This window comes from Scyliorhinus torazame, chromosome 26, assembly GCF_047496885.1.
Source record: "Scyliorhinus torazame isolate Kashiwa2021f chromosome 26, sScyTor2.1, whole genome shotgun sequence".
NCBI lineage: Eukaryota > Metazoa > Chordata > Chondrichthyes > Carcharhiniformes > Scyliorhinidae > Scyliorhinus > Scyliorhinus torazame.
In genome coordinates, this window is record NC_092732.1 from 6,175,081 (window position 1) to 6,247,169 (window position 72,089).

General features: G+C 47.9%; 2 protein-coding genes across 2 annotated transcripts in view; both read right to left on the minus strand.

The window, feature by feature from the left end:
* Positions 1–15,055: 15,055 nt before the first annotated feature.
* LOC140403042 (probable G-protein coupled receptor 139) lies at positions 15,056–33,933 on the minus strand. The gene is made up of 2 exons (XM_072490717.1): positions 33,688–33,933; positions 15,056–16,376 (listed from the first exon to the last, which is right to left on the minus strand). The coding sequence occupies exons 1-2, from the start codon at positions 33,860–33,862 to the stop codon at positions 15,475–15,477; spliced, it is 1,077 nt and encodes a 358-aa protein (XP_072346818.1). The 5' UTR covers positions 33,863–33,933; the 3' UTR covers positions 15,056–15,474.
* Positions 33,934–64,334: 30,401 nt separating this feature from the next.
* The window catches only part of LOC140402832 (probable G-protein coupled receptor 139), an 18,355-nt gene continuing 10,600 nt past the window's right edge, over positions 64,335–72,089 (minus strand). Inside the window, exon 2 of the mRNA XM_072490453.1 lies at positions 64,335–65,236. Coding sequence (XP_072346554.1) covers positions 64,335–65,236 — 902 coding nt within the window. The remainder of the gene's footprint in view (positions 65,237–72,089) is intronic.

The window sequence follows — 72,089 nt, forward strand, 5'->3', positions numbered from 1 at the left end:
TCTAAATTAAACTCCATCTGCCATTCGTCGGCCCACTGGCCTAATTGATCAAATCCCGTTGCAATCCTAGATAACCTTGGTGGGAGAACATGAGTGAAATTCATAAAAGGAGCTTAGCAAAAGCGCGCAAGCCGATGGCAATCGTGTCCTGTATGGCACAATTGCTAGGCACAGAGGAGGTCGTCAGGACGCTCCGAAAAGAAATAGAAGGCATACATCATATGAGTAAAATCGATGTATGCGAGATGGAAAAAGAGAACCTGGAATTGAAAAGGCAGTTAGAAGCCAAGGACGAAGAGGTGGCTGACGCCAAACGGGGTCACCAGTCTTGTCTGGCGCATTTAAGCAGTTTTAAATCCCAGTATGAGAAGGCTTATCAGGACACGCAGCGTGCGGTCCTGGTTAAGAAAGAGACAGACAAGCAGGTGGAGATGCTACAAAAGCAATGTAGTGATCTCAAGGCAGCCTTGAGAGCGCTCCACGCTGCAACCACGGAACAAAGACAGAGTACTTTAGACCACGCGAAGTGCCGGAACCAAATTGCAGACCTGCAATCAATGCTTTCTGTCAAAAAGGGATTCCAAGAAACCTTTGGGGAAAGTTTAGAACAGGAAGACGGCCCTGATTGGGAAGAAATGCAGGAGACAGTGCAGAGATATGTTCAGGGGACATATGCGCAAGGAAGGCCCCAAAGGAGGAAAGCACCCCCCCCCCCCCCCCCCACACAACAGGTAGTACAGGCTCCCATGACCCCTGTAACAACCCACCGCACAGCCACAGCAGACGAGGGGAAAGGCCTTTATTCCACCCCTCTCACAGTGACCCAATTACGGGATGCGTGTACTAAAATCACACCATTCCTCCCCGCTTCAGACCCACACCATTTCTTTGCCACCGTCAAATACCAGGCGACCTTGTACGGCCTGGATGAGAAAGAGCAGGTAAAGCTCACGGTCCTCAGCTTAGACCCATCGGTCGCAGCAGCCCTTCCCGAACCACAGATTGTAGGAGGAGGCACCCTTGCAGAAATGCATACCGCGATCCTGGATGCGATCGGGTACAACCGGGGCGACCCCGTAGATGGTCTAAATAAGTGCAGACAGAAAAAGTCTGAACACCCCACAGCGTTCGCAGGACGCTTGTGGATTCACTTTGAAGCCGTTTTCGGAAATGTAGACAGTGCCCATTTGTCCGCAGACACTATGGCCAGATGGACCCGCACCCTTTTCTCCCATGCCACGGAAGCAGGACAGAATGCCTGTAATAATTATGACCCCTCAGAGGAGGCTCATAATGAGAAGTGGGTGGTCAAAAGATTGTCCCGCGTTTGGGAACAGTCGGCTCACAACAAACCCGCTGCTAGAACCCCCGAGGAAAAACAAGCCGCCGCAGACATGCAGGCAGTAAGAACCACTCTTCACAACCCCGCCTGGGTAAACGAGGGAAAGAGCAGCCCTCCAGCAAAACCGCAAGAATGCTACAATAGCGGACAGTTGGGACATTTTGCCAAATAATGCAATGGCCCTAAAAAGGCACAGAGAGCCCAACAGACTCGCAATAAGAAAAAGGCAGAGCCCATACATAGCGCTGGCGCCCAGTCGGATCAGACAGACTTGACCGGAACGGACTGACGGTGTACAGGCTCCCCCAGTTGGGTCTGCGATACCCTTTGGGATAGGTCAGGACGAGCCGTAGTCGCAGCGAAAGTTAGGGGACAGCTGATCGAGCTTCTCTGGGACACAGGAGGGTCCCGCACCACCTTAAATTCCTCCACCCTTGGTAAGGACACGTGGTCCACTACAGCCACTATCACCCTCAGCGGCTTTACAGGCCACTCATAGCCGGGACACATCACAACCCCTGTACCCATCCAACTCGGAACCATTAACAAAAAACACCCCGTTGTTTTAGTCGACCTGCCCCCAACAGCAGAGCACATTTTAGGGATCGACTTCATGAATTCCCATCACCTATCTTTCGACCCAGTCAACCAGTGTGTCTGTTAGATGGCGAAGTCCGCTAGAGCCCGCAACGCTCACCATCGGGGACTATATGAACAAAATTAGCGCAGTGGGCGAGTTTTGGTTCAACCCCACCACACTCAGCACGGACCGACAGTCCTGCAAAAGAACAGGGCAGCATTCGCGACCCACAAACAGGACTGTGGATGGATGACCGGTTCCGTACAAATAACAGGACTGGACCCTCGACCCAAAAAGCAGTACGGATTCCTCCTGGAAGCAGAGGGGGAAATCCTAAAGGTTATAGAAAGCTTATTAGAACAGGGCGTCCTAAGATCGGTAGCCTCAACTAATAATGCCCCGATTTGGCCAGTAAGGAAACCCGACGGATCATGGCGCTTGACCATAGATTATCGGGAACTCAATAAAGTCACCCCCATAGCAGCCCCCACCGTTGCAACAAGTCCTGAGACCATGCTCAAATAGGGACTCCATGCCCGATATTTCACGGTTTCGGATGTCAGTAATGGGTTCTGGTCCATTCCATTGGCAAAAGCGTGCCAGTATAAATTTGCCTTCACTTTCAGAGCGCAGCAGTACACGTAGACATGCCTGCCACAAAGCTTCCACAACTCCCCCTCCATTTTCCACCGACAGCTGGCAAATGGACTAGCAACGTTTTCTCGCCCCGAATGTCTGGTACAGTATGTAGACGATCTACTACTGCAGACAGACACGAAGGGAGAGCACATTGAGCTTCTGTCCGAACTCCTGGAATTACTACATTCCATTGGGTGTAAAGTAAACCCCCAAAAAACCCAGATATTGGAAGAGAAAGTGGTATATTTGGGTACTATTATCACGCACGGCAAACGCGAGATCGAGCACAAAAGAATTGACTCGATCGCTAAATTGCCCCTTCCCCAACACGTTTCAGCCCTCCGGTCGTTTTTAGGACTGGTTGGCTACTGCCGAAACCACATTGACGATTTCGCCAGCAAGGCAGCACCCCTCTCAGACCTCCTAAAGAAAGGAGCCCCCTGGGAATGGCTTCCGCAGCATACGGATGCTGTGGAATCATTAAAACAGGTGCTCATAGCCGCCCCCGCACTACAAGTTCCTGACCCGCTCTCCCCCAACGCAATAGAGGTAGCGACCACAGACCGCACCCTTTCAGCCGTGCTCCTGCAGGAACGGCACGACCAGCTAAGACCCTCGAATTTTAGATGCTGTGGAGCAGGGATTTTCAGTCTGTGAGAGGCACCTGCTCGCAGTTTTCTGGGCAGTCCAGTACTTCTCATACATTACCGGACTGAACCCCATCACCATTTTGACCGAGCACACCCCCACCCAACTTTTACTAGACGGACAACTGAAAGACGGTACCGTCAGCCAAATCCGCGCTGCTAGGTGGACTCTTCTCTTACAAGGACTGGACATCACAGTCAAACCGACCAAGACACACACATACTTAGCGGACAATCTACAGTACCCCGGAACCCCCCAAGAGTGTGAAATCATCTCGCCCCACCATAATACAGGCCCCTTTACAGCTAAACCCCCCCCCCCCCAGAAAACTAGCCACTCCATCTCAGAACCCCCTTCACCCAGACACGTGTGACTCCATTAGGATCTATGTGGATGGATCTTCCAGAGTCCTGGATGGGCAACGCATAACAGGTTGTGGGATTTATGTGGAAGACGCGCAGGGACGCGCCCTCGGGAAATCGCATTAAAATTACCGGGCACTTAGGCGCGCAGGCGGCAGAGCTTGCGGCCATTGCTTACATTGTGGAGCACCCAGATTCCTTCCCCAGCCCAGCAGACATATATTCAGACAGTCTATACATGTGCAACAGCCTAACTGACTTTCTGCCCCTCTGGGAAACAAGAGGATTTGTTTCCGCGGATGGGAAACCCCTCCCCTCAGCCCCATTACTCCGCCATATTTCGAAAAAAGCCAAGAACCGGACCTTTGGCATTATAAAGGTCCGCAGCCACCATCGTTCCTCCCCCCCTGGAAATGTAAAAGCCGACACGCTGGCTAAGGCAGGATCCAGGCATGGGTACTTTTGGAAGCCCCCCGAGAGTGCCCCAGTGAGTGCGCCAGTGAGTGCAGTTCAGGTCGCGCAGACTAGGATCGAAGATCTAGTAGAGGCCCAGAAGCAGGATAGCGCTCTCACTGAAATCGTGAAAGGGACGTTTCCAGCCTCATACGAGAGGTACAGAAATACAATAACCACACATGACGGTGTGGTGCTAAAGGACACCCTTTATGTACTTCCTGAGCAGGATAGGAACCAAATAGTCTGTTTATTCCATGATGGTCATGTACACCAGGGAATCAAACCCACCGCAGCCCACCTCAAACAGCTTTGTTGGTGGCCTAATCTCAAAGAGTATGTATCCCATTACATTGAGAATTGCCTCATCTGCGCTCAGAACAATCCAGATAGATATGCCAAAAAGGCACATCTCAGCCACACCCGACCCGTTAATGGCCCCTGGACTAACCTCCAGATCGATTTTATAGGTCCATTGTCCCCTTGCAGGAATGGCTATAAATATGTTCTGGTGGTCATAGACACTTTTACAAAGTGGGTGGAAGCATTTCCAGCCCGCACCAACACTGCGAAAACCACCGCCAAAATCCTAACCCACCACATCTTCACAAGATGGGGACTACCCCGCAGTATTGAGTCGGACCAAGGTTCTCACTTTACGGGACGGGTCATGCAGAACGTCCTTACGATATTTGGCATAACCCAAAAATTTCACATTGCATACCACCCACAATCGAGTGGTATAGTGGAGCGCATGAATCGGACCCTAGAAACCACCCTTAGAAAAAGGTCCGGCAGAACAACACCACTTGGGATTCGGTCCTCCCCTTTGCGCTGATGTTTTTGCGTAACACTGTTTCCACCTCCACAGGTTTCACCCCACACACCCTCATGACCGGACGCCCCATGAAAGGGACAGAGTACTTGTTGGGTTTAGACCTGACCAGCCCTGAAGTTACGGCCCTCACCCATGAGAAAGCCGTTGAACAATTACTCTGAAATGTAAAAACGGCTCAGTTAGCAGCCGCTGTTAAACTGGGTACTAAAAGAAAACAGAGCAAGGCCTGTTTTGATAAGGCAGTACATGCTACGGAGTACAACATAGGACAACAAGTGATGTTGTCTGTGTATAACCCCAGCACATTTCTGTCTCCAAAATACTCGGGTCCGTACTCCATTACGGATAAAGTAAGCCCATCGGTATATAAAATTAAATACCCAAATGGTAAGACTGCCTGGTTTCACATAAACCAGCTAAAGGCTTATGGAGCACAGTCAAACCACGCCCACCACGTCATCCTTGACGCAGCAGCCCACACCCCGCCCACAGCCAGCGTAACCAGACCAACCCCCACCACGTCCAGCCCAGACACGGACTCGCCCTCGACTCCACCCCAAAATTCTACACTCCGCCGCCGGAACGCCCACAGACTGCAGCAGCAGCGACAGCGACTGTGACTCTAACGATAGCCACAGCACACCCCCCTACTATCCCCATACAGCCGGACCCACACCCAGCGACTCCGATTTCGACTCCAGTGATCCCTTCATGATCACCTTTCTAAATTAACCACACCACCGACCATTGAACCACACGGACGACCCCGACTTTGTCCCCACCCAACTCGACCCAACTCATTGGCACCGCGACAACTCCTGCAGACTCGTCCGCAATGACGAGAGCGACCCCAACTCACACCACGCAGCCCTTTCCGCCCTAATTCACTCCAGAGTTTGGCACCCGGGAGAAGGTGACGACCTCGGGTCTGACTCCCACGCCGCCAACCCCTTTGCGACCCTGTTCGCAACAGAAAACTGAGGGGTCCACATGATGATTTAAAGGAGACACTTGGTGAAAAGTGTTGTCCTTCCTGATGGAACCTGCCGGATGTTTTGCGTTGTTTGTAGGTTTGTTTAAATGTAATTCGTTTGACAGGAGAATTTTTCCCCGTCCCATTCACCTGAAACTTTTTAGATCTTTCCAAAACCCGCACCGCGGCCAGGCGCTTGTTCAGCGGGACTAGCTTATCAGCTGATACCTGGTCAGCAGACCAGACGCTTGTTCAGCGGGACTAGCTTATCAGCTGATACCTGGTCAGCAGACCAGACGCCTGTTCAGCGGTACCAACTTATCTGCAGATACCTGGTCAACAGACCAGACGCTTGTTCAGAGGAACTAGCTTGTCTGCAGACACATTAGCTGATACCCGTTCGGGTACCAGACGCCCGTTCTGATTCGAGGGTAGAAGCACAGCAGCCAACGCTGGTTCAGAGGAACTAGCTTTTCAGCAGATATCCGTTCGGGTACCATACGCCCGTTCTGATTTGACGGTAGACTCACAGCAGCAACCCCACCATGATGACTACATTTTTGCCCGTTCTTTGGTTGCTCAGGCAGTGGAGAAGCGGCGTGAGACCCGCCCTGCCTGGGGTCCCCACGTTGGTCAAAAACGCTCGGGAAGGGGAGATACGGTATTGGTAGCAGTCCTACCCGGGGACTCCATCCAAATCTTACTCATCGCGGCCAAATGCTATTTACATCCAGGAACATTTGGATGATAAACTTAGCACTGGTCCACCATTGGGAAGTGTGCCGTGTCCTAACATTTGTTGTGAAAAAAAAATGATGGAATCACATAGAGTGACCACATATAAGGGAATAATTGGCCCCGAAGGACAGACACACTAACATACCGGATGTTATACCAAGGTAGTTACAGATACTATGCTTGTTTTACAGAACTCCAGAAGCTCCAGGACTGGAGAAAACAGAGAACACAAAGAAAGAAAAAGAAGGAGGACAGCCATGAGGACTTCTTTCATCATGCTCAACATCTTTTATTTGGACATTTGTTTGCGCAGGAACGCAGACCCCATTACTCCAAACCCCCCTACCGTTAATGTTTCACTGCCCCGTAGTCACCAGCCACGCTGCATTATCCTGGTGTGCCAAGTTCATAACTTGGTACTCCCTGTCATACGTTATTGAAGCACTATTAGCGTTGGCAATACTCTGCTGTGCAGTACAGACTATGTGCCTCCGCAAGTGGAGAAGGAGAGCGTACCGCGCTCGAACCCCGGTATATCAGATCCAATCCCCTATGTTCGGGTATGACCAGACCCCAGACCCCCGCGACATATAATACAAAAATAAAGAACAAGCACTTGCGTTTTCCTGTAAATAAAAGATGTACAAAACTACCTGTAACAAGAAAAAAAACCGGATGACCCTGAGCTTGACTGCCAAGCCAGGAAAGAATATATGGAATGTTATGATTGTTGTTGTATGTTTTAGAGAGATATGATGATGCAATGCTTGATGAATGCATTTAGGTAAAATTAGAGGTTCCAAGTTTTAATTTTTTTAGATACATGCCCCTGCCTGACATAGCGCCCTCAAGAATTGTTTAGGTAAATTTTTGTGCATAGCTAGGGTCAGAATAGTGGCCATGTAGGAGGTGTCCCCCCCGGTCAGGGGACGGAAAGGACAAAATTTATGTGATCCTTCATGCTTCGCGTTAGGACCATAAGGAGGTTTAGCCATCTAAAGTGTCTGATTCCCTATTAATTTGGCCAAAACCCGATTTAAAATGGCTCACCAAAAAGGCTGATGGGAAAAGCAGCCAACAGGACACAAACGGACAGCTGCAGACAGAATAGGGTATTCGGCTCTGGGGAAGTCGGCCCAGATCGATACACAAGACTATTAGCAGCACATCAACCCAGACATCTGCAATTTAATCGGCTATCCCCGGGAACAATTGCAACATATTAGCAATTGAATGCCGGGCCAGGCCTGTCGGCGCCTGCAGTGGCCGAAACAAAGACAGGTAAACGACCACCCCCCGATCGAAGAATCGCCCCATTATTGGAGCATATCGAACCCAGTGATTCGGAACAAGTCCAATCACTTGGGACTCAGGGTCAAGGGCCGCCCCGAGAGGCGGGAAGCCCCTTGGCCCTATAAAGTGAGGGGCCAAGTTCAGATCTCTCTCTCTCTCCCTTCTTCTCCTGCTCGCGACCTTCGCAAGAACATCGACCAGAAACTGTAAGTTTGACTCCAGCGATCGCTACCCGATAGAGACTCATAGCCATTGACCCGTATCAGCCTTTTGAATCCCGCGGGCCAGATCGTATTGGCCAGTAGTCGTAGGTTTCGATATAGACAGTAGGATTATTGTGTAAGCATTTATTGTTGTACATAATAAATGACCGTTGATTTCAATCTTACTAAGCGGTGTGCTGACTTATTGATCATAACTCGAGCTTGAACCACGTGGCGGTATCAGAAAGATACCTGGCGACTCGTGAGCAAAGGTGACGTAATCAGAGCTAATAAAACTAAGGCTAAAAAGGGCAACACTCTTTCACGATTGCACCCTCTATCATGATCCTTCACTCACACATTCACATTCACAGTTACAGCCCCTCTCTCACTGGCCCCATCTCCTCCCAGGAAAACTATCATCACAGCTTTCTCTCTTCCGCCAGCTGACCCAATTTCTCTGTACCTTAACTCATCTCTCTCTCCCGCTCTCCCTCTCTCTCACTCTCTCTCACACACACTCTCACACCCTCTCTCCCTGCTCACTCTCCATCCCTCTCTCTCACTATCACTCCCTCTGCCTCCCTCAATCTCTGTCACTATATATCACTCCCTCACACACACACTCTAACCCCTTTTTCGCCCATCACTCTCCATCTCTCTCTCTCTCCATTTCTCTCTCTCTCTCTTTCACTGTCGCTCAAACTCACGTACACTCGATATATTTATGGCGGAGTTGTCATTTCATAAAGATACCGTGGGCAGCACGGTAGCACAGTGTTAAGCACAGTTGTTTCACAGCTCCCGGGTACCAGGTTCGATTTCAGGCTTGAGTCACCATCTGTGCGGAGTCTGCACGTTCTCCCTGTGTCTGCGTGGGTTTCCTCCGGGTGCTCCGGTTTCCTCCCCTAGTCCAAAGATATTCAGGTTAGGTAGATTGTCCGTGCTAAATTACCATTTGTGTCCAAGAAGTTTAGATGGGGTTACTGGGTTACGGCGTTGGGGTGTGGGCTTGGGTAGTGTGCATTTTCCAAGAGCCAGTGTCGACTCGATGGGCAAAATGGCCTCCTTCTGCACTGTAAATTCTGTGATTCTTATAGAACAAAATAAACAAACAGAAGTGCAGAAGGGAAGTGGCGCTTCAGCCGCCCAAGCTTGCCCCGTCCATGCCGACTGTCTAACCTCAGACGTTATTTTATTGTTCAAAATTCGTCCGTCTCACACCATCTGCCTCACTCAGCCACTCGCCCGCTCTGTCTCCAGTCTCTCGTCTTCCTTTTCTCTCTGACAATCAGCTTCGTTTTATCATTCTTACCCTTTATTTCTCACACCAACTTCCTCACACTCTTTCTCACGCTCTTGCTCTCATCCTCTTTTTCTCACACTCTCTTTCACTCTCATCCTCTGCTCCTCTCACCCTCTGTCTCTCTCACACACATTTTCACTTACCCTCTTTCTCTCTCATCCTTTCTCTCCCACTCTCTTTATCTCTCACCCTCTTTCTCTCTCACTCACTCTCTCTGACCCTCTTTCCCTCTCACCCTCTTTCTCTCACTGTTTCTCTCTCATCCTCAGTGTCTCTCATGCTCTTTCTGTCTCACGCTCTTTTACTCTATCTCTCTGTGTCTCTCATCGTCCTTTTTCTCTCACCCACGTCTCTCCCACCCCTTTCCCTCTCACACTCTTTCTCTCTCATCCTATCTTTGATCAGAAATTCTCACAGACCAGCTCTCTCTCTCTCGCATCCTCCACATCTCAATCCGCCTGTCTCTCAGTTTAAGTGTGTGTATCAGATGGAGGGTCAGTATCAGTTAAAGACGGTGTATTCGTTTTCACAACTAAATATGTTTTTTGCTGCGTTATAAGGAGCTGCAGTCTATGAGTTTTCTGAGGTGTACCGATTATTCAAAATGTTTTGTTTGTTTGAAGCCCTGCTTCAAATTTAGGTTTGGAATCAATTACCTTGGACTTCTAGGTTTTAGGTTCATTGAAATGTGCAATTATTGTCAGCTTGAACCCATTTAAATCACAGAGCTCAATGGTCACATTTAAAGACGCAGCTACATCCCAGATGCAGTGGAACCATCCAGAGAAACACACTGACAATTTGAACGGAATTACTGAATGGTCACAGTTACAGAGGCAGCTACACCCCAGAGTGCAGGGGAACCACCCAGGGAAACACACTGACAATGGGAACTGAATCACTGAATGGTCACAGTCGAGTGACGGATGTCACTGAAACAATCTGAGATCTAGAGATGGGAGTGATGTTGTCTGAGTGGACAGCATTCGTTCTTGTTATTGTTAGATGAACAATGAGATCAAGACAGTCCAGTGTTTCGAAAGTGGTCACTCACCAAAAAGTAATAATTTATTTTATTGAACGCATTGTCGTAATCTGTTGGCTCATATCTTAAAAACGAACTTAAATGATGATGCCATCTCTAGATCGCTGATGTGGTTCCGCAGGGTATAAATTAAATGCTTTGGGAATATATAACCTCAGAGTTTAAGACAGAGAGACTGCCAGAAACACGAAGGTACACATCACTTCACAGTGAACATGCCTAATCCAATTGATTATGCTGAGAAAATATTTCACCCAATCGTTGCTGCTGTTGGTGTTCTTGATGTGGAGATGCCGGCGTTGGACTGGGGTGAGCACAGTACAAAGTCTTACAACACCAGGTTAAAGTCCAACAGGTTTGTTTCGATGTCACTAGCTTTCGGAGTGCTGCTCCTTCCTCAGGCGAATGAAGAGGTATGTTCCAGAAACACATATATAGCCAGATTCAAAAATGCCAAACAATGCTAGGAATGCGATCATTAGCAGTGATTAAATCTTTACAGATCCAGAGATGAGGTAACCCCAGGTTAAAGAGGTGTGAATTGTGTCAAGCCAGGACAGTTGGTAGGATTTCGCAGGCCAGATGGTGGGGGATGAATGTAATGCGACATGAATCCCAGGTCCCGGTTGAGGCCGCACTCACGTGTGCGGAACTTGGCTATAAGTTTCTGCTCGGCGATTCTGCGTTGTTGCGCGTCCTGAAGGCCGCCTTGGAGAACGCTTACCCGGAGATCAGAGGCTGAATGCCCTTGACTGCTGTAGTGTTCCCGGACTGGAAGGGAAAATTCCTGCCTGGTGATTGTTGCGCGATGTCCGTTCATTCGTTGTCGCAGCGTCTGCATGGTCTCGCCAATGTACCACGCTTCGGGACATCCTTTCCTGCAGCGTATGAGGTAGACAACGTTAGCCGAGTCGCATGAGTATGTACCGCGTACCTGGTGGGTGGTGTTCTCACGTGTAATAGTGGTATCCATGTCGATGATCTGGCACGTCTTGCAGAGATTAGATGAACAATGAGATCAATACAGTCCAGTGTTTCGAAAGTGGTCACTCACTCAAAAAGTAATAATTTATTTTACTGAACGCAATGTCGTAATCTGTTGGCTCATATCTTAAAAACGACCTTGGTGTTCTTGGTAAGGGACTATCGCCATTGATGTGGAGGTGCCTGGTAAGTGACTGTCACCATTGAAGTTGTGAAAATCTGTGTGTAAGCGACTCTCCGATATTAAAATGTGACTGAAAATGTTAAATGCTGACCTCGTGCTCACTGTTATACAGATCCCTGATCAAAGATGTAATTCACTTCAGTTAAATGTCTTTAAACATGTCTATGGTTTGAACCCCTTTCATCAACTGCCAATAACCTCACGCAACTGATGAAGAATCTACGCTCCAAAAGCTCGTGATTCCAAAATAAATCATTTGGACTTTAACCTGGTGTTGTCACACTTCTTACTGTGACCACCCAGTCCAACGCTGGCATCTCCACATCACAGTACCTGTCAATCTGGAAGTGTATTGAATGTGGGTCTCTCACCAGAGTGGAATATCTGACAGCAGTGAACAAGTATTACTGGAAGTATGTGTCAGTGTAGAATTGTACTGAATGTGGGTTTCTCACCAGAGTGGAATATCAGATGCAATTATCCATCATTACTGGGACTATCCGAGGGTGTAGAATTGTATTGTGTGTGGGTCAGGAACTGGACTGAAAGAAGTCGGTTTTATTTTGAAAATTTTATTTTATTGGTCAGTGGTCGCTCCATTCAATGGAGCTCACCCTCTATATGTTTCAGAATTGGATAGATTGAAAACAGGAAGAGTTTGGCTGTGTTTTGAAAATGTTTTATATTCATTGTATGATGTAAAATGTCTCGATATCTCTGTTTTCTATTCAACTGCTCGAATATGATCTGCACCCTGGCATTTAGGAAATCCAACAATATACTATTCTACTCGGCTTTGTGGTTTTTTTTCTCTCATTTCTATTCATCCTGAAATGCGTTCCAATGATTATTCAATTTTAATGGGTGTTTTTAAACTGTGTGGCTGCTTCACACGATTAGAGAATCTGTTCACCTGAACCCAGAACCCCCTCCAGTCCATTCAGACCCTTGTTTTCCAAGGAGCGATTGGGAGACATTGTTCTGATCAAAATGCAGCAGCGGACACTGAGCTGTCTGAAAATTAACTTCCCATTGAAAAACCCATTTGCCGAGTTTATAATTGATTTGTAAAATACATTTCGAGTACCCAATTCTTTTTTTGTCAATTATGGCGAAATTTAGCGTGGCCAATACACCTACCGCTTTGTGTTGAGAGGTGAGACCCAAACAGACACGAGGAGGATGTGCAAATTCCACACAGACAGTGACCCGTGTCCGGAATTGAACCAATGTCTTCGAGGCAGCAGTGCTCAGAATTGCGCCACCGTGTTGCTCACTATAATTGATGATTATTCTGTTACTCTATTTATCTGTATTCTTCCTCTGTATTGACTGTCACTCTCAATTTATTTTGTCTGTAAATTCTGTAATTATCATTCTACTTCCCGATTCCATATTGTTGACGTAAATGATGAACATAGAACATAGAACATTGCAGCGCAGTACAGGCCCTTCAGCCCACGATGTTGCGCCGACCTGTGAAACCACTCTAAAGCCCATCTACACTATTCCCTTATCGTCCATCTGTCTATACAGTGACCATTTGAATGCCCTTCGTGTTGGCGAGTCCAATACTGTTGCAGGCAGGGCATTCCACACCCTTACTACTCTCTGAATAAAGAACCTACCTCTGACATCTGTCTTATATCTATCTCCCCTCAATTTAAAGCTATGTGCCCTCGTGCTAGACATCACCATCCGAGGAAAAAGGCTCTCACTGTCCACCCTATCCAATCCTCTGATCATCTTGTATGCCTCAATTAAGTAATCTCTTAACCTTCTTCTCTCGAACGAAAACAGCCTCAAGTCCCTCAGCCTTTCTTCATAAGGTCTTCCCTCCATACCAGGCAACAGTCTGTTAAATCTCCTCTGAACTCTTTCCAATGCTCCCACAACCTTCCTAGAATGCGGCGACCAGAATTGCACGCAATACTCAAATGCGGCCGCACCAGAGTTTTGTACAGCTGCAACATGACCTCATGGCCCCGAAATTCAATCCCTCTACCAATAAAAACTAACACACCGTACGCCTTCTTAACAACCCTCTCAACCTGGGTGGCAACTTTCAGGGATCTATGTACATGGGCACCGAGAACTCTCTGCTCATCCACACTGCCAAGAATCTTACCATTAGCCCAGTAGTCTTTCTTCCTGTTATTCCTTCCAAAATGAATCACTTTTCTGCATTAAACTCCAGTTGCTACCTCTCAGCCCAGCGCTGCGGCTTATCTATGTCCCTCTGTAACTTGTAACATCCTTCAGCACTGTCCACAACTCCACCGACTTTAGTGTAATCTGCAAATGTACACACCCATCCTTCTACGCCCTCCTCCAGGTCATTTATAAAAATGACAAACTGCAGTGGCCCCAAAACAGATCCTTGTGGTGCATCACTAGTAACTGGACTCCAGTCTGAACATTTCCCATCAACCACCACCCTTTGTCTTCTTCCAGCTATCCAATTTCTGATCCAAACTGCTAAATCACCCTGAATCCCATGCCTCCGTATTTTCTGCAGTAGCCTACCGCGCTGAAACTTATCAAACGCTTTACTGAAATCCATATACACCACATCAACTGCTTTACCCTCATCCACCTGTTTGGTCACCTTCTCAAAGAACTCAATAAGGTTCGTGAGGCACGACCTACCCTTCACAAAACCGTGTCGACTACCTCTAATCAAATTATTACTTTCCAGGTGATTATACATTCTATCTCTTATAACCCTTTCCAAGATTTTGCCCACAACAGAAGTAAGGCTCTCTGGTCTATTGTTACAGGGGTTGTCTCTACTCCCCGTCTTGAACAAGGGAACATCATTGGCTATCCTCCAGTATTCTGGCACTCTGTCGCTCATTCCCCCATCCCCCATATATCACGGGCACTGTCGGAGAACTATGTCCCTCAACCCCAACCACACACCCTGTTTATAAGGGACATTGTCGGTGAACTGTGTCCCCCCCCCCCACCCCCCCCCCCAACCCCACACACACACACCATTTATCTGGGTTTTTTATTTTTCTTAAAAGGGAAATTTCTCCAATTCACACATTTGGCTATTTGTATATTTTTAACTACATTATAATATTCTTTGTGTGAGCGGAGTTATTTCTCTTGACATATTTTCCATGCTTTGATCCACTCCTCCTCCTGGACGCCGAGGGTTGCTACAGCTGTCAGTGCATTGCCTGATGTTCCTCTCGGTGTCACCTCTTCGACCTGCACCCCCAACTCGGCCTCTGCTCTTTGGCTGGAACATCCAGGTCCCTGAGGACAAGGTGCGGGCGTGGCGTCTCCGCGGTCCCTCCTCTTCCCTCCACCACCGTTAATTTTAATCATGTGGAGATGCCGGCGTTGGACTGGGGTGGGCACAGTAATAAGTCTTACAACACCAGACTAAAGTCCAAAAGGTTTATTTGGAATTACGAACTTTCGGCGTTTAGCTCCTTCATCAGGTGAATCGCCTGAAGTTAGTGATTCCAAATTAACCAGTTGGACTTTAAACTGGTGTTGTAAGACTTCGTGCCGTTAATTTTAAATAAAGAGGAAGAAGCCACTCTTCCGAAATGTGATCATAGTGACTGAAATTCTAAAAAGCACAAACTCCGACCTGGAGATAGTTTTAAAAAACAAAAGAAACACAAAGACACGTCGCCGACGCCGCTTCTACCGTGCGGGCCACGGTTCACGGACAATGCTAACCTGGATACGCAAGATGGTGACCCACCATCTCCCCGGCAATGGAAGATAGTGGTCCACCGTCTCCCCAACAACGCATGATGGCCGCCCACGTTATCCCCTGGCAACCGAAGATGCCCAAAGGCATGCTTAGTGATGTGCAGTGGCCAATGCGAGAAGAGAAATACCGTGTTGGCGGGGTTCCCTCTCAGGATCTAATGAATTGAAGAAATGGAGTGAAGGGGAATTTCAAAACATTCTTCAATTGCTGTCTGAACTGAGTCTGTGTCACGGCGTAAATTGCAGTGTTTGTGCAGCAGCTCAGAAGCTGCAGCATGACGCCCAATTCCATAACAAAATTATGTAAGTGTATAGAATTATACCCGAAATAAAGCATCCGGTACCATATAGAATAAACCATGAACATTGACCACAACAGAATGAAATTGGCTGAGATAATGAACAATAAAATGATGGATTTCCTACGACTCTCCATCTCTGGGTCTCTGGGACGCACCCCACTGCTGTGAGTCCGGAGTCTCCTGCGGGCCCTGCTGCTAACGACAATGTGTCTGACGGTGAAAACATTGAGCAGCAGAATCAGGACAAATGGAACACACGGGGTTAGAATGTTGTGCAGGAAATCGATTGCTCCCCAGACTGGAGAGTAATAAACATAATCTGGCACTTGACAAAACCAGGGAGTGTTCGCCATCCGGTACCCAGTCGAGAACATAAAATACCAGAAAATGTTCTTCAAACAGCTCAGCACAGTCACTATTCCCAGAACCACAGACGTCGTTTTCTTGCTGCAATATTTACTTTTCAGCTTCGGGCAACAAATGGCCACAAATCGATCAAACGTGAAAGTGACGGTGAACCAGACAGAACAGTCAGTGGCTGCAAAAAGCAGGACGGCGTGGATATTACACAAGGGGATGGACCCCAGGAAATCAAATTGTTCCACAAAAACAATGGGAATCTGTCTCAATATCAGGTCCAGAATAATTACCAGTTGATCCGCCATTGCCATGGCCATCAGGTAGCAAGTGACACATTTCGACAGTCCACAATTTCTTTTCTTCAGGATCACAATTGTGATGAGGTTCACTGTGAGGAAAGGGAATAAACAATGGAATTATACATCAGGCGGGGGAATGCATTACCCTTTGATTCAGATAGTGTAAACAAAGGCAAACAAATGCACACACTCACAGACACAGAAACACAAATACACACACTCACAGACACAAAGACACATATACACACACTCACACAGAGTCACAAATACACACACTTACAGACACAAAGACACATATACACACACTCACACAGAGTCACAAATACACACACTCACAGACACAAAGACACATATATACACACTCACACAGAGTCACAAATACACACACTTACAGACACAGAGATATACAAGTACATAATCTTACAGAAACAGATAAACAAATACACACAGACAAACAGAGACACAAATAAACACAATGACAGACACAGTGGGACACAAATACACATGCCCAGACTGAGAACACAAATACACAAACTCACAGAGACACAAATACACACATTCAAAGACACAAATACACACACATACACAGAAACACAAATGTACACGCTCATAGTCACAGAGACACAAATGCACACACATGCACACTGAGACACAAGTGCATACACACATACACAGAGATGAAAAAATACGTATAGTCACAGACATCACAGAGACACACATCCAGTCACACACCCACACACACAAATACAGACACACCCACACCCTGGCAAACATACCCAAATAATATAGGCCCAGACACTGACATACTCACACCCACACACTCAGGCCCACACTCCGACACACTGACATCCACTCACATACACACATGTACAATTACAATGACCTGCGCACACGCATATACACACAGCAACAGGATGACAGCCACATCAGGCATACCCAACACATGTCCATGCATACCCACGCATTGATATGCAACCTGAACTCACCTTCAAACCCACACAAACCCTCAGACACATACACATCCTCACACACACACTTATCCAACACACACCTACACCAAACTCAGACACACAAACACACACACCCAACCACACACACACACAACCATGGCACCCCCCAACACACACACCCACACCCGGAGATCCAAACACTCAGCCATATAAACAACCACTCACATGCAGCCGCAGGCAAACACGCACATGCACACACACACATTGCCCCACACACCTGCAGACAGACATACACACACAAACAGCGACATACACACCCACACACAACCACACACTCCCCACACACTCACAATCACACGCAACCCATACATTCACCCAATCACACTCACGCACACCGACATGCTCCCATCAACACCTACACATACACATTCATCCACACACCTTCACATCCCCACACACGGGAACAACCACACTGACCCCCACACCCAGCACACATACACACATCCAGTCGTGTGCACACACACAAACATCCACATCTACACAGACACACACACCCACTGACATTCAAATACGCACCCACACGCACACGCCCCGGACGCAAACAGAAACACAACAACAAAACCAAATTCACAAATACGCAGATATACAGGCACACACAACCAAACCCACACTCATCCACCCTCACACCCACAGATGCATCCACGCTCACACTCACCTGCACAAAAAGAGACACAAATATTGACACATCACAAACACACATACCTACACCCACACACCTAGACTTGCACACAGAACACACCAAAACAAATATCCACCGGACACACAAGTTCCCACACACCCACAAACACATTACTAAACTTACTCTCTCACACACACCACACTGACTACACAAACATGTATCCACAGAGTCAGAGAATCGCCAATGCACACACTAACACACAGACGTACATAACTGCACACAACCACACATATGCATACACCCACACCAAACACACCCACACAGGCACCTACCCACACACACTCACAGGCATCCAAGCACCCGTACCCAAACACACATGCATTCAGACATGATAACAACTACACATACACCTACACATCCATTGAAAAACACACACACACACACACACATACATCCACAGCCACATACACACAAAGAACAAAGAAATGTACAGCACAGGAACAAGCCCTTCGGCCCTCCAAGCCCGTGACGACCATGCTGCCCGACTAAACTACAATCTTCTACACTTCCTGGGCCCGTGTCCCTCTATTCCCATCCTATTCATGTATTTGTCAAGATGCCTCTTAAATGTCACTATCGTCCCTGCTTCCACCACCTCCTCCGGTAGCCAGTTCCAGGCACCCACTACCGTCTGTGTAAAAAACTTGCCTCGTACATCTACTCTAAACCTTGCCCCTCTCACCTTAAACCTATGCCCCCTAGTAATTGACCCCTCTACCCCGGGGAAAAGCCTCTGACTATCCACTCTGTCTATGCCCCTCATAATTTTGTAGACTTCTATCAGGTCACCCCTCAACCTCCTTCGTTCCAGTGAGAACAAACCGAGTTTATTCAAACGCTCCTCATAGCTAATGCACTCCATACCAGGCACCATTCTGGTAAATCTCTTCTGCACCCTCTCTAAAGCCTCCACATCTTTCTGGTAGTGTGGCGACCAGAATTGAACACTATACTCCAAGTGTGGCATAACTAAGGTTCTATACAGCTGCAACATGACTTGCCAATTCTTATACTCAATGCCCCGGCCAATGAAGGCAAGCATGCCGTATGCCTTCTTGACTACCATCTCCACCTGTGTTGCCCCTTTCAGTGACCTGTGGACCTGTACTTCTAGATCTCTCTGACTTTCAATACTCTTGAGGGTTTTACCATTCACTGTATATTCCCTACCTGCATTAGACCTTCCAAAATGCATTACATCACATTTGTCCGGATTAAACTCCATCTGCCATCTCTCCGCCCAAGTCTCCAAACAATCTAAATCCTGCTGTATCATCTGACAGTCCTCATCGCTATCCGCAATTCCACCAACCTTTGTGTCGTCTGCAAACTTACAAATCAGACCAGGTACATTTTCCTCCAAATCATTTCTAGGAACTACAAACAGCAAAGGTCCCAGCACTGATCCCTGTGGATCACCACTGTTCACAGCCCTCCAATTAGAAAAGCATCCTTCCATTGCTACTCTCTGCCTTCTATGATCTAGCCAGTTATGTATCCACCTTTCCCCTGATCCCGTGTGACTTCACCTTTTGTACTAGACTACCTTGAGGAACCTTGTCAAAGGCCTTACTGAAGTCCAGATCGACAACATCAACTGCCCTACCTGCATCAATCATCTTAGTGACCTCCTCGAAAAACTCTTATCAAGTTAGTGAGAGACGACCTCCCCTTCACGAAACCATGCTGCCTCTCACTAATACGTTCATTTGCTTCCAAATGGGAGTAGATCCTGTCTCGAAGAATTCTCTCCAGTAATTTCCCTACCACTGAAGTAAGGCTCATCGGCCTGTAGTTCCCTGGATTATCCTTGCTATCCTTCTTAAACAGAGGAACAACATAGGTTGTACTCCAGTCCTCGGGGACATCAACTGAAGTCAGTGAGGATCCAAAGATTTCTGTCAAGGCCTCAGCAATTTCCTCTCCAGCCACCTTCAGTATTCTGGGGCATATCCCATCAGGCCCTGGGACTTATCTACCGTAATATTTTTTAAGACGCCCAACACCTCGTCTTTTTGGATCTCAATGTGACCCAGGCTATCTACACACCCTTCTCCAGACTCAACATCTATCAATTCATCCTCTTTGGTGAATACTGATGCAAAGTATTCATTTAGTACCTCGCCCATTTCATCTGGCTCCACGCATAGATTCCCTTGCCTATCCTTCAGTGGGCCAACCCTTTCCCTGGCTACCCTCTTGCTTTTTATGTACGTGTAAAAAGCCTTGGGACTTTCCTTAACCCTATTTGCCAATAAATTTTCGTGACCCCCTTCTTGCCCTCCTGACTCCTTGCTTAAGTTACTTCCTACTTTCCTTATATTCCACACAGGCTTCGTCTGTTCCGAGCCTTCTAGCCCTGACAAATGCTTCCTTTTTCTTTTTGACGAGGCCACCAATATCTCTCGTTATCCAAGGTTCCCGAAAATTGCCGTATTTATCCTTCTTCCTCACAGGAACATGCCGGTCCTGAATTCCTTTCAACTGACACTTGAAAGCCTCCCACATGTCAGATGTTGATTTGCCCTCAAACATCCGCCCCCAATCTAGGTTCTTCAGTTCCCGCCTAAATTGCCTTCCCCCAATTTAGCACATTCATCCTAGGACCACTCTTATCCTTGTCCACTAGCACTTTAAAACTTACTGACTTGTGGTAACTGTTCCCAAAATGCTCCCCTACTGAAACTTCCACCACCTGGCCAGGCTCATTCCCTAATACCAGGTCCAGTACCTCCCCTTCCCTAGTTGGACTGTCTACATATTGTTTTAAGAAGCCCTCCTGGATGCTCCTGACAAACTCTGCCCCGTTAACGCCCCTGGCACTAAGTGAGACCGAGTCAATATTTGGGAAGTTTAAGTCTCCCATCACCACAACCCTGTTGTTTTTACTCTTTTCCAAAATCTGTCTACCTATCTGCTCCTCTATCTTCCGCTGGCTGTTGGGAGGCCTGTAGTAAACCCCCAACATTGTGACTGCACCCTTCCTATTCCTGATCTCTACCCATATAGCCTCACTGCCCTCTGAGGTGTCCTCCCGTAGTACAGCTGTGATATTCTCCCTAACCAGTAGCGCAACTGCGCCACCCCTTTTACATCCCCCTCTATCCCGCCTGAAACATCTAAATCCTGGAACGTTGAGCTGCCAATCCTGCCCTTCCCTCATCCAGGTCTCTGTAATGGCAACAACATCATAGTTCCAAGTACTAATCCAAGCTCGAAGTTCATCTGCCTTACCCGTAATACTTCTTGCATTAAAACATATGCACTTCAGGCCATAAGACGCTCTGTGTTCAGCAACATCTCCCTGTCTGATCTGCCTCAGAGCCACACTGTCCCTATTCCCTAGTTCTCCCTCAATGCTCTCACCTTCTGACCTATTGCTCCCGTGCCCACCCTCTGCCATACTAGTTTAAACCCTCCTGTGTGACACTCGCAAACCTCGCGGCCAGCATATTTATGCCTCTCCAGATTAGATGGAACCCGTCCTTCTTATATCGGTCACACCTGCCCCGGAAGAGCTCCCAGTGGACCAGATAACGGAAACCCCCCCTCCTACACCAGCTGTTTAGCCACGTGTTTAGCTGCTCTATCTTCCTATTTCTAGCCTCACTGGCACGTGGCACAGGGAGTAATCCCGAAATTACAACCCTAGAGGTCCTGTCTTTTAACTTTCTGCCTAGCTCTCTGAACTCCTGCTGCAGGACCTCATGCCCATTCCTACCTATGTCGTTAATACCAAGATGTACAACGACCTCTGCCTGTTTGCCCTCCCCCTTCAGGATGCTCTCTACCCGTTCGGAGACATCCTGGATCCTGGTACCAGGGAGGCAACATACCATCCTGGAGTCTCTTTCACGTCCACAGAAACGCCTATCTGTGCCCGTGACTATAGAGTCCCCTATTACTATTGCTTTTCTGCGCTTTGACCCACCCTTCTGAACATCAGAGCCAGCAGTGGTGCCACTGCTCTGGCTGCTGCTGGTTTCCCCTGATAGGCTATCCCCCCCCCCCCCCGACAGTATCCAAAGGGGTATTCCTGTTCGAGAGGGGGACAACCACAGGGGATTCCTGCACTGACTGCCTGCCCTTTCTGGTGGTCACCCATTTCTGTACCTGCACCTTGGGGGTGACCACATTTATATAACTGCGATCTATGACGCTTTCCGCCATGCATTTGGGGACGCTTTCCAATTGCTGCTCCAACCATGCAGTCTGTGAGGAGCTCCAATTGGGTGCACTCTCTGCATATGAAGCCATCCGGGACGCTGGAAGCCTCCCGGACCTGCCACATCTCACAGTCAGAGCACTGCACCCCTCTAACTGACATAGCGTCAATTAATTCGTAAATTAAAATTAAAAGTAAAAAAATAATTTAAATTACTGTTAACTATCTGGATAAATTTATCGTACCCAATTATTTTTTTCAATTAAGTGACAATGTATCGTGGCCAATCCACCGACCCTGCACATCTTTGCGTTGTAGAGACGAATCCCACATGGACACGTGGAGAATGTGCAAACTCCACACGGACAGTGACCCGGGGCCGGGATCGAACCCGGGTCAACGGCGCCGTGAGGTTGTCGCGCTAACCACTGCACCAGGGTGCTACCAAACACATGCATACCCACCCACACATACATACACCCACAAACACCCAGACACTGGCACACACACAGAAACACACACACTCCTACTCTCAGACCCACACACAACCACCTACACACAAACATACATACATTCATCCACACACCTACCCACACACAGACTAAATCACACACTTTCCATATGTGCGTGCGCACATCCACAGCAAAACACGCAGACCCACCATACACAGGACCACACTCCTGACCCACATAACTCGCACACATAACTATATACAGAAACACACTCAGATTTACTCATCCACCCACAAAAAACCCACATACCTAGGCCCCTACCAACGCACACTCACCCACGAACACAAACACACGCACACATATCAGCTTCCACCCATAACTACACAGAGACACATTCAACTATACACCAATACTCACATACAAAACCATATGCACACCCACGTGCGCACGTGCACACAACCACATCCATCGGCGCACAAACCCACACGAACAGCGACGCCCAAATCCAGATACACCCAGAAACACACACATCCAGAAATGCATCAAAACACGGACCCATACCGTGGAATACCAAAGGAATCCGCCCCGACATACACCCACTCAGATGCACACAACCCAAACACTGAAACACACACTACAAAACACACACTCTCACACACTTTTTAAAAATATAAATTTATAGTATCGAATGCATTTTATTCCAAATAAGGGACAACTTAGCATGGCAAATCCTTCTAGCCTGCACATCTTTGGGTTGTGGGGATGAAACCCAGGCAAAGACGGGGAGAATGCGCAAACCCCACCCGGACTCTCACACACCCTTACCCACACATGTATACATACAGCCAAACATTCACACACACACACAACCAAACGCACACTCCAACACGCGCACACACAAACACACACCCATAAAGGCAGATGGAAGAAACACGATGGAAGGAATTTGAGGAAGCTCGGCCGCTGCCCGGGTGAAATGAGGAAAAATGCGGAATGCGTGAACAAACACGGCGAGGTGATCGGGAACATGGAGAAGGCGCTGATGAGTCTCACCAGAAGCTGACATTGCCGAGCTGACGGTGGAAAACAGGACGCTGAATGTTAAAGCGGATAACCTCAAAAACCAAACAGGGAGGCAGACATTCAGAGCCGTGGTCTTTCCGGAGGGGTATAGGGACTGATCACAACGCCATATCTTGCCCGAATATTCTGGAAAATGCTGCAGGAGGATAGTCCCGGGTCCCCGCCGGAATTGGGTAGAGCCCAACGGACTCTTTGCTACAATCCGCGACCGAACGAGCTGCCAGGCGCGATGCTAGTGCAGTGCCATAGTTTCCAGGAGAAAGAGCTGCTCCTGGAATGGGTCAAGAATCATCGGGATAGGAGATGGGAAGATAATCTCGTGTGGATATGCCAGGATGTGGGAGGTCAGCAGGTAAGGAAGCGGGCAGCCTTCAACAAGGACAAGGCCGCCTTGTACAGGAAAGGAGATTGGTTCAGCCCGGTGTACCCGGCCAGGCTGCGGGTCAGTGCCAAGTCAGGTTCAGCCTGGTGTACCCGGCCAGGCTGCGGGTCACTGCCAAGTCAGTTTCAGCCCGGTGTACCCGGCCAGGCTGCGGGTCACTGCCAAGTCAGGTTCAGCCCGGTGTACCCGGCCAGGCTGCGGGTCACTGCCAAGTCAGGTTCAGCCCGGTGTACCCGGCCAGGCTGCGGGTCACTGCCAAGTCAGTTTCAGCCTGGTGTACCCGACCAGGCTGCGGGTCAGTGCCAAGTCAGGTTCAGCATGGTGTATCCGGCCAGACTGCGGGTCACTGCCAAGTCAGGTTCAGCCTGGTGTACCCGGCCAGATTGCGGGTCAGTGCCAAGTCAGTTTCAGCCCGGTGTCCCCGGCCAGGCTGCGTGTCACTGCCAAGTCAGTTTCAGCCCGGTGTACCCGGCCAGGCTGCGGGTCACTGCCAAGTCAGGATCAGCCTACTAGAACATAGAACATAGAACATAGCTCAATACAGCGCAGTACAGGCCCTTCGGCCCACGATGTTGCACCGAAACAAAAGCCATCCAACCTACACTATGCCATTATCATCCATATGTTTATCCAATAAACTTTTAAATGCCCTCAATGTTGGCGAGTTCACCACTGTAGCAGGTAGGGCATTCCACGGCCTCACTACTCTTTGCGTAAAGAACCTACCTCTGACCTCTGTCCTATATCTATTACCCCTCAGTTTAAAGTTATGTCCCCTCGTGCCAGCCATATCCATCCGCGGGAGAAGGCTCTCACTGTCCACCCTATCCAACCCCCTGATCATTTTGTATGCCTCTATTAAGTCTCCTCTTAACCTTCTTCTCTCCAACGAAAACAACCTCAAGTCCATCAGCCTTTCCTCATAAGATTTTCCCTCCATACCAGGCAACATCCTGGTAAATCTCCTCTGCACCCGCTCCAAAGCCTCCACGTCCTTCCTATAATGCGGTGACCAGAACTGTACGCAATACTCCAAATGCGGCCGTACCAGATTTCTGTACATGACCTCCCGACTCCGGAACTCAATCCCTCTACCAATAAAGGCCAACACTCCATAGGCCTTCTTCACAACCCTATCAACCTGGGTGGCAACTTTCAGGGATCTATGTACATGGACACCTAGATCCCTCTGCTCATCCACACTTTCAAGAACTTTACCATTAGCCAAATATTCCGCATTCCTGTTATTCCTTCCAAAGTGAATCACCTCACACTTCTCTACATTAAACTCCATTTGCCACCTCTCGGCCCAGCTCTGCAGCTTATCTATATCCCTCGGTAATCTGCTACATCCTTCCACACTATCGACAACACCACCGACTTTAGTATCGTCTGCAAAGTGCGAAGGCAGGTTCAGCCTGCTGTACACGGCCAGGCTGCGGGTCACTGCAAAGTCAGGTTCAGCCTGCTGTACCCGGGCAGGCTGCGGGTCACTGCCAAGTTAGTTTCAGCCCGGTGTACCCGGCCAGGCTGCGGGTCACTGCCAAGTCAGTTTCAGCCCGGTGTACCCGGCCAGGCTGCGGGTCACTGCCAAGTCAGTTTCAGCCCGGTGTACCCGGCCAGGCTGCGGGTCAGTGCCAAGTCAGGTTGAGCCTGGTGTACCCGGCCAGGCCGCAGGTAACTGCCAAATCAGGTTCAGCCTGGTGTACCCGGCCAGGCTGCTGGTCACTACTAAGTCAGGTTCAGCCAGGTGTACCTGGCCAGGCTGCGGGTCACTGCCAAGTCAGGTTCAGCCCGGTGTACCCGGCCAGGCTACGGGTCAGTGCCATGTCAGTTTCAGCCCGGTGTACCCGGTCAGGCTGCGGGTCACTGCCAAGTCAGTTTCAGCCCGGTGTACCCGGCCAGGCTGCGGGTCAGTGCCAAGTCAGGTTCAGCCTGGTGTATCCGGCCAGGCTGCGGGTCACTGCCAAGTCAGGTTCAGCCTGGTGTATCCGGCCAGGCTGCGGGTCACTGCCAAGTCAGGTTGACCCTCGTGTACCTGGCCAGTCTGCGGGTCACTGCCCAGTCAGGTTCAGCCTGGTGCACCCGGCCAGGCTGCGGGTCAGTGCCAAGTCAGGTTCAGCCTGGTGTATCCGGCCAGGCTGCGGGTCACTGCCAAGTCAGGTTGAGCCTGGTGTACCCGGCCAGGCTGCGGGTCAGTGCGGAGGCAGGTTCAGCCCGGTGTACCCGGCCAGGCTGCGGGTCAGTGCCAAGTCAGGTTCAGCCTGGTGTACCCGGCCAGGCTGCGGGTCACTGCCAAGTCAGTTTCAGCCCGGTGTACCCGGCCAGGCTACTGGTCACTACCAAGTCCGGTTCAGCATGCTGTACCCGGCCAGGCCGCGGTTACTGCCAAGTCAGGTTCAGCCCGGTGTACCCGACCAGGCCGCGGTTACTGCCAAGTCAGGTTCAGCCCGGTGTACCCAACCAGGCCGCGGTTACTGCTAGTCAGGGGACAGCTACTTTGATAGACCGAGGGAGGGGGACACCTTCATCAAGAAGCAAGAATTCGGTTTAAATTGATGATGGTTTGTTTGGTCTGTATCTGCTGTAGGTTGGGAGAATATTGGGGAATCCGTTATATAATTGTTGTTTTTTGAGGGTGAAATTCTTCTGATCTTTTTCTGTTTTACTTCTATGGGGATCACAGCGAATTTCTGCTTCACGTCTGGTTTGCATATCGGTGGAGTTAACGTCTACGAAATGTGTTTTTTGTGTCTTTTGTCCTCTAGTTGGCGTTGCATTGTTCTATTCCGCTGGTTTTGTGGGGGTATTGGGATATCCTCGGAGCGAACGATAAAGTTAAATTGTGTTTTACTTGTCTATCAGGTGGTGGGATGTGGTGGGGAAGAGGGGAGAAGGGGAGGAACTGTCCCACTGACATTAGGATTCAGCTGGTTAGCACCAGCGAGGAGGGTGAGGAGCTGCAGGTATTCAAGCAGTCTCAGGTTGTTCGAGCGTCAGACTGATGTTTGACTTGTCTGTGAGACCCTCTCCCAAATCTCACACAAGCCCCCAGACATTAACAGTGTGGACTTTGCAAGGTCCACAGGGCAGGGTTTGCTGTTGTTATTTCTCGATCTGAGGTCGATGCCCGGTGGTCCATCCAGTTTTATGTATTTGTGACCTCCTAGCACCTCGAAACAACTCAGTAAATTTCGCGGCCATTTCAGAGGACAGTTCAGTTTAAACCACATTGCAGTGATTCTGGAGTTACATGTGGATCAGACCAGGTAAAGACGACAGATTTCCCACCCTCAAGGACATTAGTGAACCAGATATAATGGTTTCATGGTCATCATTAGACTTTAAAAAAATGAATTTAGTGAACCCAATTCATTTTTTCTAATTAAGTAGCAATTTAACGTGGCCAACCCACCCACCTTCCACATCTTTTGGGTTGTGGGGGTGAGTCCCTCACAGACACGGGCAGAATGTGCAACATCCACACGGACAGTAATCCAGGGCCGGGATCGAACACTGGTTGTCAACTGGAAAGCAACGGTGCTAACCACTGTGTCACCGTGCCGCCCATCAGTAGCCTTTTGATTCCAGACTTTGTTTCTTATTTAATTCAAATTCCACCAATTGCCGTTGTGGGATTGGAACCTGTGTCCCCAGAGAATTGCCCTTTACCACTGGATTACTAGTTCAGTGATAATACCTCTGTGTGCTTGTAACACCCGGACTGGGAGGATAGAACCCCTCCTCCTCTCTCTTTACAGAGCTTCCGCTCTCTGCATCCTCGATTTGCTGGTCATGTTACCGATCCAGATACTCTGTAACTACAGTCCCTCATCCTTGCCCATAGCTGTGTCACCAAATTCACTCTGCCCTCTGAATGTGTCCAATAGCTCACAGCACAACCTCCAGAAACCCATCCACGCACCTCCACTGACCATCCAATAACAGAAGTAAGTCAAAAGCCCCGCAGCTGCAAATTATTTCTCTGGATCATTTCTAATAACAGGAAAGGGGGGTCCTCATGCTGGTGATCTTATGTTCAGCTGAGAGTGTCCAACACAGGTGCTCAGTGGACTGCCACAGACCAAGTTTCCATCACATGTGTCAGAGCTGCTGAAATTTTTGTCCAACATGGAGCCCCGTACGGGAGACTCCAGGAATTGAAGCGACAGGATTTCATGTTTTCTCAACTCTGTCTGACCAGCACCAGTGACTCAATGGACACAAAATCAAAAGAAGGGAAATATACAGTGGAACAGAAATTCACTTCAAACACATTCCTAAAGCCAACACGTTGTGGAGATCTGGGGAAATGGAATGTGACAAATTGGAGAGAGAATGGAACCACAAAAATGGGGAAATTAAAACACAGGGTCTGCTAGATTGATTGAAACAGTTTAGTAGGGTGGCACCCTGGTGCAGTGGTTAGCGCTGCAACCTCACGGCGCCGTTGACCTGGGTTCGATTCCGGCCCCGGGTCACTGTCCGTGTGGAGTTTGCACATTCTCCACGTGCCTGTGTGGGATTCGTCTCCACAACCCAAAGATGTGCAGGGTCGGTGCATTGGCCACGATACATTGTCACTTAATTGGAAAAAAATAATTGGGTACTATAAATTTATTTTTTTAAAACGCTCATTGATGTCACAGTCAATGTCACAGTTGCCTCACATTACGTACCCACGCTGGATACACCACAGCACGATATCTGTCCAGCATGGGGAGATGGACAGGCCACATTGGAAGTGATCAGCTGTGTGGCTACACCATTTATGGATCGAGGTTTTCACAGCACAGGGACAAGAGGGGCTGTATCAGCGAAATCTGGTGTCAGGGGAGAGATATGGCGTCGGGTTAGGGACGGGGAGATTGTGGAGGTTGTGAGTGTATCAGGCGCTGTAAACGGGAACAAGAACAAACATTTCGGGAAATGGACAGAGAGTGAGGCAATCAGGATAATAGGACATGGAAGTGTTTGATCAGATGAGTTAGAAAAGAAAGGCGATGCCAGTGCTATGGTGATAGCGGTCAAGGAGCACAAGGATGATGGGTGAAGTGGATTTGGTCAGGGATTGGATATGGACAGCGGAGCTTGAGATGAATTTTGGTTCTGCAGCTTTGTAACTGAGAGGCTGCTCAGCAGAGAATTGCAATAAGCGATTCTGGAATTCACATTGAGAGCTACGGTCAGCAAGAGGATGATATTTAGGAGGTGTCTGTCGACAGCATTAATGATGGATAAATATGGGGTCAGAAATCTGCTCAGGGTTAAAGGGTAACAGAGGTGGTAATCAGTGTGGACCAGTGTTCGGTACAGGAATGGAGTCAGGGGTAGGCCACAGAGTCTATGAGTGGAACTGAAGTCATTGTACATGTACCGGGGACTTTAACAAAAAGGAGAGCCATACATGATGAAAACGGGATCATAATTTTATTGGCTGCATATAGGGCCATGGCAACAACTCCACAAGGAGCCAGAGGAGAGACTGAAATATAAAATCACTCAAACGTTTTGCAGAGTGTTGTTGATGTAAAAGCTGGGTACAGAGACTAAACCGTAATCTAAAGAGAGAGCTAAGACGAGCAAGGAGGGTATATGAGAAGTATTTGGCAGGAAGGATCAAGGAAAACCCAAAAGCTTTCTATAGGTATGTCAGGAATAAAAGAATTACTAGGGTAAGAGTAGGGCCAGTCAAGGACAGGGATGGGAAGTTGTGTGTGGAGTCTGAAGAGATAGGCGAGATACTAAATGAATATTTTTCGTCAGTATTCCCTCAGGAAAAAGATAATGTTGTGGAGGATAATGCTGAGACCCAGGCTATTAGAATAGATGGCATTGAGGTACGTAGGGAAGAGGTGTTGGCAATTCTGGACAGGCTGAAAATAGATAAGTCCCCGGGGCCTGATGGGATTTATCCTAAGATTCTCTGGGAAGCCAGGGAAGAGATTGCTGGGCCTTTGGCTTTGATTTTTATGTCATCATTGGCTACAGGAATAGTGCCAGAGGACTGGAGGATAGCAAATGTGGTCCCTTTGTTCAAAAAGGGGAGTAGAGACAACCCCGGCAACAGTAGACCGGTGAGCCTCACGTCTATTGTGGGTAAAGTCTTGGAGGGGATTATACGAGACAAGGTTTATAATCATCTAGATAGGAATAATATGATCAGGAATAGTCAGCATGGCTTTGTGAAGGGTAGGTCATGCCTCACAAACCTTATTGAGTTATTTGAGAAGGTGACTGAACAGGTAGACGAGGGTAGAGCAGTTGATGTGGTGTATATGGATTTCAGTAAAGCATTTGATAAGGCTCCCCACGGTAGGCTATTGCATAAAATACGGAGGCTGGGGATTGAGGGTGATTTAGAGATGTGGATCAGAAATTGGCTAGCTGAAAGAAGACAGAGGGTGGTGGTTGATGGGAAATGTTCAGAATGGAGTTCAGTTACAAGTGGCGTACCACAAGGATCTGTTCTGGGGCCGTTGGTGTTTGTCATTTTTATCAATGACCTAGAGGAGGGCGCAGAAGGGTGGGTGAGTAAATTTGCAGACGACACTAAAGTCGGTGGTGTTGTCGACAGTTCGGAAGGATGAAGCAGGTTACAGAGGGACATAGATAAGCTGCAGAGCTGGGCTGAGAGGTAGCAAATGGAGTTTAATGTAGAGAAGTGTGAGGTGATTCACTTTGTAAGGAATAACAGGAATGCGGAATATTTGGCTAATGGTAAAACATAGAACATAGAAAATACAGCACAGAACAGGCCGTTCGGCCCACGATGTTGTGCCGAACCTTTGTCCTAGATTAATCATAGATTATCATTGAATTTACAGTGCAGAAGGAGGCCATTCAGCCCTTTGAGTCGGCACCAGCTCTTGGAAAGAGCACCCTACCCAAACTCAACACCTCCACCCAACACCAAGGGCAATTTGGACATTAAGGGCAATTTATCATTGGCCAATTCACCTAACCCGCACATCTTTGGACTGTGAGAGGAAACCGAAGCACCCGAAGGAAACCCACGCAGACACGGGGAGGACGTGCAGACTCTGCACAGACAATGACCCAAGCCGGAATCGAACCTGGGACCATGGATCTGTGAAGCAATTGTGCTATCCACAATGCTACCGTGCTGCCCTTAAGAACAAATACATCTACACTATATCATTTTCCCGTAATCCATGTACCTATCCAACAGCTGCTTGAAGGTCCCTAATGTTTGGGACTCAACTACTTCCACAGGCAGTGCATTCCATGCCCCCACTACTCTCTGGGTAAAGAACCTACCTCTGATATCCCTCCTATATCTTCCACCTTTCAACTTAAATTTATGTCCCCTTGTAATGGTGTGTTCCACCTGGGGGAAAAGTCTCTGACTGTCTACTCTATCTATTCCCCTGATCATCTTATAAACCTCTATCAAGTCGCCCCTCATCCTTCTCCGCTCTAATGAGAAAAGGCCTAGCACCCTCAACCTTTCCTCGTAAGACCTACTCTCCATTCCAGGCAACATCCTGGTAAATCTTCTTTGCACCTTTTCCAGAGCTTCCACATCCTTCCTAAAATGAGGCGACCAGAACTGTACACAGTACTCCAAATGTGGCCTTACCAAAGTTTTGTACAGCTGCATCATCACCTCACGGCTCTTAAATTCAATCCCTCTGTTAATGAACGCGAGCACACCATAGGCCTTCTTCACAGCTCTATCCACTTGAGTGGCAACTTTCAAAGATGTATGAACATAGACCCCAAGGTCTCTCTGCTCCTCCACAATGCCAAGAACTCTACCGTTAACCCTGTATTCCGCATTCATATTTGTCCTTCCAAAATGGACAACCTCACACTTTTCAGGGTTAAATTCCATCTGCCACTTCTCAGCCCAGCTCTGCATCCTATCTATGTCTCTTTGCAGCCGACAACAGCCCTCCTCACTATCCACAACTCCACCAATCTTCGTATCGTCTGCAAATTTACTGACCCACCCTCATCCAAGTCATTAATGAAAATCACAAACAGCAGAGGACCCAGAACTGATCCCTGCGGTACACCACTGGTAACTGGGATCCAGGCTGAATATTTGCCATCCACCGCCATTCTCTGACTTCTATTGGTTAGCCAGTTCGTTATCCAACTGGCCACATTTCCCACTATCCCATGCCTCCTTACTTTGTGCAGAAGCCTACCATGGGGAACTTTATCAAATGCCTTACTAAAATCCATGTACACTAACTACATCCATTGCTTTACCTTCATCCACATGCTTGGTCACCTCCTCAAAGAATTCAATAAGATTCGTAAGGCAAGACCTACCCCTCACAAATCCGTGCTGACTATCCCTAATCAAGCAGTGTCTTTCCAGATGCTCAGAAATCCTATCCTTCAGTACCCTTTCCATTACTTTGCCTACCACCGAAGTAAGACTAACTGGCCTGTAATTCCCAGGGTTATCCCTAGTTCCTTTTTTGAACAGGGGCACGACATTCGCCACTCTCCAATCCCCTGGTACCACCCCTGTTGACAGTGAGGACGAAAAGATAATTGCCAACGGCTCTGCAATTTCATCTCTTGCTTCCCATAGAATCCTTGGATATATTCCGTCAGGCCCGGGGGACTTGTCTATCCTCAAGTTTTTCAAAATGCCCAACACATCTTCCTTCCTAACAAGTATTTCCTTGAGCTTACCAATCTGTTTCACACTGTCCTCTCCAACAATATCGCCCCTCTCATTTGTAAATACAGAAGAAAAGTACTCATTCAAGACCTCTCCTATCCCTTCAGACTCAATACACAATCTCCCGCTACTGTCCTTGATCGGACCTACCCTCGCTCTAGTCATTCTCTTGTAAACTTCTTGGAAGTGTGGATGAGCAGAGGGATCTAGGTGTCCATGTACATAGATCCCTGAAAGTTGCCACCCAGGTTGATAGGGTTGTGAAGAAGGCCTATGGAGTGTTGGCCTTTATTGGTAGAGGGATTGAGTACCAGAGTCATGTGGTCATGTTGCAGCTGTACAAAACTCTGGTACGGCCGCATTTGGAGTATTGCGTACAGTTCTGGTCACCGCATTATAGGAAGGCCGTGGAAGCTTTGGAGCGTGTGCAGAGGAGATTTACCAGGATGTTGCCTGGTATGGAGGGAAAATCTTATGAGAAAATGCTGTTGGACTTGAGGTTGTTTTCGTTAGAGAGAAGGTTAAGAGGAGACTTAATAGAGGCATACAAAATGATCAGGGGGTTAGATAGGGTGGACAGTGAGAGCCTTCTCCCGCGGATGGAAATGGCTAGCACGAGGGGACATAGCCTTAAACTGAGGGGTAATAGATATAGGACAGAAGTCAGAAGTAGTTTTTTTACGCAAAGACTGATGAGGCCGTGGAATGCCCTCCCTGCAACAGTAGTGAACTCGCCAACATTGAGGGCATTTAAAAGTTTATTGGATACGCATATGGATGATAATGGTATAGTGTAGGTTAGATGGCTTTTGTTTCGGTGCAACATCGTGGGCCGAAGGGCCTGTACTGCGCTATATCGTTCTATGTTCTATGTTCTATCACCAAACAGGGCAGAGCGAAGGACAAGAACAGTGGTGCAGTTAAACCGAGTTTAGTGAATTTATAACTGGATAGAGAGACTTACCAGGGACACCAACAATAGCCAGGATCGGATAGTATCCTGCTTGCATAATCTTGAGTGCAAAATAAATCCTGGATGTTAAAATATACTGTCCATGATTAAACCAATAAAGTCCATAGGTAAAACGCCGAACCACAGTTGTAATATTCCAATCAATTGATCTCAGATTATCACCCATTGCTTTAACGCTACGATTGATTGTTGCCAGATTCTGATCTATCGTTTTAATGTTCCAATCGATTGTTTTTAGATGCTGATCCCTTCTCTCGGTCTATCTGAAGCCGCTGATCTCTTTCAGTGCTGGAGTTGATGCTCCCGCTGATAGTGTGTGAAAACACATTGAAATGAATCGCTTATTATTAGAAGAGGACAACCCACCAGTGACAGAATTAAGCTCAATGGAGCTTCACATTAATCACAGTCACTGAACAAACATTGTCAGTTTAACCCTTTCAATCCAATACTTTCCATATCAGAATAGAGGAGAATATTCTTCCCGTCTAGAAGGGGTGTATGAGAGTCGGTGACGGATGGAAAGGTTATAATGCCTGAGAGTCTGACCATAATTTTTATATTTCCCTTGGATACCGGAGTGGTCATTTTGTTCTCAGTCTGAGACGACGTTATCTTGAGGATTATCTTTAGAATCCCTCCAATGCAGAAGGAGGCAATTTGGCCCATCGAGTCAGTGTCATAGGTTATCAATGGTCCTTTTGTGTCTAAAAGGTTAGGTGGGGTTACTGTGTTATAGGATTAGGGAAGGGGCTTGACCATAGGGAGTGTACCCTTTTCCCCAGGGTAGAGGGGTCAATTACTAGGGGGCATAGGTTTAAGGTGAGAGGGGCAAGGTTTAGAGTAGATGTACGAGGCAAGTTTTTTACGCAGATGGTAGTGGGTGCCTGGAACTCGCTACCGGAGGAGGTAGTGGAAGCAGGGACGATAGGGACATTTAAGGGGCATCTTGACAAATATATGAATAGGATGGGAATAGTAGGATACGGACCCAGGAAGTGTAGAAGATTGTAGTTTAGTCGGGCAGCATGGTCGGCACGGGCTTGGAGGGCCGAAGGGCCTGTTCCTGTGCTGTACATTTCTTTGTTCTTTGTTCTTTGTTTGAGTCTGCACCGACCCTCTGAAAGACACTCCCTATGGTCAAGCCCCTTCCCTAATCCCATAACACAGTAACCCCACCTAACCTTTTAGACACGAAAGGACCATTGATAACCTATTCATCTTTGGACTGCGGGCAGACACTGGAACATCTGATGAAATCCGACACAGACACGGGGAGAAAGTGCAGACTCCACACAGGCAGTCACAGGAGGCTGGAATTAAAGCCAGTTGCCTGGCGCTGTGAGGCAGCACTGCTAACCACTGTGCTACCGTGCCTGAAATCGAGGATGTTGTCAACCATTACATTTATTGAACACTCTGTTATGTACAGCACAAACGTTATAGGAAACTTCACATAGAATTATTTCCAAGTGTGAAGTGCAGTCTAACCTTAGCAATAAGAATCACATACATTGATATGTACAGTACAACCTTAGCAAGAAGCTTCACACATAACTATCTTTAAGTGTGATGGACAGTATAACCTTAGCAAGAAGATTCACATAGAATTATCCCTAAATGTGATGTGCGGTACAAAATATTTCACACAGAACTATCGCTCAGTGCTATGTAAAATATAACCTCAGCAAGAAGCTTCAGATGGAACTATCTCCCAGTGTTATAAACAGGTGGGAAGTTTCCAGAAAATGGCAGAATCCTTATGAGCATTCACAGGCAGGGTCATCTGGGCATACAAGTCCACAGGTCACTGAAAGTGGCAATGTAGCTGGAGAACTTAGTCAAGAAAGCATGCGGCATGCTTGCCTTCAGCTGTCGAGGCACTGGGTATAAATATCGGCAAGTCATGCGGCGGCTCTAGAAACCCCCAGTTTGGCCACACTTGGAATAGTGTTCACTTCTGATCACCACACTGCTGGAAGAATGTGGAGGCTTTGAAGAGGATGCAGAAGTGAGTTAACAGGAAGCTGCCTGGAATGGAGGGTATTATCTATGAGCAGAGGTTGTAGAACCTTGATTTCTTCTCACTTAAGCGATGGAGTTTGAGGGGTGACCTGATAGAAGTCCACATGATTATGCGGGACATGGGCAGAGTGGATAGTCAGAAGCTTTTTCCCCAGGGTGGAAGAGTCAATTAATAAGAGGCATTGGATTAAGATGCGAGGAGTCAAGTTTAGAGACGATGTGCGAGGAAAGTTTTTTTACACAGAGGGTAGTGGATGCCTGAACTCGCTGCCGGAGGAGGTGGTGGAAGCAGGTACGTTAATGGCGTTTAAGGAGCATCTTGACAAATACATGAACAGGATGGGAGTAGAGGAATACGGACCCTGAAAGTGTAGAAGGGTCGAGGTTAGACGGGAAGCATGGTTAGCACAGTACCTGGATTGCCAAAGGGCCTGTACTTTTCTTTGTACTTTACATTATGAAGAGATATGAGCAGTTAGGCCGATACTCTCGAGTTTACACGAATGAGAGGAGAGCTAATTGAGGTTTTCATGAAATGAAAAAATGGACGCGATCCAATCAAACAAAATAGATTGCATTTTGGGTGGGAAGAACTATCCTGCCACTTCGATTGATTTCCAGTCTGGAACTCACTCCCGGTGATCTGTTATTCTACATATAAACCACCCCGAACCCCTCGATTAGATTCCAGTCTGGAACTCACTCGCGGGTATCTGTTATTCTATACATAAACCATACAGAACCACTCTATTATGCTCCAGTCTGTAACTCACTCCCGGGGATCTGTTATTACATCGAACATAGAAATACAGTGCAAAGGGACGCCACCGAATCAGCAACGATCCACTTAAGTCCTCACTTCCACCCTATCATCGTAACCCAATAATACCTCCGAACCTTTTTGGTCATTGAGGGCAATTTACCACGGCCAATCCACTTAAGCTGCACGTCGTCGGACTGTGGGAGGAAACCGGTGCACGGTGAGGAAACGCATGCAGACATTGGGAAAACGTGCAGACTCCGCACACACAGTGCCCCAGGGAGGAATCTAACCTGGGACCCTGGCGAATTGAAGCCACAGTTCTAACAACTTGTGCTACCGTGCTGCCCACAAATATTCTGTAGTAAAACCATACAGAACCCCTCGATTATATTCCAGTCTGGAACTCACTACCGGGCATCTATTATTCTATATATAAACCATACATAATAATAACAGCTTATTGTCACAAGTAGGCTTCAATGAAGTTAGTGTGAAAAGCCTGTGGTCGCCACATTCCGGCGCCTGTTAAGGAGGCCGGTACGGGAATTGAACCCACGCTGCTGCCTTTTTCTGCATTACAAGCCAGCTGTTTAGCCCACTGTGCTAAACTAGGCTGCGACTTGCTCCTGGGGCTTTGTTATTCTATATTTAAACCATCCCGAACCCCTCTATTAGATTGCAGTCTGTAATTCACTCCAAGGATCTGTTTTTCCACATAAAAACCATCCCGAATCGCTCGATTAGATTCCAATCTGTAACTCATCTCGGGGATCTGTTATGCCATAAAGAACCTCCCCGAACCCCTCAATTAGTTTCAAATCTGTAACTCATTCCCGGGTATCTGTTGTATCCCTGAAACCCTCCATTAGAGTGAGGTCCGTAATTCACTCTCGGGCATCTGTTATATAAACCCCTCGATTAGATTCCAGTCAGTTATTCCCTCCCGGGTACCTGCTATTCTATATATAATCCACCCGAACCCCTCGTTTAGATTCCAGTCTGCAACTCGCTCTCGGGTATGTGTTACTCTATATATAAACCATCCTGGACCCCTCAATTACATTCAAGTCTGCAACTCACTCCCAGGTATCTGTTATTCTACATATTAGAAAAAGCGCGGGATCTGCGAGTCAGAGCAGAGATTTTAAAAGATGGTGGCCTAGTTTCGGGAGCCGTTCGGAGGAGGAGGAGTCTCTGTCAGGGAGAGAACATGAGAACATCGAAGACCCTCAGAAGGTAAGTCAGTGATTTTTACTCATTTTTACTTTTATACCTTTTTCAAATTGTGTGTGTCGAAGGAAAACTGAAGTGACATCACAGAAAAGCTGTGACCTGAGTGGCTGGCTGGGAATCTACACTAAATTAAAAAAATTAAGCATTGGTAACTAATTAAACATAATTACTTAATTATAATTTAGAGGGCTATCTAAGCCAGAGATCAGAGATCACTATATTTAGCTTTCGCATTTATATTAGAAATCTAGTGCTAGGAAACAGATAGTTAACAGTAACTTTAAAAATATTAAAAATAATATTAGAACATTTTTTAAAAAACTTTTAATTTTAATTAATTGACGCAATGTCAGTTAGAGGGGTGCAGTGCTCTGACTGTAAGATGTGGCAGGTCCGGTAGGCTTCCAGCATCCCGGATGGCTTCATCTACAGAAAGTGCACCCAACTGTAGCTCCTCACAGACCGCATGGTTCGGTTGGAGCAGCAATTGGATGCACTTAGGAGCATGCAGGTGGCGGAAAGCGTCATAGATCGCAGGTATGTAAATGTGGTCACACCAAAGGTGCAGGCACAGAAATGGGTGACCACCAGAAAGGGCAGGCAGTCAGTGCAGGAATCCCCTGTGGTTGTCCCCTTCTCGAACAGGTATACCCCTTTGGATACTGTCGGGGGGATAGCCTATCAGGGGAAAACAGCAGCAGCCAGAGCAGTGGCACCACGGCTGGCTCTGATGTTCAGAAGGGAGGGTCAAAGCGCAGAAGAGCAATAGTAATAGGGGACTCTATAGTCAGGGGCACAGATAGGTGCTTCTGTGGACGTGAAAGAGACTTCAGGATGGTATGTTGCCTGCCTGGTGCCAGGGTCCAGGATGTCTCCGAACGGGTAGAGGGCATCCTGAAGGGGAAGGGCAAACAGGCAGAGGTCGTTGTACATATTGGCACGAACGACATATGCAGGAAGGGGCATGAGGTCCTGCAGCAGGAGTTCAGGGAGCTAGGCAGAAAGTTAAAAGACAGGACCTCTAGGGTTGTAATCTAGGGATTACTCCCTGTGCCACGTGCCAGTGAGGCTCGAATTAGGAAGAGAGAGCAGCTAAACACGTGGCTAAACAGCTGGTGTAGGAGGGAGGGTTTCCGTTATCTGGGCCACTGGGAGCTCTTCCAGGGCAGGTGCGACCTATATAAGAAGGACGGGTTGCATCTAAACCGGTGAGGCATAAACATCCTGGCCGCGAGTTCTGCTAGTGTCACAAGGGAGGGTTTAAACTAGTGTGGCAGGGGGGTGGGCACGGGAGCAATAGGTCAGAAGTTGAGAGCATTGAGGGAGAACTAGGGAATAGGGACAGTGGGGCTCTGAGGCAGAGCAGACAGGGAGATGTTGCTGAACACAGCGCGTCTGGTGGCCTGAAGTGCATATGTTTTAATGCAAGAAATATTACGGGTAAGGCAGATGTACTTAGAGCTTGGATTAGTACTTGGAACTATGATGCTGTTGCCATTACAGAGACCTGGTTGAGGGAAGGGCATGATTGGCAGCTAAACGTACCAGGATTTAGATGTTTCAGGCGGGATAGAGGGGGATGTAAAAGGGGAGGCGGGGTTGCGCTACTGGTTAGGGAGAATATCACAGCTGTACTGCGGGAGGACACCTCAGAGGGCAGTGAGGCTATATGGGTAGAGATCAGGAATAAGATGGGTGCAGTCACAATGTTGGTGGTTTACTACAGGCCTCCCAACAGCCAGCGGGAGAAAGAGGAGCAGATAGGGAGACAGATTTTGGAAAAGAGTAAAAACAACAGGGTTATGGTGATGGGAAATCTCAACTTCCCCAATATTGACTGGGACTCACATAGTGCCAGGGACTTAGACGGGGCGGAGTTTGTAAGGAGCATCCAGGAGGGCTTCTTAAAACAATATGTAGACAGCCCAACGAGGGAACGGGCGGTACTGGACCAGGTATTGGGGAATGAGCCCGGCCAGGTGGTAGATGTTTCAGTAGGGGAGCATTTCGGTAACAGTGACCACAATTCAGTAAGTTTTAAAGTACTGGTGGAAAAGGATAAGAGTGGTCTTAGGATGAATGTGCTAAATTGGGGGAAGGCTAATTATAACAATATTAGGCGGGAACTGAAGAACATAGATTGGGGGCGGATGTTTGAGGGCAAATCAACATCTGACATGTGGGAGCCTTTCAATTGTCAGTTGAAAGGAATTCAGGACCGGCATGTTCCTGTGAGGAAGGATAAATACGGCAATTTTCGGGAACCTTGGATAACGAGAGATATTGTAGGCCTCGTCAAAATGAAAAAGGAGGCATTTGTCAGGGTTAAAAGGCCGGGAACAGACGAAGCCTGCGTGGAATATAAGGAAAGTAGGAAGGAATTTAAGCAAGGAGTCAGGGGTGCTAGTAGGGGTCACGAAAAATCATTGGCAAATAGGGTTAAGGAAAATCCCAAGGCTTTTTACACGTACATAAAAAGCAAGAGGGTAGCCAGGGAAAGGGTTGGCCCACTGAAGGATAGGCAAGGGAATCTATGTGTGGAGCCAGAGGAAATGGGCGAATACTTTGCATCACTATTCACCAAAGAGAAGGAATTGGTCGATGTTGAGTCTGGAGAAGGGTGTGTAGATAGCCTGGGTCACATTGAGATCCAAAAAGACGAGGTGTTGGGCGTCTTAAAAAATATTAAGGTAGATAAGTCCCCAGGGCCTGATGGGATCTACCCCAGAATACTGAAGGTGGCTGGAGAGGAAATTGCTGAGGCCTTGACAGAAATCTTTGGATCCTCACTGTCTTCAGGTGATGTCCCGGAGGACTGGAGAACAGCCTATGTTGTTCCTCTGTTTAAGAAGGGTACAAGGATAATCCAGGGAACTACAGGTCGGTGAGCCTTACTTCAGTGGTAGGGGAATTACAAGAGAGAATTCTTCGAGACAGGATCTACTCCCATTTGGAAGCAAATTGATGTTTTAGTGAGAGGCAGCATGGTTTTGTGAAGGGGAGGTCATAGAAATCATAGAAGTTTACAGTATGGAAACAGGCCCTTCGGCCCAACCAGTCCATGCCACCCAGTTTTTACCATTAAGCTAGTCCCAGTTGCCCGTACTTGGCCCATAACCCTCTATACCCATCTTACCCATGTAACTATCTAAATGCTTTTTAAACGACATAATTGTACCCGCCTCTACTACTACCTCTGGCAGCCCATTCCAGACACTCACTACCCTCTGAGTGAAGAAATTGCCCCTCTGGGCCCTTCTGAATCTCTCCCCTCTCACCTTAAACCTATGCCCTCTAGTTTTAGACTCCCCTACCTTTAACAAAGACAAAGAACAAAGAAATGTACAGCACAGGAACAGGCCCTTCGGCCCTCCAAGCCCGTGCCGACCATACTGCCCGACTAAACTACAATCTTCTACACTTCCTGGGTCCGTATCCTTCTATTCCCATCCTATTCATATATTTGTCAAGATGCCCCTTGAATGTCCCTATCGTCCCTGCTTCCACTACCTCCTCCGGTAGTGAGTTCCAGGCACCCACTACCCTCTGCGTAAAACACTTGCCTCGTACATCTACTCTAAACCTTGCCCCTCTCACCTTAAACCTATGCCCCCTAGTAATTGACCCCTCTACCCTGGGGAAAAGCCTCTGACTATCCACTCTGTCTATGCCCCTCATAATTTTGTATACCTCTATCAGGTCGCCCCTCAACCTCCTTCGTTCCAGTGAGAACAAACCGAGTTTATTCAATCGCTCCTCATAGCTTATGCCCTCCATACCAGGCAACATTCTGGTAAATCTCTTCTGCACACTCTCTAAAGCCTCCACATCCTTCTGGTAGTGTGGCGACCAGAATTGAACACTATACTCCAAGTGTGGCCTAACTAAGTTTCTATACAGCTGCAACATGACTTGCCAATTCTTATACTCAATGCCCCGGCCAATGAAGGCAAGCATGCCGTATGCCTTCTTGACGACCTTCTCCACCTGTGTTGCCCCTTTCAATGACCTGTGGACCTGTACTCCTAGATCTCTTTGACTTTCAATACTCTTGAGGGTTCTACCAATTCACTGTATATTCCCTACCTGCATTAGCCCTTCCAAAATGCATTACCTCACATTTGTCCGGATTAAACTCCATCTGCCATCTCTCCGCCCAAGTCTCCAGACAATCTAAATCCTGCTGTATCCTCTGACAGTCCTCATCGCTATCCGCAATTCCACCAACCTTCGTGTCGTCTGCAAACTTACTAATCAGACCAGTTACATTTTCCTCCAAATCATTTATATATACTACAAACAGCAAAGGTCCCAACACTGATCCCTGTGGAACACCACTGGTCACAGCCCTCCAATTAGAAAAGCATCCCTCCATTGCTACCCTCTGCCTTCTATGGCCTAGCCAGTTCTGTATCCACCTTGCCAGTTCACCCCTGATCCCGTGTGACTTCACCTTTTGTACTAGTCTACCATGAGGGACCTTGTGAAAGGCCTTACTGAAGTCCATATAGACAACATCTACTGCCCTACCTGCATCAATCATCTTAGTGACCTCCTCGAAAAACTCTATCAAGTTAGTGAGACACGACCTCCCCTTCGCAAAACCGTGCTGCCTCTCACTAATACGTCCATTTGCTTCCAAATGGGAGTAGATCCTGTCTCGAAGAATTCTCTCCAGTAATTTCCCTACCACTGAAGTAAGGCTCACCGGCCTGTAGTTCCCGGGATTATCCTTGCTACCCTTCTTAAACAGAGGAACAACATTGGCTATTCTCCAGTCCTCCGGGACATCCCCTGAAGACAGCGAGGATCCAAAGATTTCTGTCAAGGCCTCAGCAATTTCCTCTCCAGCCTCCTTCAGTATTCTGGGGTAGATCCCATCAGGCCCTGGGGACTTATCTACCTTAATATTTTTTAAGACACCCAACACCTCGTCTTTTTGGATCACAATGTGACCCAGGCTATTTACACCCCCTTCTCCAGACTCAACATCTACCAATTCCTTCTCTTTGGTGAATACTGATGCAAAGTATTCATTTAGTACGTCGCCCATTTCCTCTGGCTCCACACATAGATTCCCTTGCCTATCCTTCAGTGGGCCAACCCTTTCCCTGGCTACCCTCTTGCTTTTTATGTACGTGTAAAAAGCCTTGGGATTTTCCTTAACCCTATTTGCCAATGACTTTTCATGACCCCTTCTAGCCCTCCTGACTCCTTGCTTAAGTTCCTTCCTACTTTCCTTATATGCCACACAGGCTTCGTCTGTTCCCAGCCTTTTAGCCCTGACAAATGCCTCCTTTTTCTTTTTGACGAGGCCTACAATATCACTCGTCATCCAAGGTTCCCGAAAATTGCCGTATTTATCTTTCTTCCTCACAGGAACATGCCTGTCCTGTATTCCTTTCAACTGACACTTGAAAGCCTCCCACATGTCAGATGTTGATTTGCCCTCAAACATCCGCCCCCAATCTATGTTCTTCAGTTCCCGCCTAATATTGTTATAATTAGCCTTCCCCCAATTTAGCACATTCATCCTCGGACCACTCTTATCCTTGTCCACCAGTACTTTAAAACTTACTGAATTGTGGTCACTGTTACCGAAATGCTCCCCTACTGAAACATCTACCACCTGGCCGGGCTCATTCCCCAATACCAGGTCCAGTACCGCCCCTACCCTAGTTGGACTGTTTACATACTGTTTTAAGAAGCCCTCCTGGATGCTCCTTACAAACTCCGCCCCGTCTAAGCCCCTGGCACTAAGTGAGTCCCAGTCAATATTGGGGAAGTTGAAGTCTCCCATCACCACAACCCTGTTGTTTTTACTCTTTTCCAAAATCTGTCTACCTATCTGTTCCTCTATCTCCCGCTGGCTGTTGGGAGGCCTGTAGTATACCCCCAACATTGTGACTGCACCCTTCTTATTCCTCATCTCTACCCATATAGCCTCACTGCCGTCTGAGGTGTCCTCTCGCAGTATAGCTGTGCTATTCTCCCGAACAAGTAGCGCAACTCCGCCTCCCCTTTTACATCCCCCTCTATCCCGCCTGAAACATCTAAATCCTGGAACGTTTAGCTGCCAATCCTGCCCTTCCCTCAACCAGGTCTCTGTAATGGCAACAACATCATAGTTCCAAGTAGTAATCCAAGCTCTAAGTTCATCTGCCTTACCCGTAATGCTCCTTGCATTAAAACATATGCACTTCAGGCCACCAGACCCGCTGTGTTCAGCAACTTCTCCCCGTCTGCTCTGCCTCAGAGCCACACTGTCCCTGTTCCCTAGTTCTCCCTCAATGCTCTCACCTTCTGACCTATTGCTCCCGCGCCCACCCCCCTGCCATACTAGTTTAAACCCTCCCGTGTGACACTAGCAAACCTCGCGGCCAGGATATTTATGCCTCTCCGGTTTAGATGCAACCCGTCCATCTTATACAGGTCACACCTGCCCCGGAAGAGCTCCCAGTGGTCCAGATAACGGAAACTGCGTTAACTGCGACGACTGATCAAAGACTCGATACACCAGTTAGTTAGTTCAAAGTCAATGCTTATTTATTTACACACACAGTTAAATCTACTCGTGCACGAAAACTCTACAGACTAAACTATCACTACTGCTAAAGCCTATACTTACCTTCGGGCACCCACTCAGTCAGAGGAACAATGGTCGTTATTCGGTTCTGAGGCTGCTGGGGTCGAACTGGTACAGGGGAACAGCTAAGGTCGCCTGTCTAGTAGCCTGCGTTGACCTTGGACTTACTTGCTTCTGGTGCAGCTGGTCATGTCTCTCCTCGGTGAGAGCCGGGTCCAAGAGAACAACTCTCTCTTGGGAACTCCTTCTTACCCCAAAGGGGCTTTGCGGTCTTTTGGGCGGGCCTTGAACTTGGCCCCAATTAATTGGGCAGTTTCTTGATCATTCCTATTGATTTCAATAAAGGGGTGGGTGCCCTGATTGCTGGGAGTGTCCTAGGTGGCCGTTGGCCAGCTTTGTTTCGGTTTCTTCTGGAGCCAGGGTGTCTGCCTTAGTATCGGTTACTCAAAAGTTACTCTTTTGTACCCGGAGATGGGCCATCAATATGCTAAGGGGGCTACAGTTATGGTCTTATTTGGGAGCTGCGGCTCCCAGAGACAGACAAGCTCTGAACCTGCTTGTTTTCTCTGCATTGTTGATTTTCCCTGCAATCTTTGCAAAGTGTCCATTTTGTAATCGGGAAGTGGCCATACCAAATTGCTACAACACTCACACACACTCTCTCACACAATCCTCTGTCAGACTTTCACCTTCTCAGACACACTCTCTCTCACACACTCTCTCTCACACACTCACTGACACACACTCTTATTCACACACAAACTAACACTCTCTCATACCACACACTTTCACACTCTCTCTCTCACAATCCTCTATTAGACTTTTACCATCTCAAACTCACTCTCTCACATACTTTCACTTAGACTCTCTCACACACACTCACACACCCTCTCTCTCACACACATTCTCTCACACTCACACACACTCACCCACACTCACACAATACCTCACACTCTCTCACAAAGTCTTCTCTCAGACTTTCAACTTCTCAAACTCACTCCGTCACACACACTGTCATTTATACCCTCTCTCACACATGCGCGTTCATATACACACACTCGCAATCACACACTATTTCAAACATGCTATCTCACCATCACTCTCGCAGCCGTTCACCATCTCAAACTCACCTCTCCCACTTGCTCACGCACACTCTCACTTACACTCTCTCACAAAGTCTTCTCTCAGACTTTCAACTTCTCAAACTCACTCCCTCACACACACTGTCATTTATACCCTCTCTCACACACGCGCGTTCATATACACACACTCGCAATCACACACTATTTCAAACATGCTATCTCACCATCACTCTCGCAGCCGTTCACCATCTCAAACTCACCTCTCCCACTTGCTCACGCACACTCTCATTTACACTCTCTCACACGCACAGTCTCTCTCACACACACTTTCATACACAGACACTCAACCCTATATCACACTCACTCTCACGCTCACTCGCCTAAACACGCACTCACTCTTACATACTATCTTGCAACTTCTCTCAGGCGTTCACTGCCTCATACACACACTCTCGCACACATTCCCTCACACACTCTTGCACACACGTTTGTTTTCTCAAACACACTGTCTTACACAACCTCTCTCACACACACTTTCACACACATTCTCTCACACACTCTCACACACAAACTCTCTCTTAACTACCTCACACTTTCTCTCTCACTCTCCCGCTCTCTCATAGTCTCTGTCTCTCACAAACCCATTCTCTGCTACTCTCTCCCTTTCTCATGCTCCCTCATTCTCACACACTCTTTCCCTCTCAAATAATCTGCCCCTCCCTCATAGTCACTCCATCATTCTAAATCTCTCCCTTTTGCGCACTCTCTCCTTCTCACACTGTCACCCCCTCTCACACTGTCACCTTCTCTTACCATCTCTCTCCCTCACTCCCTCCCTCTCTCACACTCCCTCGCTGTCTCCCACACCCTCCCTCTCTCATACTGTCTCCCTCTCTCTCACTCATCCCGCTCTCACATTCCCTCGCTCTCTCCCACTCCCCCCTCTCTCAGATTCTCTTCCTCTCTCACACCCTCCCTCTCACACAATCCCGCTCTCACACTCTCTCCCTGTCTCACTATCCCTCCCCTCTCACTCTCCCACATTCCCTCCTCCTTTCGCTCCATCTCTCATACTCCCCTCCCTTTCTGAAAGTCCCTCCCTTTCGCACAATTCCTCCTTCACTCACACTCTCCAACATTCACAGTCCCTCCCTCTCTAAAATGCTATGCCTCTTGTAGCCACATAAAATGGCTGATTCCCTATTAATTTGGCCAAAACCCGATTTAAAATGGCTAACCGAAAAGGCTGATGGGGAAAGCAGCCAACAGGACACAAATGGACAGCTGCAGATAGAATAGCGTATTCGGCTCTGGAGAAGTCGGTCCAGATCGATACTCAAGACTATTAGCAGCACATCAACCCAGACATCTGCAGTTTAATCGGCTATCCCCGGGAAGAATTGCAACATATTAGCAATTGAATGCCGGGCCAGACCTGTCGGCACCTGCAGTGGCCGAAACAAAGACAGGTGAACGACCCCCCCCCCATCCCCCCCCCCCCTCCCGATAGAGGAATCGCCCCATTATTGGAGCATATCGAACCCAGTGATTGGGAACAAGTCCAATCACTTGGGACTCAGGGTCAAGGGCCGCCCCGAGATGCGGGAAGCCCCTTGGCCCTATAAAGTGAGGGGCCAAGTTCAGATCTCTCTCTCTCTCCCTTCTTCCCCTTGGCGCGGCCTTCGCAAGAACATCGACCAGAAACTGTAAGTTTGACTCCAGCGATCGCTACCCGACAGAGACTCCGAGCCATCGACCCGTATCAGCCTTTTGAATCCCGCGGGCCAGATCCGATTCGATAAGCAATTCGTTTCCTTGACCTGGTGGGCCCTTCCTAAAGTTAAGTATTGGCCAGTAGGGGTAGGTTTCGTGATAGACAGTAGGATTATTGTGTAAGCATTTATTGTTGTACATAATAAATGACCGTTCATTTCAATCTTACTAAGCGGTGTGTTGACTTATTAATCATAACTTGAGCTTGAACCACGTGGCGGTATCAGAAAGCTACCTGGCGACTCGTGAGCAAAGGTGACATAATCAGAGCTAATAAAACTAAGGCTAAAAAGAGCAACATAATTGGCGACTCCGCTGGGACCCGACATAGAAGTGGAAAACCACTCCCGGAGAACCCCAACAATTTGAATAGAATCCAATCGGAAACAAAAACAAAACAAAAACCACAAGTGTTCAAGCGGTTCTGGTTAATAATTCACAATTCGGAAGTGTGTGTATGCATGCGTAACTAACAGGGTTATAAGGTAAAACTGTTAGATTTTTGTTGCGTCAAAACTGTCCGAAGTCGGTATTTTCAGAAATTAGCTCAAGCCGTACCTGCATCTACGACACCACCTTGGCCCCCGTTCCAAATTTGAACATAGCAAGCAGATAAGAGAGATGGCCATGCAGGCAACGCAGGCAATGCAGTGCCTCATGAACCCCGAAGAAGTTGCGGTCGCACCGATCAGCAGCATTAAAGTGGGACAGTGTCCCAATTGGGAAGTGGAAATTCGGAAATTTCTACAGGGCAAAGGATGGACCTTGTGGAGCGGTTTCTGTAATAATGACGACTCAGGCCCCGGAAGTATAGGGCATACTTAGAATCATAGAATCATAGAAGTTTACAGCATGGAAACAGGCCCTTCGGCCCAACCAGTCCATGCCGCCCAGTTTTTACCATTAAGCTAGTCCCAGTTGCCCGCACTTGGCCCATAACCCTCTATACCCATCTTACTCATGTAACCATCTAAATGGTTTTTGAAAGACACAATTGTACCCGCCTCTACTACTACCTCTGGCAGCCCATTCCAGACACTCACTACCCTCTGAGTGAAGAAATTGCCCCTCTGGGCCCTTCTGAATCTCTCCCCTCTCACCTTAAACCTATGCCCTCTAGTTTTAGACTCCCCTACCTTTGGGAAAAGATGTTGACTATCTACCTTATCTATGCCCCTCATTATTTTATAGACCTCTATAAGATCACCCCTAAGCCTCCTACGCTCCAGGGAAAAAAGTCCCAGTCTATCCAGCCTCTCCTTATAACTCAAACCATCAAGTCCCGGCAACATCCTAGTAAATCTTTTCTGCACTCTTTCTAGTTTAATAATATCCTTTCTATAATAGGGTGACCAGAACTGCACACAGTATTCCAAGTGTGGCCGTACCAATGTCTTGTACAACTTCAACAAGACGTCCCAACTCCTATATTCAATGTTCTGACCAATGAAACCAAGCATGCCGAATGCCTTCTTCACCACCCTGTCCACCTGCGACTCCACCTTCAAGGAGCTATCAACCTGTACTCCTAGATCTCTTTGTTCTATAACTCTCCCCAACGCCATATCATTAACTGAGTAGGTCCTGGCCTGATTCGATCTGCCAAAATGCATCACCTCACATTTATCTAAATTAAACTCCATCTGCCATTCGTCGGCCCACTGGCCTAATTGATCAAGATCCCGTTGCAATCCTAGATAACCTTGGTGGGAGAACATGAGTGAAATTCATAAAAGGAGCTTAGCAAAAGCGCGCAAGCCGATGGCAATCGTGTCCTGTATGGCACAATTGCTAGGCACAGAGGAGGTCGTCAGGACGCTCCGAAAAGAAATAGAAGGCATACATCATATGAGTAAAATCGATGTATGCGAGATGGAAAAAGAGAACCTGGAATTGAAAAGGCAGTTAGAAGCCAAGGACGAAGAGGTGGCTGACGCCAAACGGGGTCACCAGTCTTGTCTGGCGCATTTAAGCAGTTTTCAATCCCAGTATGAGAAGGCTTATCAGGACACGCAGCGTGCGGTCCTGGTTAAGAAAGAGACAGACAAGCAGGTGGAGATGCTACAAAAGCAATGTAGTGATCTCAAGGCAGCCTTGAGAGCGCTCCACGCTGCAACCACGGAACAAAGACAGAGTACTTTAGACCACGCGAAGTGCCGGAACCAAATTGCAGACCTGCAATCAATGCTTTCTGTCAAAAAGGGATTCCAAGAAACCTTTGGGGAAAGTTTAGAACAGGAAGACGGCCCTGATTGGGAAGAAATGCAGGAGACAGTGCAGAGATATGTTCAGGGGACATATGCGCAAGGAAAGCCCCAAAGGAGGAAAGCACCCCCACCCCACCCCCCCCCCCCCCCCCCCCCCCCCACACAACAGGTAGTACAGGCTCCCATGACCCCTGTAACAACCCACCGCACAGCCACAGCAGACGAGGGGAAAGGCCTTTATTCCACCCCTCTCACAGTGACCCAATTACGGGACGCGTGTACTAAAATCACACCATTCCTCCCCGCTTCAGACCCACACCATTTCTTTGCCACCGTCAAATACCAGGCGACCTTGTACGGCCTGGATGAGAAAGAGCAGGTAAAGCTCACGGTCCTCAGCTTCGACCCATTGGTCGCAGCAGCCCTTCCCGAACCACAGAATGTAGGAGGAGGCACCCTTGCAGAAATGCATTTCGGATTCCTGGATGTGATCGGGTACAACCGGGGCGACCCCGTAGATGGTCTAAATAAGTGCAGACAGAAAAAGTCTGAACACCCCACAGCGTTCGCAGGACGCTTGTGGATTCACTTTGAAGCCGTTTTCGGAAATGTAGACAGTGCCCATTTGTCCGCAGACACTATGGCCAGATGGACCCGCACCCTTTTCTCCCATGCGACGGAAGCAGGACAGAATGCCTGTAATAATTATGACCCCTCAGAGGAGGCTCATAATGAGAAGTGGGTGGTCAAAAGATTGTCCCGCGTTTGGGAACAGTCGGCTCACAACAAACCCGCTGCTAGAACCCCCGAGGAAAAACAAGCCGCCGCAGACATGCAGGCAGTAAGAACCACTCTTCACAACCCCGCCTGGGTAAACGAGGGAAAGAGCAGCCCTCCAGCAAAACCGCAAGAATGCTACAATAGCGGACAGTTGGGACATTTTGCCAAAGAATGCAATGGCCCTAAAAAGGCACAGAGAGCCCAACAGACTCGCAATAAGAAAAAGGCAGAGCCCATACATAGCGCTGGCGCCCAGTCGGATCAGACAGACTTGACCAGAACAGACTGACGGTGTACAGGCTCCCCCAGTTGGGTCTGCGATACCCTTTGGGATAGGTCAGGACGACCCGTAGTCGCAGCGAAAGTTAGGGGACAGCTGATCGAGCTTCTCTGGGACACAGGAGGGTCCCGCACCACCTTAAATTCCTCCACCCTTGGTAAGGACACGTGGTCCACTACAGCCACTATCACCCTCAGCGGCTTTACAGGCCACTCATAGCCGGGACACATCACAACCCCTGTACCCATCCAACTCGGAACCATTAACAAAAAACACCCCGTTGTTTTAGTCGACCTGCCCCCAACAGCAGAGCACATTTTAGGGATCGACTTCATGAATTCCCATCACCTATCTTTCGACCCAGTCAACCAGTGTGTCTGTTAGATGGCGAAGTCCGCTAGAGCCCGCAACGCTCACCATCGGGGACTATATGAACAAAATTAGCGCAGTGGGCGAGTTTTGGTTCAACCCCACCACACTCAGCACGGACCGACAGTCCTGCAAAAGAACAGGGCAGCATTCGCGACCCACAAACAGGACTGTGGACGGATGACCGGTTCCGTACAAATAACAGGACTGGACCCTCGACCCAAAAAGCAGTACGGATTCCTCCTGGAAGCAGAGGGGGAAATCCTAAAGGTTATAGAAAGCTTATTAGAACAGGGCGTCCTAAGATCGGTAGCCTCAACTAATAATGCCCCGATTTGGCCAGTAAGGAAACCCGACGGATCATGGCGCTTGACCATAGATTATCGGGAACTCAATAAAGTCACCCCCATAGCAGCCCCCACCGTTGCAACAAGTCCTGAGACCATGCTCAAATAGGGACTCCATGCCCGATATTTCACGGTTTCGGATGTCAGTAATGGGTTCTGGTCCATTCCATTGGCAAAAGCGTGCCAGTATAAATTTGCCTTCACTTTCAGAGCGCAGCAGTACACGTGGACATGCCTGCCACAAAGCTTCCACAACTCCCCCTCCATTTTCCACCGACAGCTGGCAAATGGACTAGCAACGTTTTCTCGCCCCGAATGTCTGGTACAGTATGTAGACGATCTACTACTGCAGACAGACACGAAGGGAGAGCACATTGAGCTTCTGTCCGAACTCCTGGAATTACTACATTCCATTGGGTGTAAAGTAAACCCCCAAAAGACCCAGATATTGGAAGAGAAAGTGGTATATTTGGGTACTATTATCACGCACGGCAAACGCGAGATCGAGCACAAAAGAATTGACTCGATCGCTAAATTGCCCCTTCCCCAACACGTTTCAGCCCTCCGGTCGTTTTTAGGACTGGTTGGCTACTGCCGAAACCACATTGACGATTTCGCCAGCAAGGCAGCACCCCTCTCAGACCTCCTAAAGAAAGGAGCCCCCTGGAAATGGCTTCCGCAGCATACGGATGCTGTGGAATCATTAAAACAGGCGCTCATAGCCGCCCCCGCACTACAAGTTCCTGACCCGCTCTCCCCCAACGCAATAGAGGTAGCGACCACAGACCGCACCCTTTCAGCCGTGCTCCTGCAGGAACGGCACGACCAGCTAAGACCCTCGAATTTTAGATGCTGTGGAGCAGGGATTTTCAGTCTGTGAGAGGCACCTGCTCGCAGTTTTCTGGGCAGTCCAGTACTTCTCATACATTACCGGACTGAACCCCATCACCATTTTGACCGAGCACACCCCCACCCAACTTTTACTAGACGGACAACTGAAAGACGGTACCGTCAGCCAAATCCGCGCTGCTAGGTGGACTCTTCTCTTACAAGGACTGGACATCACAGTCAAACCGACCAAGACACACACATACTTAGCGGACAATCTACAGTACCCCGGAACCCCCCAAGAGTGTGAAATCATCTCGCCCCACCATAATACAGGCCCCTTTACAGCTAAACCCCCCCCCCCCCCAGAAAACTAGCCACTCCATCTCAGAACCCCCTTCACCCGGACACGTGTGACTCCATTAGGATCTATGTGGATGGATCTTCCAGAGTCCTGGATGGGCAACGCATAACAGGTTGTGGGATTTATGTGGAAGACGCGCAGGGACGCGCCCTCGGGAAATCGCATTAAAATTACCGGGCACTTAGGCGCGCAGGCGGCAGAGCTCGCGGCCATTGCTTACATTGTGGAGCACCCAGATTCCTTCCCCAGCCCAGCAGACATATATTCAGACAGTCTATACATGTGCAACAGCCTCACTGACTTTCTGCCCCTCTGGGAAACAAGAGGATTTGTTTCCGCGGATGGGAAACCCCTCCCCTCAGCCCCATTACTCCGCCATATTTCGAAAAAAGCCAAGAACCGGACCTTTGGCATTATAAAGGTCCGCAGCCACCATCGTTCCTCCCCCCTGGAAATGTAAAAGCCGACACGCTGGCTAAGGCAGGATCCAGGCATGGGTACTTTTGGAAGCCCCCCGAGAGTGCCCCAGTGAGTGCGCCAGTGAGTGCAGTTCAGGTCACGCAGACTAGGATCGAAGATCTAGTAGAGGCCCAGAAGCAGGATAGCGCTCTCACTGAAATCGTGAAAGGGACGTTTCCAGCCTCATACGAGAGGTACAGAAATACAAAACCACACATGACGGTGTGATGCTAAAGGACACCCTTTATGTAGTTCCTGAGCAGGATAGGAACCAAATAGTCTGTTTATTCCATGATGGTCATGTACACCAGGGAATCAAACCCACCGCAGCCCACCTCAAACAGCTTTGTTGGTGGCCTAATCTCAAAGAGTATGTATCCCATTACATTGAGAATTGCCTCATCTGCGCTCAGAACAACCCAGATAGATATGCCAAAAAGGCACATCTCAGCCACACCCGACCCGTTAATGGCCCCTGGACTAACCTCCAGATCGATTTTATAGGTCCATTGTCCCCTGGCAGGAATGGCTATAAATATGTTCTGGTGGTCATAGACACTTTTACAAAGTGGGTGGAAGCATTTCCAGCCCGCACCAACACTGCGAAAACCACCGCCAAAATCCTAACCCACCACATCTTCACAAGATGGGGACTCCCCCGCAGTATTGAGTCGGACCAAGGTTCTCACTTTACGGGACGGGTCATGCAGAACGTCCTTACGATATTTGGCATAACCCAAAAATTTCACATTGCATACCACCCACAATCGAGTGGTATAGTGGAGCGCATGAATCGGACCCTAAAAACCACCCTTAGAAAAAGGTCCGGCAGAACAACACCACTTGGGATTCGGTCCTCCCCTTTGCGCTGATGTTTTTGCGTAACACTGTTTCCACCTCCACAGGTTTCACCCCACACACCCTCATCACCGGACGCCCCATGAAAGGGACAGAGTACTTGTTGGGTTTAGACCTGACCAGCCCTGAAGTTACGGCCCTCACCCATGAGAAAGCCGTTGAACAATTACTCTGAAATGTAAAAACGGCTCAGTTAGCAGCCGCTGTTAAACTGGGTACTAAAAGAAAACAGAGCAAGGCCTGTTTTGATAAGGCAGTACATGCTACGGAGTACAACATAGGACAACAAGTGATGTTGTCTGTGTATAACCCCAGCACATTTCTGTCTCCAAAATACTCGGGTCCGTACTCCATTACGGATAAAGTAAGCCCATCGGTATATAAAATTAAATACCCAAATGGTAAGACTGCCTGGTTTCACATAAACCAGCTAAAGGCTTATGGAGCACAGTCAAACCACGCCCACCACGTCATCCTTGACGCAGCAGCCCACACCCCGCCCACAGCCAGCGTAACCAGACCAACCCCCACCACGTCCAGCCCAGACACGGACTCGCCCTCGACTCCACCCCCAAATTCTACACTCCGCCGCCGGAACGCCCACAGACTGCAGCAGCAGCGACAGCGACTGTGACTCTAACGATAGCCACAGCACACACCCCTACTATCCCCATACAGCCGGACCCACACCCAGCGACTCCGATTTCGACTCCAGTGATCCCTTCATGATCATCTTTCTAAATTAACCACACCACCGACCATCGAACCACACGGACGACCCCGACTTTGTCCCCACCCAACTCGACCCAACTCATTGGCACCGCGACAACTCCTGCAGACTCGTCCGCAATGACGAGAGCGACCCCAACTCACACCACGCAGCCCTTTCCGCCCTAATTCACTCCAGAGTTTGGCACCCGGGAGAAGGTGACGACCTCGGGTCTGACTCCCATGCCGCCAACCCCTTTGCGATCCTGTTCGCAACAGAAAACTGAGGGGTCCACATGATGATTTAAAGGACACACTTGGTGAAAAGTGTTGTCCTTCCTGATGGAACCTGCCGGATGTTTTGCGTTGTTTGTAGGTTTGTTTAAATGTAATTCGTTTGACAGGAGAATTTTTCCCCGTCCCATTCACCTGAAACTTTTTAGATCTTTCCAAAACCCGCACCGCGGCCAGGCGCTTGTTCAGCAGGACTAGCTTATCAGCTGATACCTGGTCAGCAGACCAGACGCTTGTTCAGCGGGACTAGCTTATCAGCTGATACCTGGTCAGCAGACCAGACGCCTGTTCAGCGGTACCAACTTATCTGCAGATACCTGGTCAACAGACCAGACGCTTGTTCAGAGGAACTAGCTTGTCTGCAGACACATTAGCTGATACCCGTTCGGGTACCAGACGCCCGTTCTGATTCGAGGGTAGAAGCACAGCAGCCAACGCTGGTTCAGAGGAACTAGCTTTTCAGCAGATATCCGTTCGGGTACCATACGCCCGTTCTGATTTGACGGTAGACTCACAGCAGCAACCCCACCATGATGACTACATTTTTGCCCGTTCTTTGGTTGCTCAGGCAGTGGAGAAACGGCGTGAGACCCGCCCTGCCTGGGGTCCCCCCGTTGGTCAAAAACGCTCGGGAAGGGGAGATACGGTATTGGTAGCAGTCCTACCCGGGGACTCCATCCAAATCTTACTCATCGCGGCCAAATGCTATTTACATCCAGGAACATTTGGATGATAAACTTAGCACTGGTCCACCATTGGGAAGTGTGCCGTGTCCTAACATTTGTTGTGAAAAAAAAATGATGGAATCACATAGAGTGACCACATATAAGGGAATAATTGGCCCCGAAGGACAGACACACTAACATACCGGATGTTATACCAAGGTAGTTACAGATACTATGCTTGTTTTACAGAACTCCAGAAGCTCCAGGACTGGAGAAAACAGAGAACACAAAGAAAGAAAAAGAAGGAGGACAGCCATGAGGACTTCTTTCATCATGCTCAACATCTTTTATTTGGACATTTGTTTGCGCAGGAACGCAGACCCCATTACTCCAAACCCCCCTACCGTTAATGTTTCACTGCCCCTTAGTCACCAGCCACGCTGCATTATCCTGGTGTGCCAAGTTCATAACTTGGTACTCCCTGTCATACGTTATTGAAGCACTATTAGCGTTGGCAATACTCTGCTGTGCAGTACAGACTATGTGCCTCCGCAAGTGGAGAAGGAGAGCGTACCGCGCTCGAACCCCGGTATATCAGATCCAATCCCCTATGTTCGGGTATGACCAGACCCCAGACCCCCGCGACATATAATACAAAAATAAAGAACAAGCACTTGCGTTTTCCTGTAAATAAAAGATGTACAAAACTACCTGTAACAAGAAAAAAAACCGGATGACCCTGAGCTTGACTGCCAAGCCAGGAAAGAATATATGGAATGTTATGATTGTTGTTGTATGTTTTAGAGAGATATGATGATGCAATGCTTGATGAATGCATTTAGGTAAAATTAGAGGTTCCAAGTTTTAATTTTTTTAGATACATGCCCCTGCCTGACATAGCGCCCTCAAGAATTGTTTAGGTAAATTTTTGTGCATAGCTAGGGTCAGAATAGTGGCCATGTAGGAGGTGTCCCCCCCGGTCAGGGGACGGAAAGGACAAAATTTATGTGATCCTTCATGCTTCGCGTTAGGACCATAAGGAGGTTTAGCCATCTAAAGTGTCTGATTCCCTATTAATTTGGCCAAAACCCGATTTAAAATGGCTCACCAAAAAGGCTGATGGGAAAAGCAGCCAACAGGACACAAACGGACAGCTGCAGACAGAATAGGGTATTCGGCTCTGGGGAAGTCGGCCCAGATCGATACACAAGACTATTAGCAGCACATCAACCCAGACATCTGCAGTTTAATCGGCGATCCCCGGGAACAATTGCAACATATTAGCAATTGAATGCCGGGCCAGGCCTGTCGGCGCCTGCAGTGGCCGAAACAAAGACAGGTAAACGACCACCCCCCGATCGAAGAATCGCCCCATTATTGGAGCATATCGAACCCAGTGATTCGGAACAAGTCCAATCACTTGGGACTCAGGGTCAAGGGCCGCCCCGAGAGGCGGGAAGCCCCTTGGCCCTATAAAGTGAGGGGCCAAGTTCAGATCTCTCTCTCTCTCCCTTCTTCTCCTGCTCGCGACCTTCGCAAGAACATCGACCAGAAACTGTAAGTTTGACTCCAGCGATCGCTACTCGATAGAGACTCATAGCCATCGACCCGTATCAGCCTTTTGAATCCCGCGGGCCAGATCCAATTCGATAAGCCATTCGTTTCCCTGACCTGGTGGGCCCTTCCTAAAGTTAAGTATTGGCCAGTAGTCGTAGGTTTCGATATAGACAGTAGGATTATTGTGTAAGCATTTATTGTTGTACATAATAAATGACCGTTGATTTCAATCTTACTAAGCGGTGTGCTGACTTATTGATCATAACTCGAGCTTGAACCACGTGGCGGTATCAGAAAGATACCTGGCGACTCGTGAGCAAAGGTGACGTAATCAGAGCTAATAAAACTAAGGCTAAAAAGGGCAACACTCTTTCACGATTGCACCCTCTATCATGATCCTTCACTCACACATTCACATTCACAGTTACAGCCCCTCTCTCACTGGCCCCATCTCCTCCCAGGAAAACTATCATCACAGCTTTCTCTCTTCCGCCAGCTGACCCAATTTCTCTGTACCTTAACTCATCTCTCTCTCCCGCTCTCCCTCTCTCTCACTCTCTCTCACACACACTCTCACACCCTCTCTCCCTGCTCACTCTCCATCCCTCTCTCTCACTATCACTCCCTCTGCCTCCCTCAATCTCTGTCACTATATATCACTCCCTCACACACACACTCTAACCCCTTTTTCGCCCATCACTCTCCATCTCTCTCTCTCTCCATTTCTCTCTCTCTCTCTTTGACTGTCGCTCAAACTCACGTACACTCGATATATTTATGGCGGAGTTGTCATTTCATAAAGATACCGTGGGCAGCACGGTAGCACAGTGTTAAGCACAGTTGTTTCACAGCTCCCGGGTACCAGGTTCGATTTCAGGCTTGAGTCACCATCTGTGCGGAGTCTGCACGTTCTCCCTGTGTCTGCGTGGGTTTCCTCCGGGTGCTCCGGTTTCCTCCCCTAGTCCAAAGATATTCAGGTTAGGTAGATTGTCCGTGCTAAATTACCATTTGTGTCCAAGAAGTTTAGATGGGGTTACTGGGTTACGGCGTTGGGGTGTGGGCTTGGGTAGTGTGCATTTTCCAAGAGCCAGTGTCGACTCGATGGGCAAAATGGCCTCCTTCTGCACTGTAAATTCTGTGATTCTTATAGAACAAAATAAACAAACAGAAGTGCAGAAGGGAAGTGGCGCTTCAGCCGCCCAAGCTTGCTCCGTCCATGCCGACTGTCTAACCTCAGACGTTATTTTATTGTTCAAAATTCGTCCGTCTCACACCATCTGCCTCACTCAGCCACTCGCCCGCTCTGTCTCCAGTCTCTCGTCTTCCTTTTCTCTCTGACAATCAGCTTCGTTTTATCATTCTTACCCTTTATTTCTCACACCAACTTCCTCACACTCTTTCTCACGCTCTTGCTCTCATCCTCTTTTTCTCACACTCTCTTTCACTCTCATCCTCTGCTCCTCTCACCCTCTGTCTCTCTCACACACATTTTCACTTACCCTCTTTCTCTCTCATCCTTTCTCTCCCACTCTCTTTATCTCTCACCCTCTTTCTCTCTCACTCACTCTCTCTGACCCTCTTTCCCTCTCACCCTCTTTCTCTCACTGTTTCTCTCTCATCCTCAGTGTCTCTCATGCTCTTTCTGTCTCACGCTCTTTTACTCTCTCTCTCTGTGTCTCTCATCGTCCTTTTTCTCTCACCCACGTCTCTCCCACCCCTTTCCCTCTCACACTCTTTCTCTCTCATCCTATCTTTGATCAGAAATTCTCACAGACCAGCTCTCTCTCTCTCGCATCCTCCACATCTCAATCCGCCTGTCTCTCAGTTTAAGTGTGTGTATCAGATGGAGGGTCAGTATCAGTTAAAGACGGTGTATTCGTTTTCACAACTAAATATGTTTTTTGCTGCGTTATAAGGAGCTGCAGTCTCTGAGTTTTCTGAGGTGTACCGATTATTCAAAATGTTTTGTTTGTTTGAAGCCCTGCTTCAAATTTAGGTTTGGAATCAATTACCTTGGACTTCTAGGTTTTAGGTTCATTGAAATGTGCAATTATTGTCAGCTTGAACCCATTTAAATCACAGAGCTCAATGGTCACATTTAAAGACGCAGCTACATCCCAGATGCAGTGGAACCATCCAGAGAAACACACTGACAATTTGAACGGAATTACTGAATGGTCACAGTTACAGAGGCAGCTACACCCCAGAGTGCAGGGGAACCACCCAGGGAAACACACTGACAATGGGAACTGAATCACTGAATGGTCACAGTCGAGTGACGGATGTCACTGAAACAATCTGAGATCTAGAGATGGGAGTGATGTTGTCTGAGTGGACAGCATTCGTTCTTGTTATTGTTAGATGAACAATGAGATCAAGACAGTCCAGTGTTTCGAAAGTGGTCACTCACCAAAAAGTAATAATTTATTTTATTGAACGCATTGTCGTAATCTGTTGGCTCATATCTTAAAAACGAACTTAAATGATGATGCCATCTCTAGATCGCTGATGTGGTTCCGCAGGGTATAAATTAAATGCTTTGGGAATATCTAACCTCAGAGTTTAAGACAGAGAGACTGCCAGAAACACGAAGGTACACATCACTTCACAGTGAACATGCCTAATCCAATTGATTATGCTGAGAAAATATTTCACCCAATCGTTGCTGCTGTTGGTGTTCTTGATGTGGAGATGCCGGCGTTGGACTGGGGTGAGCACAGTACAAAGTCTTACAACACCAGGTTAAAGTCCAACAGGTTTGTTTCGATGTCACTAGCTTTCGGAGTGCTGCTCCTTCCTCAGGCGAATGAAGAGGTATGTTCCAGAAACACATATATAGCCAGATTCAAAAATGCCAAACAATGCTAGGAATGCGATCATTAGCAGTGATTAAATCTTTACAGATCCAGAGATGAGGTAACCCCAGGTTAAAGAGGTGTGAATTGTGTCAAGCCAGGACAGTTGGTAGGATTTCGCAGGCCAGATGGTGGGGGATGAATGTAATGCGACATGAATCCCAGGTCCCGGTTGAGGCCGCACTCACGTGTGCGGAACTTGGCTATAAGTTTCTGCTCGGCGATTCTGCGTTGTTGCGCGTCCTGAAGGCCGCCTTGGAGAACGCTTACCCGGAGATCAGAGGCTGAATGCCCTTGACTGCTGAAGTGTTCCCGGACTGGAAGGGAAAATTCCTGCCTGGTGATTGTTGCGCGATGTCCGTTCATTCGTTGTCGCAGCGTCTGCATGGTCTCGCCAATGTACCACGCTTCGGGACATCCTTTCCTGCAGCGTATGAGGTAGACAACGTTAGCCGAGTCGCATGAGTATGTACCGCGTACCTGGTGGGTGGTGTTCTCACGTGTAATAGTGGTATCCATGTCGATGATCTGGCACGTCTTGCAGAGATTAGATGAACAATGAGATCAATACAGTCCAGTGTTTCGAAAGTGGTCACTCACTCAAAAAGTAATAATTTATTTTACTGAACGCAATGTCGTAATCTGTTGGCTCATATCTTAAAAACGACCTTGGTGTTCTTGGTAAGGGACTATCGCCATTGATGTGGAGGTGCCTGGTAAGTGACTGTCGCCATTGAAGTTGTGAAAATCTGTGTGTAAGCGACTCTCCGATATTAAAATGTGACTGAAAATGTTAAATGCTGACCTCGTGCTCACTGTTATACAGATACCTGATCAAAGATGTAATTCACTTCAGTTAAATGTCTTTAAACATGTCTATGGTTTGAACCCCTTTCATCAACTGCCAATAACCTCACGCAACTGATGAAGAATCTACGCTCCAAAAGCTCGTGATTCCAAAATAAATCATTTGGACTTTAACCTGGTGTTGTCACACTTCTTACTGTGACCACCCAGTCCAACGCTGGCATATCCACATCACAGTACCTGTCAATCTGGAAGTGTATTGAATGTGGGTCTCTCACCAGAGTGGAATATCTGACAGCAGTGAACAAGTATTACTGGAAGTATGTGTCAGTGTAGAATTGTACTGAATGTGGGTTTCTCACCAGAGTGGAATATCAGATGCAATTATCCATCATTACTGGGACTATCCGAGGGTGTAGAATTGTATTGTGTGTGGGTCAGGAACTGGACTGAAAGAAGTCGGTTTTATTTTGAAAATTTTATTTTATTGGTCAGTGGTCGCTCCATTCAATGGAGCTCACCCTCTATATGTTTCAGAATTGGATAGATTGAAAACAGGAAGAGTTTGGCTGTGTTTTGAAAATGTTTTATATTCATTGTATGATGTAAAATGTCTCGATATCTCTGTTTTCTATTCAACTGCTCGAATATGAACTGCACCCTGGCATTTAGGAAATCCAACAATCTACTATTCTACTCGGCTTTGTGGTTTTTTTTCTCTCATTTCTATTCATCCTGAAATGCGTTCCAATGATTGTTCAATTTTAATGGGTGTTTTTAAACTGTGTGGCTGCTTCACACGATTAGAGAATCTGTTCACCTGAACCCAGAACCCCCTCCAGTCCATTCAGACCCTTGTTTTCCAAGGAGCGATTGGGAGACATTGTTCTGATCAAAATGCAGCAGCGGACACTGAGCTGTCTGAAAATTAACTTCCCATTGAAAAACCCATTTGCCGAGTTTATAATTGATTTGTAAAATACATTTCGAGTACCCAATTCTTTTTTTGTCAATTATGGCGAAATTTAGCGTGGCCAATACACCTACCGCTTTGTGTTGAGAGGTGAGACCCAAACAGACACGAGGAGGATGTGCAAATTCCACACAGACAGTGACCCGTGTCCGGAATTGAACCAATGTCTTCGAGGCAGCAGTGCTCAGAATTGCGCCACCGTGTTGCTCACTATAATTGATGATTATTCTGTTACTCTATTTATCTGTATTCTTCCTCTGTATTGACTGTCACTCTCAATTTATTTTGTCTGTAAATTCTGTAATTATCATTCTACTTCCCGATTCCATATTGTTGACGTAAATGATGAACATAGAACATAGAACATTGCAGCGCAGTACAGGCCCTTCAGCCCACGATGTTGCGCCGACCTGTGAAACCACTCTAAAGCCCATCTACACTATTCCCTTATCGTCCATCTGTCTATACAATGACCATTTGAATGCCCTTAGTGTTGGCGAGTCCAATACTGTTGCAGGCAGGGCATTCCACACCCTTACTACTCTCTGAATAAAGAACCTACCTCTGACATCTGTCTTATATCTATCTCCCCTCAATTTAAAGCTATGTGCCCTCGTGCTAGACATCACCATCCGAGGAAAAAGGCTCTCACTGTCCACCCTATCCAATCCTCTGATCATCTTGTATGCCTCAATTAAGTAATCTCTTAACCTTCTTCTCTCGAACGAAAACAGCCTCAAGTCCCTCAGCCTTTCTTCATAAGGTCTTCCCTCCATACCAGGCAACAGTCTGTTAAATCTCCTCTGAACTCTTTCCAATGCTCCCACAACCTTCCTAGAATGCGGCGACCAGAATTGCACGCAATACTCAAATGCGGCCGCACCAGAGTTTTGTACAGCTGCAACATGACCTCATGGCCCCGAAATTCAATCCCTCTACCAATAAAAACTAACACACCGTACGCCTTCTTAACAACCCTCTCAACCTGGGTGGCAACTTTCAGGGATCTATGTACATGGGCACCGAGAACTCTCTGCTCATCCACACTGCCAAGAATCTTACCATTAGCCCAGTAGTCTTTCTTCCTGTTATTCCTTCCAAAATGAATCACTTTTCTGCATTAAACTCCAGTTGCTACCTCTCAGCCCAGCGCTGCGGCTTATCTATGTCCCTCTGTAACTTGTAACATCCTTCAGCACTGTCCACAACTCCACCGACTTTAGTGTAATCTGCAAATGTACACACCCATCCTTCTACGCCCTCCTCCAGGTCATTTATAAAAATGACAAACTGCAGTGGCCCCAAAACAGATCCTTGTGGTGCACCACTAGTAACTGGACTCCAGTCTGAACATTTCCCATCAACCACCACCCTTTGTCTTCTTCCAGCTATCCAATTTCTGATCCAAACTGCTAAATCACCCTGAATCCCATGCCTCCGTATTTTCTGCAGTAGCCTACCGCGCTGAACCATATCAAACGCTTTACTGAAATCCATATACACCACATCAACTGCTTTACCCTCATCCACCTGTTTGGTCACCTTCTCAAAGAACTCAATAAGGTTTGTGAGGCACGACCTACCCTTCACAAAACCGTGTCGACTACCTCTAATCAAATTATTACTTTCCAGGTGATTATACATTCTATCTCTTATAAACCTTTCCAAGATTTTGCCCACAACAGAAGTAAGGCTCTCTGGTCTATTGTTACAGGGGTTGTCTCTACTCCCCGTCTTGAACAAGGGAACATCATTGGCTATCCTCCAGTATTCTGGCACTCTGTCGCTCATTCCCCCATCCCCCATATATCACGGGCACTGTCGGAGAACTATGTCCCTCAACCCCAACCACACACCCTGTTTATAAGGGACATTGTCGGTGAACTGTGTCCCCCCCCCCCCCCACCCCCCCCCCCCCAACCCCACACACACACACCATTTATCTGGGTTTTTTATTTTTCTTAAAAGGGAAATTTCTCCAATTCACACATTTGGCTATTTGTATATTTTTAACTACATTATAATATTCTTTGTGTGAGCGGAGTTATTTCTCTTGACATATTTTCCATGCTTTGATCCACTCCTCCTCCTGGACGCCGAGGGTTGCTACAGCTGTCAGTGCATTGCCTGATGTTCCTCTCGGTGTCACCTCTTCGACCTGCACCCCCAACTCGGCCTCTGCTCTTTGGCTGGAACATCCAGGTCCCTGAGGACAAGGTGCGGGCGTGGTGTCTCCGCGGTCCCTCCTCTTCCCTCCACCACCGTTAATTTTAATCATGTGGAGATGCCGGCGTTGGACTGGGGTGGGCACAGTAATAAGTCTTACAACACCAGACTAAAGTCCAAAAGGTTTATTTGGAATTACGAACTTTCGGCGTTTAGCTCCTTCATCAGGTGAATCGCCTGAAGTTAGTGATTCCAAATTAACCAGTTGGACTTTAAACTGGTGTTGTAAGACTTCGTGCCGTTAATTTTAAATAAAGAGGAAGAAGCCACTCTTCCGAAATGTGATCATAGTGACTGAAATTCTAAAAAGCACAAACTCCGACCTGGAGATAGTTTTAAAAAACAAAAGAAACACAAAGACACGTCGCCGACGCCGCTTCTACCGTGCGGGCCACGGTTCACGGACAATGCTAACCTGGATACGCAAGATGGTGACCCACCATCTCCCCGGCAATGGAAGATAGTGGTCCACCGTCTCCCCAACAACGCATGATGGCCGCCCACGTTATCCCCTGGCAACCGAAGATGCCCAAAGGCATGCTTAGTGATGTGCAGTGGCCAATGCGAGAAGAGAAATACCGTGTTGGCGGGGTTCCCTCTCAGCATCTAATGAATTGAAGAAATGGAGTGAAGGGGAATTTCAAAACATTCTTCAATTGCTGTCTGAACTGAGTCTGTGTCACGGCGTAAATTGCAGTGTTTGTGCAGCAGCTCAGAAGCTGCAGCATGACGCCCAATTCCATAACAAAATTATGTAAGTGTATAGAATTATACCCGAAATAAAGCATCCGGTACCATATAGAATAAACCATGAACATTGACCACAACAGAATGAAATTGGCTGAGATAATGAACAATAAAATGATGGATTTCCTACGACTCTCCATCTCTGGGTCTCTGGGACGCACCCCACTGCTGTGAGTCCGGAGTCTCCTGCGGGCCCTGCTGCTAACGACAATGTGTCTGACGGTGAAAACATTGAGCAGCAGAATCAGGACAAATGGAACACACGGGGTTAGAATGTTGTGCAGGAAATCGATTGCTCCCCAGACTGGAGAGTAATAAACATAATCTGGCACTAGACAAAACCAGGGAGTGTTCGCCATCCGGTACCCAGTCGAGAACATAAAATACCAGAAAATGTTCTTCAAACAGCTCAGCACAGTCACTATTCCCAGAACCACAGACGTCGTTTTCTTGCTGCAATATTTACTTTTCAGCTTCGGGCAACAAATGGCCACAAATCGATCAAACGTGAAAGTGACGGTGAACCAGACAGAACAGTCAGTGGCTGCAAAAAGCAGGACGGCGTGGATATTACACAAGGGGATGGACCCCAGGAAATCAAATTGTTCCACAAAAACAATGGGAATCTGTCTCAATATCAGGTCCAGAATAATTACCAGTTGATCCGCCATTGCCATGGCCATCAGGTAGCAAGTGACACATTTCGACAGTCCACAATTTCTTTTCTTCAGGATCACAATTGTGATGAGGTTCACTGTGAGGAAAGGGAATAAACAATGGAATTATACATCAGGCGGGGGAATGCATTACCCTTTGATTCAGATAGTGTAAACAAAGGCAAACAAATGCACACACTCACAGACACAGAAACACAAATACACACACTCACAGACACAAAGACACATATACACACACTCACACAGAGTCACAAATACACACACTTACAGACACAAAGACACATATACACACACTCACACAGAGTCACAAATACACACACTTACACACAAAGACACATATACACACACTCACACAGAGTCACAAATACACACACTCACAGACACAAAGACACATATATACACACTCACACAGAGTCACAAATACACACACTTACAGACACAGAGATATACAAGTACATAATCTCACAGAAACAGATAAACAAATACACACAGACAAACAGAGACACAAATAAACACAATGACAGACACAGTGGGACACAAATACACACGCCCAGACTGAGAACACAAATACACAAACTCACAGAGACACAAATACACACATTCAAAGACACAAATACACACACATACACAGAAACACAAATGTACACGCTCATAGTCACAGAGACACAAATGCACACACATGCACACTGAGACACAAGTGCATACACACATACACAGAGATGAAAAAATACGTATAGTCACAGACATCACAGAGACACACATCCAGTCACACACCCACACACACAAATACAGACACACCCACACCCTGGCAAACATACCCAAATAATATAGGCCCAGACACTGACATACTCACACCCACACACTCAGGCCCACACTCCGACACACTGACATCCACTCACATACACACATGTACAATTACAATGACCTGCGCACACGCAAATACACACAGCAACAGGATGACAGCCACATCAGGCAAACCCAACACATATCCATGCATACCCACGCATTGATATGCAACCTGAACTCACCTTCAAACCCACACAAACCCTCAGACACATACACATCCTCACACACACACTTATCCAACACACACCTACACCAAACTCAGACACACAAACACACACACCCAACCACACACACACACAACCATGGCACCCCCCAACACACACACCCACACCCGGAGATCCAAACACTCAGCCATATAAACAACCACTCACATGCAGCCGCAGGCAAACACGCACATGCACACACACACATTGCCCCACACACCTGCAGGCAGACATACACACACAAACAGCGACATACACACCCACACACAACCACACACTCCCCACACACTCACAATCACACGCAACCCATACATTCACCCAATCACACTCACGCACACCGACATGCTCCCATCAACACCTACACATACACATTCATCCACACACCTTCACATCCCCACACACGGGAACAACCACACTGACCCCCACACCCAGCACACATACACACATCCAGTCGTGTGCACACACACAAACATCCACATCTACACAGACACACACACCCACTGACATTCAAATACGCACCCACACGCACACGCCCCGGACGCAAACAGAAACACAACAACAAAACCAAATTCACAAATACGCAGATATACAGGCACACACAACCAAACCCACACTCATCCAACCTCACACCCACAGATGCATCCACGCTCACACTCACCTGCACAAAAAGAGACACAAATATTGACACATCACAAACACACATACCTACACCCACACACCTAGACTTGCACACAGAACACACCAAAACAAATATCCACCGGACACACAAGTTCCCACACACCCACAAACACATTACTAAACTTACTCTCTCACACACACCACACTGACTACACAAACATGTATCCACAGAGTCAGAGAATCGCCAATGCACACACTAACACACAGACGTACATAACTGCACACAACCACACATATGCATACACCCACACCAAACACACCCACACAGGCACCTACCCACACACACTCACAGGCATCCAAGCACCCGTACCCAAACACACATGCATTCAGACATGATAACAACTACACATACACCTACACATCCATTGAAAAACACACACACACACACATACATCCACAGCCACATACACACAAAGAACAAAGAAATGTACAGCACAGGAACAAGCCCTTCGGCCCTCCAAGTCCGTGACGACCATGCTGCCCGACTAAACTACAATCTTCTACACTTCCTGGGTCCGTGTCCCTCTATTCCCATCCTATTCATGTATTTGTCAAGATGCCTCTTAAATGTCACTATCGTCCCTGCTTCCACCACCTCCTCCGGTAGCCAGTTCCAGGCACCCACTACCCTCTGTGTAAAAAACTTGCCTCGTACATCTACTCTAAACCTTGCCCCTCTCACCTTAAACCTATGCCCCCTAGTAATTGACCCCTCTACCCCGGGGAAAAGCCTCTGACTATCCACTCTGTCTATGCCCCTCATAATTTTGTAGACTTCTATCAGGTCACCCCTCAACCTCCTTCGTTCCAGTGAGAACAAACCGAGTTTATTCAAACGCTCCTCATAGCTAATGCACTCCATACCAGGCAACATTCTGGTAAATCTCTTCTGCACCCTCTCTAAAGCCTCCACATATTTCTGGTAGTGTGGCGACCAGAATTGAACACTATACTCCAAGTGTGGCATAACTAAGGTTCTATACAGCTGCAACATGACTTGCCAATTCTTATACTCAATGCCCCGGCCAATGAAGGCAAGCATGCCGTATGCCTTCTTGACTACCATCTCCACCTGTGTTGCCCCTTTCAGTGACCTGTGGACCTGTACTTCTAGATCTCTCTGACTTTCAATACTCTTGAGGGTTTTACCATTCACTGTATATTCCCTACCTGCATTAGACCTTCCAAAATGCATTACCTCACATTTGTCCGGATTAAACTCCATCTGCCATCTCTCCGCCCAAGTCTCCAAACAATCTAAATCCTGCTGTATCATCTGACAGTTCTCATCGCTATCCGCAATTCCACCAACCTTTGTGTGGTCTGCGAACTTACTAATCAGACCAGTTACATTTTCCTCCAAATCATTTCTAGAAACTACAAACAGCAAAGGTCCCAGCACTGATCCCTGTGGATCACCACTGTTCACAGCCCTCCAATTAGAAACGCATCCTTCCATTGCTACTCTCTGCCTTCTATGATCTAGCCAGTTATGTATCCACCTTTCCCCTGATCCCGTGTGACTTCACCTTTTGTACTAGTCTACCTTGAGGAACATTGTCAAAGGCCTTACTGAAGTCCAGATCGACAACATCAACTGCCCTACCTGCATCAATCATCTTAGTGACCTCCTCGAAAAACTCTTATCAAGTTAGTGAGAGACGACCTCCCCTTCACGAAACCATGCTGCCTCTCACTAATACGTTCATTTGCTTCCAAATGGGAGTAGATCCTGTCTCGAAGAATTCTCTCCAGTAATTTCCCTACCACTGAAGTAAGGCTCATCGGCCTGTAGTTCCCTGGATTATCCTTGCTATCCTTCTTAAACAGAGGAACAACATAGGTTGTACTCCAGTCCTCGGGGACATCAACTGAAGTCAGTGAGGATCCAAAGATTTCTGTCAAGGCCTCAGCAATTTCCTCTCCAGCCACCTTCAGTATTCTGGGGTATATCCCATCAGGCCCTGGGACTTATCTACCGTAATATTTTTTAAGACGCCCAACACCTCGTCTTTTTGGATCTCAATGTGACCCAGGCTATCTACACACCCTTCTCCAGACTCAACATCTATCAATTCATTCTCTTTGGTGAATACTGATGCAAAGTATTCATTTAGTACCTCGCCCATTTCATCTGGCTCCACGCATAGATTCCCTTGCCTATCCTTCAGTGGGCCAACCCTTTCCCTGGCTACCCTCTTGCTTTTTATGTACGTGTAAAAAGCCTTGGGACTTTCCTTAACCCTATTTGCCAATAAATTTTCGTGACCCCCTTCTTGCCCTCCTGACTCCTTGCTTAAGTTACTTCCTACTTTCCTTATATTCCACACAGGCTTCGTCTGTTCCGAGCCTTCTAGCCCTGACAAATGCTTCCTTTTTCTTTTTGACGAGGCCACCAATATCTCTCGTTATCCAAGGTTCCCGAAAATTGCCGTATTTATCCTTCTTCCTCACAGGAACATGCCGGTCCTGAATTCCTTTCAACTGACACTTGAAAGCCTCCCACATGTCAGATGTTGATTTGCCCTCAAACATCCGCCCCCAATCTAGGTTCTTCAGTTCCCGCCTAATATTGTTATAATTAGCCTTCCCCCAATTTAGCACTTTCATCCTAGGACCACTCTTATCCTTGTCCACTAGCACTTTAAAACTTACTGACTTGTGGTAACTGTTCCCAAAATGCTCCCCTACTGAAACTTCCACCACCTGGCCAGGCTCATTCCCTAATACCAGGTCCAGTACCTCCCCTTCCCTAGTTGGACTGTCTACATATTGTTTTAAGAAGCCCTCCTGGATGCTCCTGACAAACTCTGCCCCGTTAACGCCCCTGGCACTAAGTGAGACCGAGTCAATATTTGGGAAGTTTAAGTCTCCCATCACCACAACCCTGTTGTTTTTACTCTTTTCCAAAATCTGTCTACCTATCTGCTCCTCTATCTTCCGCTGGCTGTTGGGAGGCCTGTAGTAAACCCCCAACATTGTGACTGCACCCTTCCTATTCCTGATCTCTACCCATATAGCCTCACTGCCCTCTGAGGTGTCCTCCCGTAGTACAGCTGTGATATTCTCCCTAACCAGTAGCGCAACTGCGCCACCCCTTTTACATCCCCCTCTATCCCGCCTGAAACATCTAAATCCTGGAACGTTGAGCTGCCAATCCTGCCCTTCCCTCATCCAGGTCTCTGTAATGGCAACAACATCATAGTTCCAAGTACTATTCCAAGCTCGAAGTTCATCTGCCTTACCCGTAATACTTCTTGCATTAAAACATATGCACTTCAGGCCATAAGACGCTCTGTGTTCAGCAACATCTCCCTGTCTGATCTGCCTCAGAGCCACACTGTCCCTATTCCCTAGTTCTCCCTCAATGCTCTCACCTTCTGACCTATTGCTCCCGTGCCCACCCCCTGCCATACTAGTTTAAACCCTCCTGTGTGACACTCGCAAACCTCGCGGCCAGCATATTTATGCCTCTCCAGATTAGATGGAACCCGTCCTTCTTATATCGGTCACACCTGCCCCGGAAGAGCTCCCAGTGGACCAGATAACGGAAACCCCCCCTCCTACACCAGCTGTTTAGCCACGTGTTTAGCTGCTCTATCTTCCTATTTCTAGCCTCACTGGCACGTGGCACAGGGAGTAATCCCGAAATTACAACCCTAGAGGTCCTGTCTTTTAACTTTCTGCCTAGCTCTCTGAACTCCTGCTGCAGGACCTCATGCCCATTCCTACCTATGTCGTTAATACCAAGATGTACAACGACCTCTGCCTGTTTGCCCTCCCCCTTCAGGATGCTCTCTACCTGTTCGGAGACATCCTGGATCCTGGTACCAGGGAGGCAACATACCATCCTGGAGTCTCTTTCACGTCCACAGAAACGCCTATCTGTGCCCGTGACTATAGAGTCCCCTATTACTATTGCTTTTCTGCGCTTTGACCCACCCTTCTGAACATCAGAGCCAGCAGTGGTGCCACTGCTCTGGCTGCTGCTGGTTTCCCCTGATAGGCTATCCCCCCCCCCCCCCGACAGTATCCAAAGGGGTATTCCTGTTCGAGAGGGGGACAACCACAGGGGATTCCTGCACTGACTGCCTGCCCTTTCTGGTGGTCACCCATTTCTGTACCTGCACCTTGGGGGTGACCACATTTATATAACTGCGATCTATGACGCTTTCCGCCATGCATTTGGGGACGCTTTCCAATTGCTGCTCCAACCATGCAGTCTGTGAGGAGCTCCAATTGGGTGCACTCTCTGCATATGAAGCCATCCGGGACGCTGGAAGCCTCCCGGACCTGCCACATCTCACAGTCAGAGCACTGCACCCCTCTAACTGACATAGCGTCAATTAATTCGTAAATTAAAATTAAAAGTAAAAAAATAATTTAAATTACTGTTAACTATCTGGATAAATTTATCGTACCCAATTATTTTTTTCAATTAAGTGACAATGTATCGTGGCCAATCCACCGACCCTGCACATCTTTGCGTTGTAGAGACGAATCCCACATGGACACGTGGAGAATGTGCAAACTCCACACGGACAGTGACCCGGGGCCGGGATCGAACCCGGGTCAATGGCGCCGTGAGGTTGTCGCGCTAACCACTGCACCAGGGTGCTACCAAACACATGCATACCCACCCACACATACATACACCCACAAACACCCAGACACTGGCACACACACAGAAACACACACACTCCTACTCTCAGACCCACACACAACCACCTACACACAAACATACATACATTCATCCACACACCTACCCACACACAGACTAAATCACACACTTTCCATATGTGCGTGCGCACATCCACAGCAAAACACGCAGACCCACCATACACAGGACCACACTCCTGACCCACATAACTCGCACACATAACTATATACAGAAACACACACAGATTTACTCATCCACCCACAAAAAACCCACATACCTAGGCCCCTACCAACGCACACTCACCCACGAACACAAACACACGCACACATATCAGCTTCCACCCATAACTACACAGAGACACATTCAACCATACACCAATACTCACATACAAAACCATATGCACACCCACGTGCGCACGTGCACACAACCACATCCATCGGCGCACAAACCCACACGAACAGCGACGCCCAAATCCAGATACACCCATAAACACACACATCCAGAAATGCATCAAAACACGGACCCATACCCAGAAAGGAATCC

Bases quoted from the DNA above. Each gene is read 5' to 3' on its own strand.
- LOC140403042 (XM_072490717.1), bottom strand. From the start codon at position 33,862: ATGGGTGATAATCTGAGATCAATTGATTGGAATATTACAACTGTGGTT. The intron at 16,377-33,687 runs GTAAGTCTCTCT...CTTTCCTCACAG, and splicing joins GGCTATTGTTGGTGTCCCTG to TGAACCTCATCACAATTGTG.